The sequence below is a fragment of the Myotis daubentonii genome, chromosome 4, assembly GCF_963259705.1.
Source record: "Myotis daubentonii chromosome 4, mMyoDau2.1, whole genome shotgun sequence".
Taxonomy (NCBI): domain Eukaryota; kingdom Metazoa; phylum Chordata; class Mammalia; order Chiroptera; family Vespertilionidae; genus Myotis; species Myotis daubentonii.
In genome coordinates, this window is record NC_081843.1 from 63,751,590 (window position 1) to 63,823,678 (window position 72,089).

Consider the following 72,089-nt stretch of genomic DNA (forward strand, 5'->3'; position numbering starts at 1 on the left):
GGCTAGGGAAGGGACTGCGGGAGGTTGGCTCTGGCTCCAGGGCATGTCTGGCCCATCTCGCCCAGTCCTTTCCCGCCGGCCACCTTCTAATTAATTACCTTTCAATATGAACGAATCCATGCACTGGGGCATATATATTGTTTTAGTCTTTTACATGGGTATTAGCATCCTTCAGTTTTAGAATTAAGAAAAATGAATAATAAGGTCACACTGCTAGTTATACACATTTTACACTAACCCTATCAAACTTCATAGTATTCTAGACTTGAATGTATAATGAGAGAGACAGGGGATGTGGGTATGGGGAACTGGAAAAAGGAAACAGGGAAAGACATGGAGAAGATTAATACTCTTGGCTTTTGATATTTAATTTATAGAATTAACTTACTTTTCTCTTAAGTCTTGAGCTTATGGTTATAATTGGAATTAATTTAAGCATAGTTACCAATATAATGGAATAAATTATTTAAGACTGGGTATCTTGTTTGTTATTGAACATATTGATTAGCTCTAAGTAGGTCATCATGTAGTTTATAAATCTTAATGCCTTATCACTTGTAAATATGCCTGATATTTAAAAAATTAAATCCATGTTTTTTTTGCTTTGATTTTTCTTTGTTCTCTAGGATTAATGGGAAAAACATGAACGTCACAATGAATTTCTCCTAAAATGTTGATTTACAATTTACTTTCTCAAGATTCATTTTGAATTATAGAAATCATCTTCTACTGTAACCTTCTACAGAAGGATTTCAAAATGAGTAAGTCAACCTTTTGAATTTTGGGAGGTACTTGACTGAAATTAATAGATATTATTTTGTTGGTTGCTGCTAATGTATTAGGAATTATTCTTTAAAGAGTACACTTAATTACCAAGCTCAGTGTCATTTGGTGAGGGGTGGGGTGAGGCACATATACACAATTATTTATAAGCCTATGGGACTGTTTGCCAGTTTTCATTTATTTTGATAAGCACCAGGGTCAACTTAATTAAAAAAAAATCTAAGCCTGGCATTAGATTTTTGGAAAATATGTTACTGGATGTGGCATAGTTTTTTGTAATGGAATGTGAGATAGAAGTCAAACATGTTGTCTGTTGTATAACACTGCCTGTAGTTAACAATATATTATTATGCACAGAATATGTTAAGAGGGAAAATTTCATGTTAAGTGTTCTTACCACAGATCAAAAACAAAACCGTAGAAGAATATAAAGAAATTTTTGGAGACGATAGATATATTTATAGTAGCTTGATTATGGTGATAGTGTCATGGGTATATGCATCTGTTCAAACTCTCCAAATATATACATTAAATATGTGTAATTAAAAATATTAATTATACCTCAGAAAAGCTAAAAAAAAGTTGGTTATATTTTAAAGATATATTCTGGAGAAAGAAGAGAAGAAAATTAAGCAGATGAAATCCCAAAGCATTCAGAATTCTTTTTTTCTTTAAATTTTCAATTATAGTTGGCATGTAATATTTTATATTAGTTTTAGGGCTATAGCATAGTGGTTGAAAGGGTGAAGGGATTAAGAAGTACAAATTGGTAGTTATAAAATAATCATATAGTCAATAATATTGTAATAACTATACGGTGCCAGGTCAGTACTAGACTTAGCATTTAGAATTCTTGATGTAGCAGGTGAAAGGGAATGGCCTCATGATTCTTTGCTTCAGTTTGTTGCCTTCATGATGAGGACTTGATACTGATGATGACAATGTTGGTGTTATCCTTGGCATGTAAAGGAATGTCAAATATACACTTTTTGTTTTGTTTTGGTATTTTTAAACTTCACCCGAGGACATATTTTTAAATTGATTTTATTTATTATTATTATTTTAAATATATTTTTATTGATTTTGGTGAGGAAGGGAAAGGGAGAGAGATAGAAACATTAATGATGAGAATCATTGATCGGCTGCCTTCTGAACGCCCCCCATAGGCATTGAGCCCACAACCTGGGCATGTGCCCTTGACTGGCATTGAACCCGGACCCTTCAGTCCACAGGCCAACACTTTGTCCACTGAGCCAAACCAGCTAGGGCTACATTGATTTTAGAGAGAGAGAAGGGAGAGAGAGAGAGAAACATCGACCAGTTGCCTCCTATATGCTCCCCGTCTAAGACGAATTCATAACCTAGGTATGTGCCCTGACCAGGTATTGAACCCACAACCTTTTGGTGCTCCAGCTACCTGAGTCACCTGGCCAGGGCAGAATGTCAAATATACTCTTAACAGTTTCTCATTAGAGAGCTTTTCTTTTATTGAGACTACTGATTCACAGGAGGAAAAATCCTCTTTAAGGGCAACATACAAGTGAAAAACAATTTGTGGCAGAGGAAGCAAAAGAGAAGGAGGAAAAGAGGTGGCAAAAGGGGGTAGATACTGAGAGAGGAAACATGAAGGGAAAGAAGACGAGGAGAGACAGAGGGTGGGATACAAAATAAGATAATTTTCTCCATTCTACTGCTCAGGCCTTCTTACTCCTATTCCACTGTCAGTAGCATTTGCTGAAAGCTTTCCTGGAATATTCAAATCTTCCCACTTAGTTAATTCGAACAGATTCACTGTCAATGATAATTCATTGTCATTTTATAATTTTTTTTGAGAGAAAGAGAGAGAGAAAGAGAGAGAGAGAGAGAGAGAGAGAGAGAGAGAGAGAGAGAGAGAGAGATTGACATGAGAGACATTGATTGGTTGCCTCCTGTATGCATCCCTATCAGGGATCAAATCTGCAACCCCGGTATGTGCTCGAATTGGGAATTGAATCTGCAACCTTTTTGGTGTACGGAACAATGCTCCAACCAACTGAGCCACCCAGCTTGGGCTCTGTGTCACTGTATGCCAGGCAATTTTCCAGGCTCTGGAGATATAATATAGTCAGTGAGATGAAGTCTCAATCCTCATGGAACTTACATTGCAACAGATGAATAAATGTATATTTGATTTGTTATGGGGGGGGGAAAGCAGATGAAGGGGATAGAAAATAAGAGTATGTTACTTTAGAAAGGGTAGTCAAGGAAGTTTTCTTGACAGAGGTGATATTTAAGTAGGAATCTGAATGAAGTGTGGGGAACAAATATGTCAGTTTCAGGGCAGTATGTGCCTGGCAGGAAGATGAGTCAAGTGTAAAGGCATATGTATGGTGTGTTCAAGGATCAGCAAGAAGCATAGTGGATGGAGGGGAGAGTGGTAGGAAATGAGGATAAGACTTTGGCTGATAGACCACAATGAAGTAATAGGATTTTATTCTAAATAGCATCACAATTAGAGACTTGAGAGCAGAGAGGCAATATGAAATAATTTCACTCAAGAAATACTTTCTTATATAAAAGCAGAGCTGCAAAGGATCTGGAGAAGTTGTAGGCACTTACCCAGTTGCATTTATTAATATAAATAGTGTAGTAGGAATGGGAAGTGGTTGCTCAAGGACAGCTTGCACTATTGTACCTGTGGAAGAGTACACAGTACCGTGATGGAATAGGTGATTGTTTTCCTAGAAAGATTTCATTGATTAGCTCTTTCACAGGCCATTAGAAGTGAAGTCAGTGATGGCTAACCAGCAGATATTATTGTATAAGACACTGGGGTAGATACTTTCGAAAATGGTAGCCTGTGCAGGTATTTGTCCCCATTTTACAGAGAAGAAAACTGAACCTCAGAGGTCCTGTTGTGCCACAGCTGCAGGAAGCACTTGGCTAGTTTTCAGAATACTCACACTAAAGTAGGCACTTTTCCTGAATGATTGGGGTAATTGCAATAGTGTAGATCTAAGTATTAATCATGATTAACTAGGCAATTAAATTTCTAAGACTATACTAAAGCAATAATTGAAAAGATGGCTTCTATTTTAAAACACATACTTTCTAATTATTTTCTGAAAATTAAAGGACTACATGGTCATTTTTGAAAAATGAGAAATATAATTTTACACACACACACACACACACACACGTACATTGTGACAACTTCTGCTTCCTCCTTGTTAATGCCTCAAACCTGTACTTTTTCCGACGTAAGCCAATAAATTCTGGCCGTATTGTTATTATATTTATTTAAATAGTTGAAGAATGAATAAATTTTAATCACTTCGTCCTTTAAAATGAGTTTGGGAAACTTAATAAGTGTGTTTGAGTTTATCTAATAAAATTGTTACAGAGGTCATCTGAAGGGCTTAGTTCTGTAATCCGAGTAGTAGTGATTCAGAGTCTTATGCTCTCGTGGCCTATCTGTAGAGCATATTATCAAATTCAATATTTATTTGGTATAATTCATCTAAAGAAAGTAAATAAAACAAAATGATTCCCCATCCCTTGATAACCTCTTTGCCTGCAGCAGACTATGGAAATGTATCTCGGTCTACAATGTCACATGTTCAAAGTATGCTTTTTGTTATTTTTTTATAACTCAGTTTCTATTTTTGAACCCATATTCTGCACAGATGACGGAAATTTTAATGTTAATGAGGGGTCTCTTACCTTTTCCTAGTGCTCTGTTAATTCTTGGGTAGGGGTGGCGGGTCCTACTGAACATCTCCGTCTTTCCACAGTGGTGGCATCTGTTGCAATATTCATCCTTCATTTTGTTTCTGAAGTTAGTTGGTGGCCACCCATTGCTGCTGACTTAGCCCACATTCTCATCCACAAGGTTTTAGCTGGCAGAGCAACTCTTCCTGCAATTTTCATGCTGCTGATTAGAGTGCGATCTTTCTCTGGTCCCCGAACTCCATTAAGACCATGGAGAATTCTCAGAGAGAGCTACTTGTCTAAGTCTCTTTGCGGCTGGAGGGGGCCTGGGAAATGCAGTGAGGCTAATAACCTTGTTTGCCTCTCACAGTATCCATCCAATTCTGTGTGAGCTTCCTGCCTCCTGTGCCTAGGACATGGGATGCAGATTGCCTTTGTTCTTTTGTAAAAACAATCTATCCACTGTTCCTTTGATTCTTCTTTTCTTTCTTACAGGGAATTTTCTTCAAGTCTGGGAGGCGAGAAAGTCTTTCTTTTTTTTTTTTTAAGATGTTTTAAATCTGTGTTTGGTGCCAGATGTTGTAAATCCATAGGCTGAATTTGACCCACAGAAGTGCTTTTTGCTTGGGAAGTATTTCAAAAATTGGGAAAATTCATATAAAAAGCTTAATTTCCAGATTTCTCTTTTAAAGAAATAGGTATCACTCAAAGAACTCTTAATTTTATTATCTCATTTTTATATGTTTTTATTGATTTCAGAGAGAGGAAGGGAGAAAGAGAGAAGATAGAAACATCAATGATGACAGAGAATCTTTGATCGGCTACCTCCTGCACTCCCCCCACGTGGGATAGAGCCTGCAACTCAGGCATGTACCCTTGACTAGAATTGAATTGTGACCTCCTGGTTCATGAGTCTGTGCTCAACCCTGAACCCTATGGGCTGGGCAGATTTCTTTCTTTCTTTCTTTTTTTAAATTGAAAAAAAAATTATTTTTTCTTTTATATATGTATTTTTTCTTTATTGATTAAGGCATTACATATGTGTCCTTATCCCCCAGTTGCCCCCCCACCCCCCTCCCACTCATGCCCTCAACCCCCCCTCAGTGTCTGTGTCCATTGGTTAGGCTTATATGCATGCATACAAGTCCTTTTATTGATCTCTCCCCCTTGCCCCCACCCTCCTCTACCTTCCCTCTGAGGTTTGACGGTCTGATTGATGCTTCTCTGTCTCTGGATCTGTTTTTGTTCATCAGTTTATGTTGTTCATTATATTCCACAAATGAGTGAGATCGTGTAATATTTATCTTCTCTGACTGGCTTATTTCACTTAGCATAATGCTCTTTATTTCCATTCATGCAATTGCAAATGGTAAGAATTCCTTCTATTTTACAGCAGCGTAGTATTCCATTGTGTAGATGTACCACGGTTTTTTTTATCTACTCATCTGCTGATGGGCACTTAGGCTGTTTCCAAATGTTAGCTATGGTGAATTGTGCTGCTATGAACATAGGGGTGCATATATCCTTTCTGATTGGTGTTTCTAGTTTCTTGGGATATATTCCTGGAAGTGGGATCACTGGGTCAAATGGAAGTTCCATTTTTAACTTTTTGAGGAAACTCCATACTGTTCTCCACAGTGGCTGCACCAGTTTGCATTCCCACCAGCAGTGCACAAGTGTTCCTTTTTCTCTGCACCCTCACCAGCACTTGTCATTTGTTGATTTGTTGATGATAGCCATTCTGACAGATGTGAGATAGTACTCTATTGTCGTTTTGATTTGGGCAGATTTCTTTTTGGGGAAAAATGATCTGACAACACTGGAACCAAATTTCCACATGGTGAAAGTCAGCTGGAGCTTCATAGCGGCTCCTTACAGGGTTTGCTCCCTCTTGTCCCCACATTCTCTTTTGTTTACTCTGCTTGCATTTTCTGAAACAGTGTTTTAGAGTTCATATTTCTACCTTAAATGTTTGGTAGAAATTGTAAGTGAAGCCATCTAGACCTCGAGTTTTCTTTGTGATAAAGTTTTAAATATGTAGGACTACTCAGCTTTGGTAACTCATTTCTTTCAGGGAATTTGTCCATTTCATCTAAATTTTCAAATTTACTGGCATAAAATAATTCATGATTTTATTTTACTATTGTCTTTTATTTATAATATCTATGGTGATTTCTCCTTTTCCATTTTTGTTCTTGATAATTGCTTTTTTTTTGACCTGTCTAGCTAGTTTATCAATTTTATCAGTCTTTTCAAAGAGCTAGCTTTTAATTTCATTTCATGGGACAATACCCAACCAACTGAGCCACAACGACCAGGGCCCAAATTTTTTACAGAACATGTTAAGAGGTTTATTAAAAGAGTTCCATTGTTAAATAAGTTTGAGAAACATTGCTTCCTATATTTTTCTCTTGAATATTCATTATGCACATAAAGGTTCTAAGAAATCTTTAGTAAAGAAATCTGTTTGATTTTGTTTGTCTCAGCCCTTCCCATACTTTGTTGACTATACTCCTAACCACTTTCTACTCATGCACTCCTCCGGACATCTCTTGAGACATGAGTGTTTCAGAGAACACAGTTTTGGAAATGCGGCCTAGATAAGGTGAAAAATATCCTTCAATTACATTGTAGCTATATTTGTCTTTTTTTTTATTTATTAAATCTTTATTGTTCAGATTATTACAGTTGTTCCTCTTTTTCCCCCCCATAGTTCCCCTCTACCCGGTTCCCACCCCACCCTCTGCCCTTACCCCCCCCCCGACTGTCCTCAGCCATTGTAGCTATATTTGGCCTATAGAGTTATAAATGTTAAAAGTTGGTTGAGAGTATGGAAATATTTGGCCATGTGTAGACTCCATTCAAGTCAAATTAGTAATTTTGAGTCACACGTTTTTAGAGCAACTTTCTCTCTCTAAATGCATTATAAAATGTGTTTCAATGTATTATAAAACCTAATCTTATAAGGCATTTTAGAGCACTCTTATAAAAAAACACCTTCTGATGTGCAAAGTGTAAATGAACCAGAAACATTAAATAAATAGTTTTTGAAATATACCTGTGTACAAATTTTGAGAAATGGCTTAAAATGTGTTTTGATAAAATGTGTTTTTGGTTTTGCTAAATTAAGACATTAAAAAGGTTAGGATAGATACGATCCTCATGAGAAGTCATCCATTCCTAACTTAAAATTCCAGAAATGAATTATAAAATGAATATTTGTGTTTAGAAGGTGCTTAACAGATCTTGACATGCTGCAAACAAGTTTTTTGAGGTTATTAAAGTTTATGCACAACCATTCTTGATAGTCTATCAAAATTATCTACTGTTTGTAGAATCATATAATGAGGTGGGTCATCATTTTGTGGCTTGTAAACATTTACTTATTTACAATGTTGAAAAATGTGTTGATTCTGCTTTGCTGAAGCATCTTACTTAAAAGATTTCTGTTAGGTAACTTAAGAAAAAACAAACATTGAAGGGAAAAGTCAGCCACCCTATATGCCCTTATTGTAGCAGTTGGAAATAATATCCTTTTGAACGTTTTTAGTATGTTAGTAGTTTTAGAAACAGACTAGCTAAGTAGTTGAAAAACTTAAGACCTGCTAAGAAACTGATGGTAGTAACCACTTAATTGAGTTTGCTTTGGGCAAGCTCAGTAATTGACAGAACTTGCTGTGTATTTTAGCGAGGACACCTTTAACCCTGATCTATGAAACACAGTCATGTTGAATTGTATTGTTGATGCAGTGTGCTCAGGGAAAGTGTTTCTCTGATGAATGTGAGTGAAAGCACTTGATTATTTGTAAAGCCTATGGCTGTCTCTTCCATGTTGGCTGTTATCTATGATACTTGTTGAAGGTTTTCTGTTTGTTTGTTTTTTAAAGACTTACTTGGGAAAAGGAAATTATGAATGTTATATAGTTAAAAAGATTTTCTTTTAGAGAGTGTTCCATAGGAAAAGAAAATTAGTTCTACATTATTCTTATTTATTATTGCTTTTATATAGGAGAAAACAACTTTCAAATTAGATTAATTCATAGCAAAGTGATAGAGAAGTAGATGTATTATATGAAATAAGGAAGTGAATTGAATAAGGAATCAAAGAAATCAAAAGCAGCAGGGTGGGTAACATCAACTTTGTTTCCATTTACCAGAAGCACTATGTGTACACCAGCAAAAACACTTTAGAAAGTTGTCAATCCACTAGGGTGAAATAAGCCAGTAAAGGTTAAGATCATGCTTCCGACTTGCACCTAATTGTCATCTTAAATCTTGCTTTGAAATGAAGCTTTAGGAATGAAGAGGTTACTATCGAAGAAGTTTTCAAACAGTGCTTTAAATATAATGAAGGTGGTCAGGGAATGCCTCCTGAGAAGGGGCTGTTGAGCTATGACTTGGAGATTTGGGAGTGAGCCCTTCAGGTGCATGGGAAGGAGGTTCCCAGGAAAAGGGCACAGTGGATGCACATGAGCATACCTGGCAGTTTGGAGGGACATCATGTTGGCCAATGTGGCCACAGAATCAAAGGGGCTACCATCATTTATTCTTAATCTTCTCTATATTCTAGGTACTTTTACACAAACCTGACTCAAAATAAGGAAAATTGGAGAAAAAAATGTTTGTTTTTGTCAAAGTGGGTTTCAAACTTATATATATTCATTCACAAGAGCCACATGACTTGAAGTCTATTTATTCAATTCCTCTGATCTTTCCAATTTTTATGCCTTTTATTTGTTCTCATCTGATTGCTATGGCTAGAACGTCCAGTAATATATTGAATAAGGTATAAAAGCAGACATCCTGGTCTTGTTTCTGATCTTAAGGGAAATACTAGTAATTTTTGCCCATTGAGTATGAGGTTGGCTGTGGTTTTGTTATAGATGGCCTTTATGGTGTTGAGGTATCTTTTTTTTTTTTAATTCCCCATTTGCTGAGATTTTTTTTTTTAAATCAGAAATGGATGTTGGAATTTATCAAATACTTTTTTTGCATCAATTAATATGATCATGTGATCTTTATCCTTCATTTTGTTTATGTGGTGTATCACATGTTGATTTGTAGATATTGTACCAACTTTGCATCCCTGGACTAAATCCCATTTGATCATGGTGTATGATCTTTTTCATGTACTGATGAATCTGGTTTGCTATTTTGTTTAGTATTTTAGCACCTATGTTCATTAGGGTTATTGGCCTATAATTTTCTTTCTTTGTTGTATTTTTATCTGGTTTTGGAATTAGGATAATGTTAACCTCATAAAATGACTTTGGGAGTCTTCCCTCCTCTTGAATTTTTTTGGGAATAGTGTGAGGAACATAGGTGTTAGATCTTCTTTGAAAGTTTAGTAAAATTTGCCTATGAAGCCATCTGGCCTAGGACTTTCGTTTCCTGGGAATTTCTTGATTACTGCTTTGATTTCATGTGAGTTTCAAACTTTTGAAAGCATTGTTTGGAAACCAATCCCAAATATCAATCAATAAAAATGATGTTTCAGCTCAAAAAATGATAGGGACATGTCAAAAAGTCACAGGAATCAGAATAAAGGAGTTTCCACTGGCCAAATCAGAGACATTTTGAGCTTCAAAATAATGAGGTCAATAAGTTTTTATTCATTAAATTAAAAAAATCCTTGAGTCCACACTTATAACAAACAAATATAAAGGAATAGTATACCAACCATTAAGTGTGAGAAAAGTGGTAAATGCAACCATTTTAACTATCAGACAAGATCATCAGCAAAGGTAAACCAGTGGGTGAGAATCTATTGAGGACAAAGATATTTATAGTCTTAGAAGTATCTCTCCATGAGTTACTCTTTAATTACAAAGAAAAATAGGAACTTTACTACGGAATAACCTGGTAGACACCCCCTTAAATTATTTAAGTAGTTAAAGTTAATATTGTCAATATTGGGCAAGCCAGTCATGTGCTTCCTGATGCAACACACCAAAAAGAACACAACATCACTTATCTACACTAATAAAAGAGAAACATGCAAATTGGTGTCACTCTGCTATGCCCACCAGCCAATCAGGATGAGTATGCAAATTAACCCAACAAAGATGGCGGTTAATTTGCATATGCAGGCACAGAGTGAAGACTGAAGACTAAAGACGACTAAAGACCGAAGAGGCTTGGCATCTCTGCTTCGGCCAGAGCAAAGGCCTGGGTCCCGTGTGCTGGAGGAAAACTGGTGCCAGCAGCCAGGGGAAGGAAGGCCTATTGCAGGAATCTCTTCATGCAATGGGCCTCTAGTATAATATACTACCAAAAACGTATGAGGGAATATTAGAGAAACCCAAACTGGGGAATTTTTTTAAAAATATATTTTATTGATTTTTTACAGAGAGGAAGGGAGAGGGTTAGAGAGATAGAAACATTGATGAGAGAGAAACACCAATCAGCTGCCTCCTGCATACTTCCCACTGGGGATGTGCCCACAACCAAGGTACATGCCCTTGACCGGAATCGAACCTGGGACCCTTCAGTCTGCAGGCCGATGCTCTATCCACTGAGCCAAACTGGCTTCGGCAAAACTGGGGACTTTTAATACAGGAAATTACTGGTACTATTAATAAGTATTAATGTTGTGAAAGACAGAGGAAGGCTGATTCTGGACCAGAAAAACAAAAGTTGGTGTAAAGGGCATTTGGGGGACAATTAACTCAATTTAAATTCATTTCTAAACCAGATAATAGCATCATGCAGGTATTAAATTTATGTAAGCGTACATCCTTGTTCTTGGAAAAGCCTTACTGAAATATTTAGAGGAATGGAACATGGTGTTTGTAGCTTTCAAACAATTTAGAAAATAAAAGATTTTATATATATATATATATATATATATATATATATATATATATATAGAGAGAGAGAGAGAGAGAGAGAGAGAGAGAGAGAGAGAGGAAGAGGGTGGCAGGAAAGAAAGATAAAGCAGTTATGTCAAAATGTTAACAATCTGGGTCAAGCACATACAGGAGTTCTTTATAGTACTAAGCCTGCAACTTTTTTGCAAGTTTAAAATGATTTCAAAATAAAAAGTTATGAAAAAAGTGATGGTGTGCTGGAGTACATTCTATTTGGTATCCCCCTTCACTCATTTTCTTCTGAAAAGGGCCCCTGATGTGCTCCTGAATACAGTTTGAAAATCCCTGCACTAAAGTGATCTTTTCTTCCAGCAAAGAATGGGGAGAGAGTAAATAGTCATACATATAGTGATTGTTTTATATGGAGAAGGGCATATCTTATATTCACTAGCTGTAAGAAGAGACAAGTTACCTTTTAAAATATTACTAATGAGCAGGTATAGTTGGTAAATAGAGATATACACTTAAAAGATCATGTGGATAGAATTAGGCACCGGGGCAAAGTCTGTATTTGCCCCCAGGGCTTGTGGAAGTCTAAGAGAGACTGCCTGTAGGTAGTATGAAGGAACTTATTTAGGTAACTGCAATAAAGCTTACTTTTTATTTAGGTTTATTGGTGTAACCAGAATGAAGCATAGGCAGGAGTGAAGTTGGAAATCTTAGTTTAAGTTGATACAGCATGATAAGGGTGGCTGCTATCACGAGAAAGGCAAGACTATAGTGAACTTTAAGAGAGCAGATTATGAAAAAATGATTCAGGATTGACAAGAGAACAAAGGGACAATGTTAAAAGCATCATCCTGTGGCCCCTTCAACAGTTGTACTGAGTCAGTGCCATCTTTATACTTCTTGGAAATGGCACCCATAACGTCAGAGAGGAACCCGACCTGTGAGCCATCTCCCTGTGTTTCCTGAAGTTAACATCATAATCCCTATGGAGTATAGTACTTCAAAAGGAACAGAATTGGAAAGTCTAGAAAATATTGTACAATACCCAAACTGTGAGATTATTATCAGCATGTGAATAGCCTATAGGTGTTTTAGTTTGGCTGCAAGGGCATTCTAGTGTCCTTAAAGGAAAAACAACCCATAAAGGGAACAAAACAAGTCATCATCTTTTGATCTAATTTGTGAGTTAAATACTAAAATCTTGTAAGTGAGGAGATATAACAAAGTGGGGAAGTTGGTATATGAGACGTGAAAGAATATTGTTTTCAGAACTGCCACAATATATCAGAAATGACATGGAATAGTTTTGGTGTAGAGAGCAGGTAAAGAATGAAAGCATCTATCAAGATGAAGAAGAGAAGTAATGCTTGCAATGAACCAATGATCGTATGTACAGAACATGTGGTTTCTTGGCAGTTTGGAAAATAAATGAAAAGTGACTTCTCATGGACAAAGATGATATAGGAGTAAAAAGGACAATTACTGTAAAAATGACCCTTTCTTAGAGATTAGGAAAAATGTAAATTAAACAAAGAGATGCTAAATGGAAAAGGATCTGTAATTTTAACATTGGTAGGCCTGGTGTGAAAATAGGTGGAACTAAATCAAGGGGGAAGCATGTTGACAAAAGGAACTGTAATTGTAGGCACTATATGGACAGGGTGCTTTGTAAAGCTCTGCCACAGAACAGCAATAAAGCATCAGTGGTAGTTGGAACAAAAGAGTAGAAGAATGGATAATTTAATGACTACTTATAATAGTTATTACTCTGTAAAATATGATAAGAAGGGCCACCCAATCCAGTGCTCCAGGGCACAGGTGGCTGGCTAAAGGAGTTAGGAAGAAGTGTTACTTCAGTTGGCGTAGCGGGCGTAGCTGCTCAGGTACCCTCTTTTTGGGTATTAGCTACTGTTGTCTGCGGAACTCCGACACAGAGAGCTCAATGGTCTGCTGGTCTTTAGAACATAGTGTATTTTAATGATCATAATAAATGCTTAGAAAATATGTAGCAAATATAGAGATATTGGTGTTTCAGTAGAAATTAATGACCACATCTGTCTTTTGATTGGTGTTTTCATTTAAATCATCAGGCCTAGTGATAAGTTCCCAGTCACAGGTTTTATTAAAAAGACTGACTATATATAATACCTGACATTTTTTATTCTTATAATAGACTAGGTTTTAAACACTGGAACCACAGTTCTGCCCAATGAAATACAGAGTTGCTCTGGAAAGCAATAATAACAAATAAGATGTGGTGTTTTTATTTTATAAAATAGTGTGCGCACATACAGTGCACGCAAAGTTCCAGAATACAAAGCCGGTTTAACGGCAATCAAATTTTAGTAGAATTTACTTGATCTTCCTTTTAGGCTGGAACATGGTATATTACAGAATATCAGACAAATCACTCATTCTTGGAACAAAGACTTTTGAAAACTGTCAGCTTACTGACAGTTATGATGAGCATTTATTTCAGGCTTATAAAACATATTAATCAGCCGAGACCGGTTTGGCTCAGTGGATGTAGCGTCGGCCTGCGGACTGACGGGTCCCGGGTTTGATTCCAGTCGGGGGCATGTGCCTTGGTTGCGGGCACATCCCCAGTGGGAGATGTGCAGGAGGCAGCTGATCGATGTTTCTCTCTCATCAATGTTTCTAGCTCTCTATCTCTCTCCCTTCCTCTCTGCAAAAAATCAATAAAATATATTTAAAAACAAACAAACAAAAAAACCATATTAATCAAACTTGTTCAGAAGTGGTGGTCCAAAGAGGGTTATTTTATTTTTGAGAGATACTTTAAATAACTGAGGAGCGCTGGTAACATACTCTTCATGAATACAAAACTACGAGGTTGTCTTCCCCCCACCCTCCGTCCCCCAAAAAATGAGTAAATGCTTTTCTCGGGCTTAAAGAATGGGCATAACGCAGGAATCTGTTTATTACAAGACTATTTGCAAAAGACCTATGCACCATTCACTGAACCTTGAAAAACACTTGAAAATATGGGTTGCATTTGCAAACTTCAGTGTATGACATAGAAATCTGGCAAGCTGCCTGGCGTCTACTTAAAGGATTGTCATTCTGGGAAAAATAAATTTCTCTAACTAGACAAAAGTCAATGTTTTCATGTTTTACTGCAATCAAACTGATAGAGCTGACAATTTAATGTCTCCACACTTAAAATATCTGTGGATAATCAGTTACCTCAATCAATCATAAACACAAATCCTTCTATTTCTGAAGCTTGTGTGTCTGTGACTAAGATATAAAACAGTTTGCTGAGCCCCTTCCCCCACAACACCTCATCCTCTACCCCCCACCCCCCCAATATCCCCGATTTGTTTTTAGCTATGCAGATATTTATACACACTATGCATCTGGAAATATCTTTGAACAACTCAAGTGTGATCAAATTTAGAAACTTTCCTTTCACTGTCCTGTTTTATTTAATTTTTATGGAGAGTTTATAGACTGTATGCCTGTCAGGGAAATGTGGACGTGCTCTGGCATTCCAGCTGAAGACATCATTACGAGTGAAAAAATGCTCAAGGCTTTTTCAAAGTGGGTGCTGAAACATACATTTCCTTTCTCTGACTCGAGGGGATGCTGGTAGCTACCCCAAACAGACAGGTATTTTGGGGTCAAATGGTATAGCGCTAGCCCCTTAGGATTTCCTGGCAAGCACACCGAATGGCTTACTTCTGGAAGCTAATCATAATGATGAGGATGATAAAGCAAGGGAGGCAGTGACAACAACATAAAAAGCTGCCTGAGGAGTTGGATTCCAGGTAGCTCTAGATTTGGCAGAGCTGACAGGTTCAGCTCCCTAAGCTTTGGTATTGATAATGACGGGAAACTTCAGACAATTTTAGAAATCTGTTTCCATTAAGATATGTACCAGGGCATTTCTGCAGCTGTGAGAACAAGTTTACTAAGGCTCACCATCCTCCTTTTAACATGATAAGAATTGATGTGAGTGGTTTTACATTCCTTACAGATAATTACTGTGAACACTCAATAAGCTAGATTCCTTATTTGAAATATTCTTTATATATACATATATACTTGTGTATGGTGTATATGTATGCGTCTGTATGTAATAGACATACGCATTCACCACCACAGCCTCCTTTTTGGTTTCTCTGGTTATTCAGGGCTTTGCAATCAAACTAAGCCGGAGTTTTAGGACCCTTGGGACAGCATCTTTTAGTTCCCCGTCAGGCTACGCTGAAAAACAATCAATCTTGCTCTTGCACTCACTTGGCGGAAGTGCCACCGCACGAATCGTGCAGTGCTTTGCTCTTGCCATGAAGCCTGGGTGACAAAACTTTTTACAAGAAACTGACTGTATTTGGGGTTATGAATATGCAATGACTCTCATTAGTATTGAAGCGCCAGAGCAGGGGTTGACATCCCCCACCACTTTGAGTTGCTGCAGAATCAGCTAATGAATTGTCTTGCTCTTTCTCTCGCGCACAGCCTGCTGCTGTGGCTCCTACATTCCAAGGGGAGTTGCCCAGTTTGAGAAGACCACTGACTGTAGAAATTAATTGTCAAGATCTACTCTTCATTTTGTGAAATAATGTTTAGGCAGTGCTTAGATTGTTAAAACAAAAGAGCACTAAACTTTGCATAAAATAATATCCCGAATAGGGAAATTCAGAGAGATGAGAATGCATATATGTCCTTACAGTCACCACTGTGTCTAGACATACATCCATCCTGCATCGTTGTACAGTGTGTGTATCTATATATAGATGAAATCAAATCACAGAAGTCTGACATTCTGCTTGTTTGTCTATTATCCTTCCATATAGAGCAAACAGAAGTAATAGAAAATTTACAAAATGAATGGGGTAGAAACAAAGCTATTTCATCAATTCTTTACCATATTCTTTCTTTTTTTTTTTCATCCCTGGGTCCCTGCCAAACATTTTGCAGCTCATACACATACCATCTTTCATGAATATGTTACCAATAAGGATATGTTTCTAACCACTGATTAAGATATCTAAGCGGATTTGCAGTCTGTGAGAAGATGCAAAAGTGCTCAGAAAACACTTAGAATCGTCCCTTTTCAATAGGATGAATTAAATGTGTTTTTCCATACTTCTCCTCCCTTGAAATTTCCTTTCAACTAGAAGAGAAGTTCTGTGGCGTGCTACAGATTGTAAAATAGGGATTGAATTGGAATGGATCACGCTAAAAGGTAGGGGATGTGTAAGCTGTGCAAATAAGGCAACACAGACTAAGTTCTTATATTCAGGTATTTGCTCTTTAGTTATTTGTTTAATTTGCGATGGAAAGGCGCCTCTTACAAGGAAGCAGATATATGTTATGTTGGTAGAGCTTTAGAGGGTAGTGCTATTATAATTTTCATATCTGTTTGACCCATCGCTAGAAACAAGAAAAAAACTAAAGCCCAAGAACATACAAATAGTACCGAGTTTGAGTACAGCTGAAAATAAATGCGGTATGACAAAAGTGGCTCACGCATCATACATCAAACACTTGTTACCTCTGCTGGTCTTGGTGACTGCACATGAGTAAGAACAAATCAGTGATAAAAATTTCAAGAAAGATGGGACCAGTCTGAGCCTTTGCAAAGACCATCAGTCACCTCATAGAGCTGTAATATTATTTGTTCAAATAATCCTTGGTTTCCTATTTAATGGACACAATACACCCTCCACTCTTAGACCAAAGCCACTAAGGGAAATCTTTTTATTTCTTTAAAATATTGGACACATCTTAGGACCATCAGAAATGATCACATGACAAGGCACTAAATTACCTTATTTCATTCCTAAATTTGCATTCTTGTTGCACTTCACTGTCAGTATAAGGTTTAAGAAGCTTACTGTTTTAAAGTTCCTTTATAATTAGAAGAAAAGTTCTAATCACAGGATATTTCTGATTTTTTATGCTGTTTTCCTAAGTATCCAAACATTTTTTTAAAATTGTAAGACAAAGGTCTGCCTGGGTATGTAAAAATGAAGTGTTCAGCTCATGAGACACACACTCAGATTTTAAAATATAAAAGGGGGAGTAGACCAGCTGAAATTATTATATCTAACCATAAAGACTATTCAAATTTAATGAAATATTAACTAATATCTGTTACTATGGATATGAGAATCACATTATAAGTGAAAATATTTTAGTTTTATGGTAATTATAATTATGATGGTTTTGATTTGGCTCTGTAATTAGCATCTATACTCTAGACTTTGTGACTGCTGTGAAAACATTATTTATAGAAGGTTTATCCAAATATAATTTGGTACTTGTTGCCTTTATCAAATATTGGAGTTTAATGGAATAAAATGCAAAGCACTTGTGCTTTTGTGTGCTTTGCTGATAATCATTTATTGCACCTCCTTTTCTATATACAACTATGATACAATTGTGACCTCAGACAAAGCAAAATGTTGCATTTTTTCTATTCATATTATGTTAAGCTGTTCTGCTATACAATAGAGTTTGGACACTTGCAGGGCAACATTAAATGTACATATGGATTGCCATGGCCAGGTGGCTCAGTTGGTAGGAGCATTGTCCCATACACCAAAAAGGCTGAGGGTCCGATTCCCAATCAGAGCACATACCTAGGTTGCAGGCTTGATTCCTGGCAGGGGCGCGTACGGGAAGCAACAAATTGATGTTTCTCTCTGACATCAGTGTTTCTCTTTCTCTTACTTCCTCTCTCTTTAAAAGTCAATGGAGACATATCCTTGGATGAGGAAAAATATATATATCTGCAGTTATTTGATTCCTCTTTTGACAATAGCATACATACCCATAATTAATATCCTGACATAGTTTTATGATTTTAATCCAGAATTGGGGTACCCTAAAGCAAACCAAGCAAAGGGAAATCAGAGACACATGCTGTGTACTTGCTTACTCAAGCGATGAAACTCCTTCCCTTCACTTCCTTCCTTCCTCCCTCCCTCCCTCTCTCATCATAGGGAGGGGAAAGAATGAGAGAGGAGTCCAGCCTTTGATGAATTTACCTAAAATGTTGCTAGCAGAGGCTATTGTAATTTGAACATATAAGTTTTGTGCCCTATTGTTTAGTGTTAGTCTATTTTGATGGCAATGTGCATGGAGAGGAGCAACATAATTTTTTAGTGTTTAGGGTTTCTAGAGGTCTTGATCTGAACCTGAATGGACCAAGGGACTTACCATCAGCAAATGTTACTTACGTATTTTTCCTCGTCAGCCATAAATGAACATTTACTGAATGTAATCTGGGTGCTGGGAGTGAAGAGAGGTGTGGATTAAGAAAATACAGAAAGCAGAATCCTGGGTACCAGGAAGTTTACAGTGTACCTGGGATGAAAGCTCGCAGGGGACCTGCTGTAGATTCATTTACAGGGCTAGGTATCAACAAATACACATCGGTTTAGTGTGCACTAACACGGGAATGTTTCAGAGCTGCCATTGAGATGTGAGAAGCCTCAGGAGAGACAACTATAGAGATTCCTTCTTTGAGGTTTCTACCTGGATTTCGGAAGTTTAAAGATTTTATCTAAAATGTATTAGATTTGGCTTAACTTTGAAACAGGATTTGTGTTTTTAAAACTCACATTATATTGATTTGAATGTAACATTTCTTATAGAAGTGACTTAATTTGAAGTGTAGAACTGTGTGTTTGTAATATGCTTTTCATTTTTCTCACTTAAAAATTGTTATCTTTAGTTAGGGAAAAACACACACCTTGTTTACCCCACTACCAATTTTAAATGTAAAAGTGAATAGATACAGGAATATGCATTAACAAGATTAGAGTACCATCATTTTAAACAACACTTTTTCTTTCTTAAGGCTTTCCCTAGTAGTCTTGCCTAAGTACATGTGTAAATGTTGACTCCGAAATTGATACCCAGCAAAATTATGCAGAGATTTCTGAGTACTCTAAAACCGAAATAACCCTAACTAGTTTGGCTCAGTGGATAGAGCGTCAGCCCAGGGACTGAAGAAGGGTCCCGGGTTCAATTCCCAATAGGGGGCATGGAGGAGGCAGCTGATCAATGTTTCTCTCTCATCGATTTTTTTTTACTCTCTATCCCTCTTCCTTCCTCTCTGTAAAAATCAATAAAATATATAAAACAAGAGATAGTCATTGTATACCTTGTGGCAGGGGATCCCTGAAAACTGATATAATTGTTTAATTATAGCCACAAGCCTAGCTCTCAGTAAAATTGTAAAGTTGTCTAATTTCTACCCTTTAACTTTCATGCTCTTCTTACCCTTCTCCTACTCTCCTCAGATATTAATGATAAAGGCTTGAGGTTACCCCCTCCCAGGTCATTTGCTTTTCTAGTAGGAGTCTCTGGGTTTTGATGTGTGTTTGGTATGTGGCAGGCCCTGTGATAAGTCCTTCCTTGAAACATCTGTATTGAGTGGTGCAGAGAAACATATTAAGTGAATTGTCAGGATCACAAAAAGAGCTAGGGCAGGGGTGGGCAACCCCTGGCACGCGGGCCAAACATGGCACGCCAGTAACTTTTGCTGGCACACGAAACCCTCTCTTATAATCTTCCATTTACAATTTTTGTGAACATTTGAATGACTTAAATGTTAAATTACAAGGAACTGGCAAGACACTTGATTTTATGTTTGGTTACATAAAGGCTTTTGAAAAGAAACTGGACGTCTTTAAGAGGGATGTGGATGGTGAGAGATTTAGATATTTCCCAAAACTTAAGAGGCACATCAGAGACCTCCCAAAAGATGACAGAACAGACTGTCAAAGCCTTCAAAAGCTGTTTTTAAACATCATCGAGTCAACTATTGAGTAGTTCTTCTCAAGATTTGCGAAATTCAGAGAACTGTTTCCAGACAGCATGAAACTGGAGGAACTAAACTTACAAATGTTTTCATGGATAGACAAGGCTGACTTTGAAATGCAGTTGATTGAATTTCAGAGTTGCTCAATTTGGAAGCAGAAATTTATTGACCTTAGAGTTGACTTGGAAAACATTGAAAAAAAGTGATTAGAGATGGAGTACCAGAGAGAAGTGTTGAAAACGAACTATTGAGGACTTGGAATGCCATTCCAGAAAATTTTTTCTGTTTAAAAAACTTTTCAACAGCGTTACTCTCCATGTTTTCATCCACATATGCTTGTGAATCTTTGTTCTCAGTGATGAATTTTGTTAAGTCTTGTAATAGGAGTAGCCTGACGGATGAAAGTAGTAGCTCGTGCATATCTCTGATGTAAAATCTCTGTCATCAGTGATGCAGCAGCAAAAGTCCCACTGATAATATCAAACGGAGTCATAAAATTTTCTGTCGGACTGTCAGTGTACATGTATACATTAAAAAAATAAATGTATTTTTCATTATCATATACAGTGTTTTTGTCGCTTGAATGAATTTTATTATTTCTTCAAGGTTCTTCACATACGTACACCTTAAGAGATATCAAGTAGGCGTAACATGTTCTCAAAAAATTAGGGTTGGCACGCAGAAGAATTTTGAGTCAGAGATTTTGATGGTTTTGGCACGCACTCACAAAAAGGTTGCCCACCCCTGAGCTAGGCTTTGAGTCCCAGTGTTTCAGACTCTAAAACCTGTGCACTGTGCACTACAGCAAAACATTTTTAGTCTTACAACAATATGGTGGCCTTTAAATGAGATGAGGTGGATCTAACTCAGCCGTGGGCAAACTACGGCCTGCGGGCCAGATCCAGCCCATTTGAAATGAATAAAACTTAAAAAAAAAAAAGACTGTACCCTTTTATGTAATGATGTTTACTTTGAATTTATATTAGTTCACACAAACACTCCATCCATGCTTTTGTTCCAGCCCTCCAGTCCAGTTTAAGAACCCATTGTGGCCCTCGAGTCAAAAAGTTTGCCCACCCCTGATCTAACTGGTCCTACTTACTCATAAAGCCAGTTTTGTATTGTTGCACCTTCAATCTTTTATATGTGAGCTTATTTGAGGAGGACTTTAAGCTTTGTTTTGAATTTATTCAATTCAATTCAATTTAGGGAACATTTATTTAATGTCTGTTCTTTGCCAGGCACTGTGTTAGATGCTGGTGGTATAAAGACAGTCTATTTAGGGAAACATAAATAACTATACTACAATTCACTGAATGCTATAATAGAGGCATATGCAAGGGATCATTCGAACATACGAGGGCATAATTAATTTGAAAGAAGGTGTTAGGGAATGCTATGTTTGAACAGAACTTTGACGGACAAGAAGTAAGAATTTCCCAGAAGGACAGAAGGAGTTTGATAATTTATTTCAGGCAATGGGAACAACATGAGCATGTGTGTGAATACACCTTGTATTTTTTGGGACATGGTAAGAGTGGTACATTGCAAGAGTGGTCACAAATTCTACCCTTTCCTACACCCAACTCATGACAATGTGATATTGATGATCTTTCCACTAAGAAATGGAGTCTGTTTCCCATCTCTGAATTTGGGTTGGCCACGTGATTTGCTTTGGCCAGTGCACACTAGCAAATTTGAAAGTGCTTATGCATTGGGGATTCTGTGCTTGGAACCCTGAGGCTATATTGTCAATGAGCCTAGGTTATCCTGCTAGAGAATAAGGGCCACCTGCAGGAGGGCAGAGGCTCTGCTGACAGTCTACTAACCACTAGACAGGTGAGTGAGATCGTCTTGGACCATGTAGTTACCAGCTGATCCCCCAGACACATGGGAGAGTCCAGGAGAAATCTGTTGTCAGCCTAGTCAGAAAGACCCAGATGATTTGCTCAATTATGGACTAAATAAAATATTATTTTAGCCAGCAGGTTTGGGGTGTTTTGATATATAGCAAAGCTGATACCTAGAAGGTCTAAGTAGAGTGTAGGGGATGTGGGAGGAGGCATTTCCTGGAGATGAAGAGGATGTATAACATTTGCAATATCATGTTAAGAAGTTTATTTTTATTTTTTAAAAATATATATTTTATTGACTTTTTACAGAGAGGAAGGGAGAGAGATAGAGAGTAAGAAATATCGATGAGAGAGAAACATCGGTCAGCTGGCTCCTGCACACCCCCTACTGGGGATGTGCCTGCAACCAAGGTACATGCCCTTGACCGGAATTGAACCTGGGACCCTTCAGTCCGCAGGCCAACGCTCTATCCACTGAGCCAAACCGGTTAGGGCCATGTTAAGAAGTTTAGACCTATTTTGTAGGACCAAGCTTCCCAAACTTTATTGATTGATGTACCACTTTTATGTTTTTAAAAATATCTGCATACTATCTGAATTAATTTTTAATTGTTCAGATCTTATACTACAATTTATTTTGAAAGCAAACTCAATATTAACTTAAAACCCCAGGTTGATCTGTTAATTCTACTTTTCTAGACCTATTAAAAATATATTCTAAAAGTAGGTTTGTATGCTATCAGATGTCATTTTGTATTTCTCTTATGCTTTTCTGTGTTCTTGGAGTTCCTGCTTTAACCAGTAGGAATCAGGAGCATGCGGAAACTAATTTGAAGTAGGAAGGGTAGGAAGGAGTGAGGAGGCTATTGCAGAGGTCCAGGTGGGATATGGCACATGGTAGACTTACAATGTGTCTGAGGAAGAAGAGAAAGGATCTGGTGACAGATTTGATGTATGTGTAGTGGGAGTGGGGAGTGTGAAGTACCCACTGAGTGGATACTATAAAGAAAGGGAAGAGTAAAAAACTAAGGGTAATAGATCTGTGGTTGTGCTTACTGAGTTTGTTAGGTTATTTGAAAACAGAGGCCCACTAGGCATTTGCATATATGGATCGGGCTTATTAAAATGTTGTTTTTAAAATATCAGCATCTAAGTGATAGTTGAAGTCTCAGGAGTAGATAATGTCAAGAGGAAGTAGTTAGTACAGAGATTTTTAGTCTTTTATTTTTCTCACCCCCAAACTCTTAGTGATGTGATTTAGTGCAGCTAAAAATACTGAGTGGTTCATATAGGTAATGATTCTCAAATGGAGGTGGAAAGTGTCTTTGTAGTTTGAAAAAATAATGTCCTCCAAATGGTTTTCATGTACTACCCTTCACCCCTACCCCCCAATCGAGTTAGTGTAATGAGGACAGGGTTGAGGAAGAAGAGGAGAAGTTGGTAAAATGGACAGAGTGAGCCAAGATGTAGATCCCTCTAAGGGGGAGAGAACTTTTATAGATGTGAAGGAACTTTAAGATGAAGGGACATGCCATGGTACTAAATTCTACAGAGGATTATTCTTTAACCCAAACTGGCTCATCAAAGTATATTACATGGCATGTAATGGGGGTAGTAAATATTTGGACGGATGATTTATGTAGAACTGTTTTGTGTTTGAAACACTCCATAAGCCTCAAGTATTCAAGTCAAACAGGATTTGTAATTGTACTGCTTTGTGCTCCAACCAAAATCAATGTGAGTTTTAAAAAATTGTGTCTCTCTGTCCATAGTCATTGTCTTAGAAGAGTGGCTCCTTGGGCATCACAGCCCTTATCTCAGTGCAAAGTAGTGTTTGAGGCCGTTTTCAGGGAATAATGTCAATCAACAACTCTATGGCCATTCCACACATGGGCCTCTTCCTAACCTTTGCACCTGTGGTTCCCAGAAGTAAGTTAGTTGTTTTATGATGATTTGGGTTGATGGAATGAATATATTGGACTGGCAGAACTGGAATGCCATCAACCTATCTGGTTCTCAAATAACTTTTATACTCATGTTGGCAGCTCCTTTTATTATTGTTGCTATTTTTTAAGTGACATCAATTTCCACCCTGCTCTGCCTGTGGTTAAGGAGCGGCTCTGGATCGGGATGGCGGAGTGTTCTCAGACTGTGATCTGGTGGCTGCGCCTCCTGCTTGCAGAGCACTCAGCAGCTCGCACTGGGCTGACATCTGGCATTCACGACTCCTGTGAGGCTGTCTTCCCCCTAAATGTGCCCTGAAAGCCTCCCTGCTGTGCCCCTTCTGTGCAAGTGTAAACACATCACAGGAAATGAGCACGTAAAGACCCACTTTTCCTGAAGGAATCAAGGAACCCCCTCACCCAGCTGGAGCGCGGGGCTTTGGGGTCCAGCTTCAGGAAATTGGACCAGCCATTTGGGCAGAGGCTGCTGTCTTGTGGCACCTTAGTCCCTTGCTCCCTCTCAACTCCCCGGGTGCGGGTGCGCTGTCCTCAGTTATCTGGCTGAGGAAAATTGCTCCAGGACCTACAGAATGTGAAGTAAGGGTTGTCTTTCATTGTAGATTCATTAGTGCAGCTGGATTTAGTTATTTACCTTACTGAGGTAGAGGACTCATTTTAAAATGATTGAAGCAGTTTAAAGTTCATCCTAAAAATAAATATATCTATTTCTATTTGTTTTACTATGAAGATAAACCATTAACATGATTAGAGAAAATAGGCACATGACAAGGAAGTTAAGACAGCAAAATAAAAGAAGAAAGCCTTGTCCCTTTCCCTTGCTGTCTTACCAATCCCGTTTTTTTTTTTGTTTGTTTGTTTTTTTGTTTTTGCTCCAGCCCTAATGGATGCATTTTAAATAAAATCCACACACTCTCTCTGCTCTCTGTCTTTCTGCTACTACAAATAGCTCAGCCCCTCTCTCAGATCCACTTCAAGGAAACACGGGCTTGAATCGCCCAGCCCGGTTTTGTCTGAACTGCTGCACCCTGCAGCACACCCAGGACCCAGTGCTGGAGTGGGGCACCTGGGAGGCGAGGGAGCGAGGAGAGCCAAGGCAGCCCAGTGAGTCAGGCGGGCCTGTGTGGGAGCATGTAGGTGAGCCAGAAGCTAATGAGAAAAATAGGGGGCCGTCGCTAATTTTGATGTGGGGAAATCTGAAAGGCTCTTCTGCATGCCAGGGTATTTGAATATTTGGCAAACAGCTGGCTGGGCTCTGGGAGAGCGCCTCTTGATTCGCCTGCTCAGATGTTCAAAGATAAAATGAGGCAGCCGGCGCGCCAGCACATAGCTCATAGCCTTGCAGTCAGTTTTGAATTTAGATTTGAATTGTGATATCAATGTCATGGTGGCACATGCTTTGAGAAAGTACTTACAGAGAATAATTGAAAGATTCAGTGTGAAGCTTCTGAAAGCCATAATTTAAAGTTCCAGAAGCCTCCATATTACTCTCACCATTAAAATTTAAAGTGACAGAAGCCCAATTATGATAGTTATTTTCTTAAATAAAATCATATTTCTACCCCAAGTGAAAGATTCATTGCTGCTCACTAATCTCTGCCAGGAGATCCCATCTCGGCAGCATCCAGTGTCAGCAGTGAAGATGGTTCGCTTTATCCTGGGGACAATGAGGCGACTGGGGGCGCAGAGCTGGAGGGCCTCCTCGGAGGAGCTGGACTTGCAGGAGGCCGATTTGCATGATAATCACCATCATGGATCCTCTGTGGTGCCAGCCTCCACACTTACCCAAATGCAGTATAACTTTTAATAGCAGCTGAGAAGGCCCAGGAGGGGCCCTAGCACACATTTTGCCAAACGTAAATGATGTCAAAAACTGCTAGTTAAGAGGGTTGTAAAGCTAAACCCCACTGAGGAATGGAGACTTGGAACATAACTTTAAAATCTGATTAAAGAAAGAAATACTTGAGAAAGGCTATAACTTTGGGAACCCTTATAAGATATGAAGCTCTTCCTCTTCCTCCTCTTCTCACAGAAATCTGTTCACCAGAAAAATTTGTTTACCAGAAGGATTTCTGTGGCCATTGAAACCATAACATGGAAATTGATAGATCAGTGGGAATACGGAAACATTTCAGTGCAGAAATTTCTTTATCAGTTAAAAGTATGGAGTCAGATTTTTAGACTGTGAATCTTTCCAATTTCTCTGGTCCATTTGGTTCTCCACCATCCTGCATGGTGATTTGGGGACTATCGTGTAACGGTAGCCAGAATTGCAATGAAAAAGTGCACAGGGCCAGTCAAGCTTAAACTTTATTCCTCAGAGCTCCCAGAGACAAAGGAGCATGTGAATCAGCTAATGTTAGGATGCGCGATGGTGAATGAGACAGAGTACATACACATCAATACTAATCTAAGCAATGTCTTATAAATAATAAATCATGTAATTTCTCAAAAGTATCACGCTGTGATCAAACATTTACAAGTAGGTTTTGGGTTTGCTGTTTTGTCATGACTTTAGCACAGCCAGCCCCGTGGCAGTTTGCAAGTTTAAATTTTGTTGTCTGGCATTAGCCCCAGAATCTCTCTCCACTTTTCTTGCAAAACTGATCCTATGATATGAACTCAACTTCTTTTCCTTCATCCTTGCCTCGAATCACGTGGCTTTCCCTCTTCCTTCCATTTTATTCACATCTCAGTGACAGGCCATCCACCTTCTCTCGTGGCCTGGATTCCATCACTGTGCCCAGACTCTCGCTGGAAATCAAGGTGTCTCTTCCACTTGCCATATTCAACATTTTTTTTGGCCTCTTCCTGAAAAAATCCTTCCCCAAATTCCCTACTCTGTTTCCCTTCTTTTAATTCTTCTTGAGTTGTCTACTTTCTTGCCTCTTCCTTTTCACCATTTACTCTTTAACCTGTTGCAATCTAGACTCAGCCACCACTGACACTACCGTCACAGGCAAAGTCTACACTCCTACTTCACAGACCAGTTTCTGCCCTACAGGGAGAGGGACTTACATAACTGACACATGTGGAGTGAATAAGTGGGCCAGCTCAGCTTACCGCCACCTTCTTTCTACCCAGAAGAGGGCCTGGCTATGGAGAGCCCACACTCTCCCTGAGTCTGGGAGGCAACTCCCCCCCCGCCGCCCCCCCACCAGGCTGCATGATCCTGCCTGTGGAAATGGCTTGAGTTGATGGTTTTCCAGTGGTCACCAACCTTTCAGATCTCAGGGACTACCAATGGTCCGGGGACCACTGGTTGGCAACTGCTGGAGTGAGCTTGGTCTGGCTTTCACAGTAAACTGCTTCCTCTACTCTGGTCTCAGTTAGTAATCAAGGTTATACTTTAGCCTCTTATCTCTTTTATTTTTGTATTCTTAACTTTTTCAGAACCCAGGAGAGGAAGGGGGGTTCTCAATTTTGGGGAATTGCTTGGAAACCTAAATAAATACAATATTGTATACAAAGCAAAAAGTTAAAGTCCTCTCTTCCTAATCTTACTTCCCAGAGGCTTGATTCCTCTCCCTCTCCCTCCCCCTCCTCCTCCCTTGAGAGGACATAGCAAAAAGGTGGCTGTCAGCCAGGAAGCGGACCCTCACCAAGAAACGAATCTGCTCCCATCTTGATCAGCCTGCAAAATTGTGAGAAATAAATGCTTGTTGACTTAAATCTGGTTCCACCACCTACCCACAGGGCACCAGGCCTAAAACATTAGTTGGGCTCCCTCCACCTCGATTGTCTTGCTTGTATCCCAAGGCTACTTCCCTTGTAGAGAGGCCGGTAGCTCATTTACAAGTTGACCTAAAGACAAGAAGAAACCTCCATGCAATCTGACTGAGCTGCGGGATCCTGACTGCTTTAAGTAGGCCCCCCCCAAGGCTGGTAGAATTTGTGTGGAATCTGCTACACTGTGATGACCTGTGTGGGAAAACTCACACTGTATATCGGGGACTTGGCTCTGGCAGCAGATATGTGCCTGACCTACACACTTGTACATTTTCCTCACTCAGGGTACACATGGATGCATATCTTCATTAGAAACAAGTACAGACTGAGTGGCAAGGAGGGCCGTGTTAAACAGCCAGGAATTTCAACACAATGTGCACATTTAGACAGCACTGCAGAAAGGACCAGGCAGTCTGGCTCTGTTAGATCATTTTGCTGCTGACCAAAAGATTTGAAATGGACTTTTAATTATTATTGCCGATTTGCTATGGCTATATTCCTTAATATGAACATCTGATTAGGATTAATTTTCTTTAATTGATGAATAGATCACTAAACTTGTAGGATTGAATTTGTTGTCATATATTGGCATCTGTACTATATTGTTGTATTGGCATATGTTATGTGTTATTTTTATTTTGCTGGAGTACAAATTACAGGCAGTTCTTATCTGTTTTAGTTTTGAGGTTACTCCTCTTCCTCCCTTTACCATTGAATGGCTTTTTAGATTTGTTAATAGAGATAGAGCAGGTCTAAGTGACTATTAAACTCTTTGTTATATACAGTGAAACCCATTAACACGGACCTCACTAAATTTGGGAATTTATGATAATGAGGGCAGGGCCTGGGTTAAAGTTTACTTTTGCATTGTCTCTGAACGAAAGTTTTTCTGGGCTAACACATAGTATAAATACAATTACAGGGGGGTGGGGGTGGCACTATTACTTTCAAAGCAGTCTTTTCAAGCACTACAGGGAAAGGCCTTGCAGGAGAGGGAGAGAGTGGTGTGCAGAATGCACGGTGCAGACTGTGCCGCTCACCAGTGATGTGACCTTGGACAAATGACTCAGCTTCTCTGAGAACCTTTCCTCGTCTGCAAAATGAAGACAGTAATCTAATTTATGGGGTTGCTGTGAGGGTTACATTTAATGTGTCGAAAGTGCCTGGTATGAGTATGTACTTCATAAATGGCAGATAATTATTACCTACCTAAAGTAGCTAATTTCAACTTCTCATTTTTTCACTAAAGCAGGGTTCTTTAATGTTTTAGAGTTTTGTTAACCTGATCTGAAATATTGCTTTACTATTATTTCTGATTGAAGGAAGACCTAGCAGTTTGGTGTGGTAGAGAAAATCATACATGTACTTCAGAGTCAGACTCAGGTTTGAAAGTAATTCTATCACTCATTAGATACATGGCCTTAAGCAAGTTATACAGTGTTGCTCAGGTTTTATTTTTTAATTTGTGAAAATGAGATGATAACACCTCCCGGACTTTCATGAGGACTCAGTGAGATAATGCGTGTAAAGTGGTCAGCCCGGTGATTTTCATGCAGTATCTCTCAAACATCAGATGTTGCTGCTATCGTGATCTTTTTGGCAGTAGCCCACACTCAAGACTTTTTATTAATTCAGACTTGTCTTCTTCAGTTCGCCTAATTAATGAATTTTACTCTAGATGTAATCTTCATCCTGATGAGAATTTTAAATATGTAAGTAAAAAATTATAGAGAAGCAAAATGGCTATATAGATAGGTAGAGTAAAAGAGGGAAAAGTAATATTTTAAAAGTGGAAGCACAAGGCATTAAGTTAGACTTAAATTACTGAATAGTAAAATTTGTGCATAATCTTTGTCCTTTATGAATGATCTTTATATTAGCCAGGAAGAAATAGAGCTGTCTGTATACAAAGTAGAAAGTATAGAGTGGGACCAGCTCATATCATTCATTGAAGAGGGAAGCAGTAAGTTTATGTTCAACTTTATTTTCATCTTGTTGCTTTCCCCTGTGTTTCATAGGCTATATGGATGAGAAATTTAAGCACTATCATGTCCTGCATAGAGACTATAATCTCTCCTCCCCTAATGACAGGCTTACACAGTTTGTCAGAATCCATCACCTCAGTAGATCAGACTGTATTACTTTGATGACTGGCAAATGGGTGCCACTTGTGAAATGAAAGCAACCAGGTGTGTATGTGTGTTTATTAAGTACTCTTCAATAGGAGGAATGTGTTTTACTGAAAACTCACTCCTATTATTTTTGTAGAAGCAAGAAGTGCTCATCTTCCTTTGGGAAGATGTAAGAATTATTTTTCATGAGATTCTGAACTAGGATAATACCAATTCACAACCATAAATATGTTATAAAACCAGTTTTTTCATAACATGCATGCATAAATGGAACCTTGTGTTAAAAACCAGAGGGGACAGAACCAATAATATTGGGGTTGTGTGCCTTTGACTTTCCAGGGCTGCCCAATTTAAGCAGATTGTTTTTAAAAGTAAAGTCAGTTCTTTAAATTGACAACCAATGGTTTAACATATAAGAATTTTCATATAAGTAAATTCACAAGTCAGACAAAACCTTTTGTTAGATCATGTTTTCTAAGATTTGGGTCAGGAAAATGTCACATCTCTAATGCACAACATATTGATTAGTTGTATTTCAATGTGTAGTTTTTTGTAAGTACTTAATGGTTAGTTGTTAAAGTATGACATTATTTTTCTAGATCAGTATATCAACAGAAATAGCAAGAATAACTAATTTTTATTATATGCAGATCTGTGCTAGAAGCTGGGGATATAATGGGAAGCAAAAGAAAAAAAGACAGTCTTATTTGCTAACAACAACCTTTTAAGTAGGTATAAAAAAAAGAAACAAGTTCATAGAGTTTAAATAATTTGTCCAATGTTGGAATAGTTAGTAAGAGCTAGAATTATAGTGCAATATTTGTTACAGCAGCCTAACCTATATCTAGGTTAAGAGACTGTAAAATACAGTGGTTGAAACAAGTTAGAGGGAGCTCCCTGACAAAGTGGAGTATATCAGCTCCAACTGCTTATGCTTAGACTGTTGGGTAAGGGAGAAAGAAACTTCCATCTTATTACCTTCTGCTTGCCTCATTCATATGTCTAAAGATATATAAGAATTCTCTTTAATATATTTTTAAAAAAATTGATTTTAGAGAGAGAGAGAAATCGATGTGAGAAAGAGAAATTGATGTGAGAAAGAAACATTGATCAGCTGCCTCCTGCCTGCCTTCTGCTGGGGATCAAGCCCATAACTCAGGCATGTGCCTCGACTGGGAATCAAACCAGTGACCTTTTGGTGTACAGGACTACGCTCAACCAACTGAGCCATACCAGTCAGGACATAAGTATTCTCTTTAAAGGCATTCCCTAGATGTTGGACTTTTAACTTCTACTCACATTCTGCCAGCCATACTAGCTTCCAGGAAGGCCTGGAAATATACTCTTTGTGGCCATGTACTTCTCAAAATTCAGGGGTTCTATTAATAAAGGAGAAGGGGAGATGGGGAAAATTGTCAGTGTCTGCATGACATGCTAATTAAGGGCATTGTTTCAAAGTGAAGTTTTGGCCACAGACTTGGACAAGTGACAGATAATCTTATGACTTTAGGATATCCTGCATTCAGTATTTACTTCTTTTCCAGTAGTACATCAAGGTTATGTACATATGTATATAGTGTGTATCTACACTAATAAAAGAGAAATATGCAAATTAACTGTCCCTTCTCGATGCCCACAGCCATGGCCACCAGCCAATCAGGAGTGAATATGCAAATTAGTGGGACAAAGATGGTGGCAGCCACTGAGCCAGCCAGAGCAGGCAGGAGGCTTGGGTCACCCAGGCGACAAAGAAAGCCAAGCTTCCCACCCACCTGGGCTGGTGCTGAAGGAGGGGAGTGGAGTAAGGGTAGAGAGAAGATGGAAGTGGGACTTTGCTCTCTCAGTGTGACATAGAAGTACAGAGAAGCAATCCAAAAGGAGAACCCCAAGAGACAAACTCCAAACAGACCACATCCTTCAGAAGCCAAAACTTGAACCTTTCCTCTCATTATAACAAAAGCCGTATTCCTTTTAACAAAGTTTAGTTTGAATCCAGTAACTTGATTCAGCCACTTCCATGGGGGTGGGTTGGGGAGTGGAGTAAGGGTAGAGAGAAGATGGAAGTGGAACTTTGCTCTCTCAGTGTAGGTCAATAGCATGCACAGGATATGACTTTTCTCCAAGTCCTCAGAGAACTAGCAGTCTGTCTGCAGAGCTAATGTCTATGAAAACATTTAGTGAAAACCAAGTGCTTAAACCATGTGATATTGATTACTCCAGAGGAATCCAGATAAGGGATAAGTCAATGAGGATTTGTTTCTTGGAGAATGCTTCTTAGATCATGTCACAACTGAGGTGATTAAGAAGGCAGAGCTAATTAAGAAGGTAGAAGAAAGGGGACGAACAAAGATTCGGAATGAGCTGAGAGGGCAGTGGAGACTTCATGTTGGAGACTAGGAAATGTAGCGAATGCTTCAAAAACATTATAGTGTTAGAGTTTGTCTGGGTTGGGAAGAATATCTCAGCAACATAGGTTGTCAGTGGGCAGGGGGAAGTCAGGACTAAGTGTATCAGGGTTTGGGAGCCTGGCTGCACTAGGGTTGGCCAGCAATCCAGTCCTCAGTGACCAAGAGGATGTGATGACCTTGAGAGTGGTTCAGGGAAAGTGTTGGAGGATATCCAATTCAGGAGGTTTGGGCAACTAGAACAGGTGAGATTCAGAGTCAGGAATGGTGGTGTCAGGAATGGCAGTGGGGATTCTGATCCCAGCCAGCAGCAGGAGTCCTGGAATAGAATCTGGGGTCCTAACACTATAATATTCTGAATATTGGGCCAATATGTTGGAGTTAGTAGGGAAATAGAGGGAGAAGGAATAATGAAGCAGTGTGGAGCAAATTCAGTGTATTTGTAGTACAAAAGGAATTCCAGTCGTGCTATCAGGGGCTGAGGTGGTTGCTCCTTTGCCTGCCTGATAAAGGTGGGCTGAAGGTCACAGCTACTCTGAGCCTCTTAAGTGGAGACTTCTATAGGGCAGGACAGGAGCTCAGAGGGGTCCTGGAGTGAATGTTGGAAGTGGAGGCCCAGTGGAAACAGCATCACTTGGAAGGAGTTGATACCACAGCTGAGGAGATCTAGGAACAGCGAGGGGGCTGCCACATTCCAGGGTGAGAAGAACCAGGTCTGACAAAGGAAGTGGGGCGGGCGGGGGGCGGGGAACTTAATAGAAGTTAGAAGAAGGGACTGCTAAAAACATTTCAAATTAAGAGGTAACATGCTTTAGTGACAAGTTTGAGATAATGGATAAAACCTAAAATGATTCCAGGTAGATTTTAAATGTCCATGTAGTATGGCATTTTTGCTCATGGGCTAAAGGGCATTATAAACATGTATGCAATTGCTTTTGGCCTATTTTTTTAAAACCCAAATAAATAAAGTAAATTAGTAAATAAATTGTGTTAAGGCTAAGCTTACCTATGTGTTTGCTGGCTTTACCTCTCACTGCTGTGGGTCTGCTTGGAACATTTCAGAGATGTGAATAAACAGAAATGTTTCTTGCAAAGGTGTCTGTCATTCCTGGTCTACAATAGTGTCACATGGATATGCACACGGATATGCCTACGGTGGAGCCTACCTGGGCCCTAGCATGCTGCTCTCATGGTGGCGGGGGCTTTGCCCCCACTGGGGTTGGTGTTGGCAGTGTTTGCACCTGCCTTTTACCCACCTGGTTAACTCAGAGCCTTTGCCGAGGAAAGCGTGCTCCTGCCCAGCCAGATTGCGTCATCTCAGGCTTCTCCATCGGCAGCTGTTGCTTCCCAGCCATCCACTTTGGTGCTAAACGATGGGACCCAGGCAGGGACTTTAGTCACGAAGGCGTAGGTCTTGGGACCTCAGGAGGGATTTTATTCCTGTTTATCAAGGCAAGGAAGAATGACAGAATCTGCTCGGGTAGGGAAACCTTATTTTCGAAATGCACAGACATGTGGTGTTTCTGGTTTTGTGACACGTGGATCTACACCTGGAGGTGGCATGGATTTGAAAGTCATTATTTAAGGTAAGGAAAGAACACTTTAAACAGCATTAAAGTTTAATCCTGTTCAAACTTTTATTTACCATAAAAGAGCCTGTAGTTTTCTTGTGTTTTTGAACTGTTGAGCTAAATAATTTTAGTGATCAGCAAAAGACCAGTCATTGTAGTTGTGAGAAGTTGTTTTATAAAGGCTTGGATTAATAATGTGTTTGCGTTTTGTTCACAGATGTACTATCTGTGGGACAGGGACAGGCTGAGCACCCGCTTCACTAAGTACCTGCTTCACATCACCTTTCACATTTTCTAGAAAAACAGCCGTTGTAGAATCAACATGCTCCCTTCAACAAAAATGGAAACAAGCGAAGACCCTAAGAATGCCACCGCTGCCAGCAGTTAATGATGCTGGGGCTATGCACGCAAGCTTCAGCAAAGAAAGTTTTCAAGACAGTGTGTGCCTCACTAGCCAGAAATCAGGAAATTTCGTCTCAGTTGCTCCTTAAATCAGCGCAACCCTTCCGAATGAACATGAATTGAAACATGCATTGGCTTTTCAACTTAATTGAGTAATTACTACATGTGAATCACTATACGGAGCAGGAGAAGGAACATGAGAGAGGGAAGGAGACAAATAAGATGTGGTCCCTGCTGTCCATAGGTTTATTCGTTTCAATGAACATTTTTTTGTGTGTCTTCTGTTCTTACTAAGTGTGTCTCTAAGACAGGAAACAAATGGAAGAGTATATTTCTCTGAGTATTTTAAGTTCCTTTAATAAAAAACAAAACAAAACTTCTAATGTGAACAATTCAGGACATCTTAATTCCATTTAATTTTGAACCTTAATTCCATTTCTTTTTGGACCTTAATTCCATTTCTTTTTGGACTTCTGATAGGTAGGATCCTTTTTGTTGATTTCAAAAATGTTCTGTAGACTTTAGAGATATCAACACATTATAGTTGGAGTTAACTTGAATTAAATTCCTTTTTCCCTGTAGGTGTAGAGTGTCTGTTGGAAAACTATATTATGTTTGTACATCGGTGGGGAGTGGGGTGACGGAATCACATCTGTTTCAATAGGCCTCTACCTTGAACGCCTAGGGGCCTGCCGTCCTGAGTGAATTATTAGCATGGAGGAGGGGAAGGTTTGGGTCAAGCTTGGGGTCCTTACTCATGGACCCAAGACAGGGCAGGACAGGAGCCAAACAGACCTGGAAAATGGCCGTGTGTGAAAATTTGGCTATTTCAGTATTCCTGGTGTTGTCCTCTATGTTCTATAAGTTGAGTGACTATATACTTTTTCCAAAAAATTAGTTCTGATCTGGGAGTAAGTCATGATTTTTCCAGTGTTGAGACACTAATATGATTGTTGACACTAGACATTTTATGTTGAGTCTGTGACACATTTTGTTATGTATGCGCCAACCATCGACATGTCTTTGTCTTGAGAGTGTCCATCTGAATTGAAAATGTGCCAGCGTTTTAACATTATCAACAGACTTCTTAATTAAGCTGCCAATGCACACTGCCAATAGTACTGTGTGTCCTCTGAGAAATGAATCGTGTAAGTGCTGTTTCTCTCTTGTTGAATAAATAATGTTACTCCATATAAAATTGATTTAAAGTGTTCTTTGAGTGGGGTATTATATTGTTCCCTAAAGAATTTGATGAGAATTCTCATATAATCCCTTTTTATTTAATTTCTGAAAACTTTCATTTTGCTTCTCAGTAAAGGAGTATTCTAATTTGACCAACAACTTTAGTTATATGATTCACCTTTAGTAGGATGAATCACCCAGCTCCCAAACCCTGGTGATATTGTATATTTGTTATGTCACTTTAAATTTGCCTGAAGTAGCTTTCAATAATCTGAGTTATGAACTTGTTTTGTACTAAATTGTAGATATTTATTTTTTTGTTCTGGGAGTTTTGTTAGAAGTAACGTCTCTGTATTCCTGGTGCCTAGCACAGTGCCTGGTGCATAGCAGGTATGTGTTCAGTTAACACTTGGTAACCAAGGTGTGTAAAGTAGCCTTTTTATCTACAGTTCATAAGGCTCTATAAAAGATAGAACAATCTTGCTAACAGAGTAAGCTTGCTGTTGGTTTGGAGTTTATCATCTGATACTTTATATATAGTCTAGTCCTCTACATTGGACCTCTTAACTGCAGTTTTGGACTCAGCAGCTCAGCCCTTTGATTTGTACCAACAGCCACTGCTTCCCTGGTCCTTGTCACACAGGGGCAGGTCCTGAGGGCTGTCCCACCTCTCCGACGGCTTGTTCATCAATGGAAGGGCAATCACTCTATTCACGGGGCACTCAGGATGCTCCAGGCACTGAGCTAAGTGCCTTACACATATCCTATCATTAATTATCTCACTTAAACCTCACAACAACCACTTGAAGTATTACCCACTGCAGTGATATGTATCTTGTTTAAATCATGGGGATGTAAATCCAGATCTCTTAGATCCCAAAGCCTGAATTATTAACCCCTACTCTCTGGAGAAATTTCCAGTGCCAGGTGGTGGTGTGGGGGCAGCTCACATCTGGATGTAGTCCAGATTCACTGCATTTAGTTTCTCGAACAGCAAACTGTCTAACAGATAAAACCCAGCAAATCACGATTGCTTTAAGGATGGGGAGAGCAGAGCAATTGAGGGAAAGCAAAGTTGGAACAAACCAGTTGAATCAAACCTTTAGCCTTTACCTCAGAGTGTTTGTTTGATTTTTTTTTTACTTTCTTTTTTTAACATGGCCTGACACCATGTGATAAATCAAAGCCTGACGTAATTGACCCAGAATTGATCCCTGAATGTCTTTTGGGGGAACATGCTTTAAATCTGGTTGTTGATTCTGAGGAATAATTGCCACCCTGGAAAGGTAATTACATATGCCATTGTTTATACACATAATAGGCTCAGAACGCATGTTCTGCAAAGAGGAGAAGAGAACCCTGCTCACACATTAGGGGTGTGTGGTCTGTATTGTGTTAGAATGCCACAAATAGCATTTGAACTGCTCCCGATTACTGCTGATGTCCTGATGTGCGTGCGTGTGTGCGTGTGTGTGTGTGCACGCACATACACGTGTGTAAGAGAGTGGCTGGCAGTGAGGAAGGGGATGGGCCGCGGGAGGCTGCACGCTGCGCTGAAAGGGTAGTGATGTGCTTTTCCTAAGGCTTTAGTTTGCCAAACATCTTCTGCATGTGATTCACTTAGCCTGGTCTGGTAGAAAGACTGCTTTTGTCCTGCTTGGCATATGCTTATTAATGAGTTCTCATATTTCTTTCCATCAAGGGCTGTTTACTTTGTGGAAATATAAAGTGAGAATCATCCTCCGCAACATCCTCCTAAATGCCCTGGTTTTGACCACCCCTTTAAGTAAACCAAGCCGTCAGCGAAAATGGTAGCGAGTGCCTCTCTTCTCCCTCGCTGTGCGTTCTGGTAAAACATAAATGGGATTTAGACCACAAATGACCAATGAAAGCACTTCATGCTTTTTCCTTTAGCCATAAGACAGCAGTTATCCTAAGTAAATACAACAAACAGGCTATTTTGTGGTAGTCTAACCCTAGCAACATGTACATATCTATTTAAATCACAGCCTCATAAACACAAAATCATGACTCTTTGGAGTGCTGCGCCATGAAAGAAACAGATATGTATTCCAATGTGGAACCGAGCATTGTTTGAGGCTGAAGAAATTCATCCCGGGCTGCTCCTGCCGCAGTGTCCGGCAAATTGCATGACCTGCTTGTTGGGCTTGACAACAGGGCTTTACCTAACAAAGGCCTCGCAGCGCCGGGCAGCCGTGGAATGTCAGAACGAGCACATTTCACACACAGATGTGCAGCCATAATAGCCCGTAAGAAGATGCATGTGGCAGGGCGCAGAGGATGGGGGCTGGGAGCTGGGATCACATGGCCTGTGAGTGTGCAGGTTGAGGGCCAGCGGGAGGGGGAGGCCAACAGTTAGCAGTAGGGACATGGCCCCACTGACCACATTTAATCAGCCCTCTGTAAACAATTCAACATTTTCATTGTTCTCTAAAAACTAATAAAGAGAAACAAGCACTTTTCATTCATCTTGAAGTAATTTTCTGTCAGGTTGGAGCCCCTCGTGGCCTCCAGCTCATGCAATGCTAGCTGTGTGATACAACAACGATTGCAATTTATTTTACAAACTCTGGTCATTCACATGTCAGTTAGTGTTCACCAAGCCGGCATCTGAAATTGTGCAGTTAACGAGTTTTACAACATTTCTATCAAGAGAAACTGTTTAGCATAACTGACTCTTAAGGAGTTATTATACCTCTAAAAATCCATTTTAAGGGGCATTATTTAAATAAAATAGAAAAACGGTTCACTGCCTTTTAAAGGGGCTGCAAAAAAAGTCCATCAGCTCCTGCGCCGTAATCCTCAGCTTAAAGCACTCTTGAGAGTACTTCTGGGAATTGTCAGCATAATGAAATGTTTTGTGAAATGTCCAGATAGATTCCTCTGCTCAACAATTTTACTGCGCCATATTTATTTTCCTTCCCGTTTTTAAAGAAGCGAATTACTTTTTGAGAGGATGACTCTATGCTGTGCAGGTGAACTGAGCACGTTATCACCCAGGTTGCAGCAGAAGGGATGGTCCTGTCTGCAGTACCATCTCCACGCATCTGCAGGAGGGTAAGGCCGCTGTCCCCGCTTCGTGCTTCAGCTCCAAAAGTTAAGTCATGAGGAGGCTTATGGAGTTTCACATGTCCCCCAGACTTTTAGACAACTTTGGTACACAATAGCGCTAATAATACTTTCTTTAAACTTTACATAAAGGACCCTGTTTTCTTCCCCTAAATAAATAAATACAGGAAAACCAATACACATGTGCATCGGCACATGCGTGATGATGCATAGTGTTTGGCCCCTTTCAATAGGAGATGCTAGTAAACATGTTACTTAAAGAAGAATAGATTCCTCACATTAATGGAGATGGCCAATGACCCCAAACCAATTAATGGCTAGAATCCATAATGGAGCACTCTATGGCATAGCAGCAAGTTCATTTAGTAAATTATATTACCTGGCAGAAGTAGAAGCCACCACTTGTAATGTGAATGGTTTAATGGTTCTTTCTACTATGAGCAAGATCAAGAGAAAAATTATGTCCTGCTGTAACAGGAGTTATTCCATATCCTTAGGAGGTATATCTGTAACATGGCACATTTTCATTTTGCCACAAACGGTCCCCTAATTTCTTAGACTGATATTTGTGCACACGACTGTAATTTTCTGAGGGAGACAGGAAGGTGTTCTTGTGCCTATTAGCTGTATCTGCCCATAAGAGGCACAGTAACATCCGTGAACCAAATACAATTTGACATAATTCATGCCTTTATTACCTCCTACGGAACGGTATTATTTCATGCTGGCACATTAATGTTTCCAGCACAATACTGTCATTCCTAGAGATTTTACCTTCTGAAGTTCAAATATTGAGGAATGAGTTTTAAAAACCTCTAACAGCATTAGATTTGGGGGAAATGCAACTTATTCCAAGGCCACCTTTTTCCCTCTTTTAATATTTGGTGGCACTGCAGATAAGGTTCAGACAGCAGCAAGATCATATCTGAAAACTCTCACCTCTTCCTGACCAAAGAGCTTGGTCCAATATTTTGCAAATATTATTTTAATTTTTGCAAATAATATTTTGTCAACTTCTCATGTCATACCTTGCTGCTATTGGTTCCCCTAGTGATATAAATGAAAAATGTTGACCAAAAATGTTAAAGTGAGTGCAACCTGAATCTATTGGATGTAGTACTCAGCTCTGTCCTAATACTCTAGTATACAAAATTAGTTAGGGAGATGGAGTGTATAACTTTCCTATTGTTACCATAACAAATTAACACAAATTTAGTGGCTTGAAATAACACAGATTTATTATATTACGTTCTATAGGTCAGAGGTCTCAATGGGTTAAAATCACTTGTTGACTGAGCTGTATTCCTTCTGGAGGCTCAGGGGAGGATCTTTCTCTTGCCTTTCCTAGCTTCTGGCTGCCTGCTTTCCTCGGCTCACGGCCCCTGCCTTCTCACATGACATCTGTCTGACCCCCTCCCATCGTCACATCTCTCTCTGCAGCCAGGAAAAGTTCTCCACCTTTGAGAACTCATGTGTTTACATTGGGTCCACCCATATAATCCCGGGTAATCTCCCTGTCTCAAGGTCCATACCCTTTTCACACCTACAAAGTCTCTTTGCTGTGCAAGACATCACATTCAGAGGTTTCGGGGAATGGAACTTAGACATCGTAGGGGCGGGCATTAGTCTGCCTACCACATGGAGTCTCTGCAAGTTCTTTCTCAAACTGATATTTGAAGGATTAATAGCAGTCTCCAGCCTCATAGTCTCTTAAAATCATGCACGAAAATGGTTTTAAAATTTTGAGTATGCACCTTAATATATGTACATCTCCTAAACCACGCTATTATATAATATTACTTATGCTGTTAGTAAAGCTTTATTTCTTCTTCGAATATAAAGGAATAAAAACAGAACTTTGGGTGGTTCCTTGGTGCCCCAGTGCATCATCAGCTCATGTGCCCCTGGGACCACAAGCACCTTATTTGGGAGAAGAAGGATGATGTTTGGACTAACTTGTGTAAATGTGGCTCTTTATCTTTTCAGACATAGAAGGCTTTGAGGAAAGGAAGGGGCTGCAGAGTTAGGTCTCTGATAGTTATTTATTTGCTTAGCTTACACTATTATTGGCATTTGTAGTTACAGAGTGTAAGAATGTAATGTGCCCAGAACTTTCCTGAAATCTGAGAGCTGTAAATTATAGAATTACAAGACCAATGTCATTTTATAAAAGATTAGGGATTGTTTACCAAAAGCTCTAGAATAAGGCCATGTCTCCCCAGAACAACTACTTGTGTCAGCGCGCTTAAAACCCCGAGAAGCCGATTGCTCAACAACCATTGTACACACCTGTAGCAAGGTCCCTGTGGAACTGAGCCAAAAGGGAAGGCAGCTCTGTTCAGCTCACTTTAAGTCGTATTTTTCAACTTTAGAAAACATGTGTGTCAGCCACACCTGATTTCTGTGGCATGTAGGCTCATTGCAGCCCAAGAAACCCAGAAATCGTAACACATTTTAAGGGAACTCCCTTAAAATGTGAGATGTTTTCAGAGCAGCCACCCTCAAAAGGGTGTGACACAGCTTTGAAATCGAAAGAAGCGTCTGCTGGCGAATGAAAGTAGTTGCCAGAAAAATGTACATCAATTAGGGAAGAAGTCAGTGAGGGTTTGCCAGCTGCCATGTGCCCAGGAGGCAGTCTGGGCAGTACGTTTCTATTTGATCTGCCCCAGGCCACTTCCATTCTCTTCTTGAAAGGAGAACGGGTAGTCTCCTTAAACCCTTCACTGCGGTTTCCATTAAAGATCCCAAAATGTAACTGATAACATGTCACTGATTACTGTATAAAACAGTTAAACATTGCAGCTAAATTTCCCCACTGAAACCCAATCCAGGGATTAGCAACAATAGGGAATCTGTTTTATTTGCATTTAATTTGTACCTTCACACTATTATCGCCCATGTTTTAGTTTCAGGAAATGTGGTCTCAGGCTATTATAACCACATTTCATGCTGCTGTTGCACTGTTATTTGATCTCTATGGTTGGAAATGACTTACTGAAAAAATAAAGCTGGCATACTTTATTTTAATTATACCAGTGCAGTGTCTAAATAAAAAATGTACTTTATATTTAATGTGGAGCACAGATTAACAGTTTTATGGGACATAAAATCTATCTATATCATTTTCTATTTACACATCGGTTATATATCTTTCTCTCAGCAAAACAAATGCGCATGGTGTGAAAACGAGGAAGGAGAGCATCGAAGTTACAATCGCATGGGCAGTAAATAACATCTTAATTGGTCTGGAATGCCGGAGTTTGATTTTTTCCCCTCCGCCTGGCTTTTATTTATTGATCTCTATAGCTTATTTATCTTCCCAGTGATTTGTACAAGTCTATCTCCTTTCCTCAATAAGCCAATCTATGGTGGTTTTATATTGCAAATCCCATCTGGGGAAATGGTCTAGTGAGAGAAGTGCAGTTGCCCCTGGAAAAGCCATAATTTAAGAGGCTTTGCAGAGGTAAGGGGGACTTCTCAGTTTTTACACTTTGTCTTCTGGCAAAAGGAAGGAAAGAAGAAGTGCAGCTATTATGAAGTTGCCACCCAATGTATGTTCCAACAATTCTTTACTCTCTGCTTGTTTGGCAGCGGTAAGCAAACAAAGAAGGATTTAGTGTGTGCTGGGAAATGTCTTCTAAATGTTCCTGTACGTGATTTAGCTCCTCGTGAGGGGAGCAGACAAGAATGGATTGTGCATGTCTAATACATCATATGTAAACCCTGGAGTTTCTTCTGTATGCATTTCCACAGCCCCATTCCTAATATCTTTTTAAAATAGCACTTTAGGATAAAGTACACTTCAAATGACACATTAGGCTCCACAGTGCAGTAGAGAACTGGCAAATGGAACCGCGCTCAGGAGAGCTGGTTGACAAAAAAGCCCCCCCCCACCCCCTTTTCTAGTGCATAGATACCCACAGCTGAAGTCACCCTGGAAAATTAGTGACTTTTCCCTCCTTTAAATCAGTGATCCCCTTGTTTGTCAAATCAGCACTTGCAGTGTTTGCGGTGATTCTGTTGGGTTGTCTTGATCTCACAGGATACTCGAGGAGTGTGCTGAAAGATGTGCTCTGTGGATAGCTAAGGGTAAAACAAGTTTACAGATGGCAACGCTGTACTTATGCTAAGCAAGTGTTGCCTTGCAAAGTGATTCTGTACACATATTCCAAAGAAGAGACGCTGGCATCCCATCATCACCCTAATATAACCTTAACTGCCTTAAAATGAGCTGACGAAAATTTGGGGCAGGTCTTTTAGAGAATGCATTTGCATTTGACATAATTAGCGGCAGGCAGATCTCAGTACATCCAGGGGACATCTCGAGGCAACTGCTTGGTCGACTATTAGTGCTTAATTTCTGAATGTCAAACCCCGCACATCTTAATTTCTAGAGAATAAGCTCAATTGAACTCGCTCCCCAGTTATGCAAAAACTGCTCAGATAAAACCAAGTGGACACCAATGTAATGAATGTGGTTATTAAATTGTTTCAACTGAAAGAACCCTATTCTTACACCATCATAATGGGAACAATTTATCCCCACTGATCGGCCTGTCTCTCTCTTTCTCTCTCTCACTCTCTCTTTTTCTGAGCTCTCTTTGATCTTGAAGCATATTGCGGTGGTGTGTCCTATTGAAAAGCGAAACTGGGGCAATTTTAATGCTTTTGTACCTTACCAGTGCTCTATTTTTTCACTGTTTAAAAATAGCTGTTAATTATAAGTGCAGTTTAAATGTCTCAAGTGACCCAGAAATGCAGGTTGGAATGAGACAGATTGTGTGTCTCATATAAAACAGATGTACTTTCACAGAGCATTCTGAATTCAGCCTTCCCTCTGTATCCTCCTCTTGGGTTATTTCAATCAGGTACGGAGCTGGTCTAGCACTGAGCTATAAAATCCCATGCATTTGAACAGGGGAAAAGAGAAGTGGATCTTTTTTATTTTTATTTTTGGCACCACAAAGAAAAGCCTCTTTTGTTTATCCGTCCCTACTATGTGGATGAAGATGGTGCTGCTGTGTTAGATAATGAGACCAGGCCACTTCCCCAGTCGGGAAGACCCAATGGTTTCTAGAGCTCCCCTCTGCCTGTGTCTTGGGCCAGGGGGCTCTGCATTAAAAGAAACTGCAGCAGTGAAGCACATATCCCTTGAGATCTTTCTTAAGTTAGATTCAATGATGCCTGAGGACACATTAACCTCCTGCTAGATTTCAAAGAACTTTGATTCTTCACCTGTTTCAGAAATTGTGTCTTCAGCCCCTTGCTAACATTTAGACCAGGGGTCCTCAAACTTTTTAAACAGGGGGCCAGTTCACTGTCCCTCAGAACGTTGGAAGGCCAGACTATAGTTTAAAAAAAAAACTATGAACAAATTCCTATGCACACTGCACATATCTTATTTTGAAGTAAAAAAACAAAACGGGAACAAATACAATGTATGTATTTGCATGTGGCCCGCGGGCCGTAGTTTGAGGACCCCTGATTTAGACCCTGGGGATGGTTGCACTGCTGCTGGTGGTTCCAGGGACCGCAGCTTAACAAGCCATGTGCTTACTCAGTAAAATCCCATTATTCTATTAGTCTCCCACTGACTGAGCCAATCTGGTGCTTACCTGATTACACGTGCTTGTATGCGGCCAGTTTGAAGGTGCTCCTAGCTGGTGCAGTTCCAAGAAGTGGTTTCAAAGTTGAGTTTAAAACACAGTGCATTCCAATGACATGATGGGTTTTTCCCTCCCAAATTCTTTAAGATCTTTGGGACACATCCCAAAGCCACCTGAGTCGGAACATTTGGGCAATGAAGGAGTTTAAAATGTATCCCCTACCTCCACTTGGATTCAGATTCTGTGGTTCAACCTCTCTTGCTACCAGGACAGAAATATGTCCGGAGTGGGGAGGGCAGTTTATGTGCATTGACTTCTAGCTAGAAATGTCCGCCAGGGGAGTTGTTCATTCCATAGCAACTACATGGAACATAGACATGGTGTGAGTGTAGGGGCCCATTCTTTAAGTTCTTTCTAGAAAACTTATAAACATGCTAGTCAAGTTCTCAATGCAGTCACTGATCTGAACATTTTTATAGCTAATTTTCCAAATCCGTAATTTTAACTTAATTATTAATTTGATTCTAAAATAATCATTCTAATTCTGATCATTCTAATCTGTCCAATAAGATTTATTCCATTTAGTGTTTATAATCTTATAACAGTCTAAAGCCCTTGGGTTATGGTCTCATGCCAAGTCAGTGGTTTGTGTTCAGGAAGAGGGGGAGTGATGGCCTCAGGTAAGTGTAAGAGAGTCTCAGAGTTGGAGCTGAAAACAAATTCAGAACAAAAATTCTTTAGATCCACATCTTCTAAAAATAATCCATTCACTGAGATACACTTATGCTGCTTTTGGAAATGGAATGATAACACATTGATAGACTCAATAAAAACAATACCATTTCTAAGTAGAGTGACTTCGAAAGTAGAACTGTGGGGAGAGGCAGTCTCCTTTGTGCATAAGAGTGGACTTTGTGCCTGGAACCTTCCTCACCAGGAGATTGAGAGTCCTCACAGCGTGTGCTAGACTAATTACCTTGTGTGGGCACATCTTTCCCTGTTTCAGACTCAGTATGTGCTCCTTTGTTTTGCTCAAGACATATGGCACCTGGCCAACCTCACTGCTCTAACCTATCGGCAATGGGGAGGGGATAGGGGTCTTTATTCTGTGGCACAAGAGGTGTGCATGGAGGCCAGTGGTCCCGAGGCTGCCAGGAGTGGCCACTGGCCGTGGGCAATGATGCCCACCACGGAAGCTGATCTCGCTCTGTTCTTCTCTATGTAAATAAAATGTTATTCCGTCCAGAGCCTGACTGCAATGTGCTTTCCTTGGCAATGCAGATACCAAGGTACAGTGGGCAGCAGTGTTCTGACTGCTACTCCTGGCGATGGGCACAGATGCCACTTCTCAGTAAGAAAAATTAGAGTGGAAGACATATGGTTTGGAAATGTCTTTGATCCTTGTGTTCTAACCAGGCTCTTGATGGAAGTGGAAAAGACTGGTTTGAACCTGGGCACATTGAGAGTTACTGATTGACTGTGGACACTGAGGGGGCATTGGGACTGTGAGATACAGGTCTGGGTACAGGTCTGGATAGATGGTAGGTGTGGGAATGGGCGAGGCTCTGGGCAAAACCTGGTTTGAGAGGTCAGCAGGCTGGAATGGGAATGCCCTAGTTCTGAAAGCCAGGTGTTAGGATTATCCATGGAAGAAACAAAAGAACGAGGATCAGAGCAAGCAGTGAGCTAGAAGCCAGATAGACATTTAAGAAAAAAGGAGCCCCAATTCTAGATGTCCAAACAAGGAAGTAGTCCCAAACCACTGGAAGCAACTAGGTGCCTGGGGAGCGGAAGGGGAAAGACCAAGCAACCCAAGCTCAGGTATGAGACCTCAGGAACAGAAAGGACTATGATGGACGAGGCAGAGTCCCAACTTCTGGTGGCAGAGAAAGGGAGGGACCTTGCTCAGCTGTCCAGGGGGAGTGGACAGGGGAGGGGGTCCACTGCTGACTTTGCCAAGGTGAGGGCTGACTTCTGGCAGGCAGATGTTAGGAGTGGTGCGTCTCAGGAGTCTGCAGATCTACTTCATGGCTTTACTCTCCAGGCCCTGGGCCCCATCTCCCTGTCCTCCAACTCCCTCCAGAAATTTCCCAGTAATAACCTGGTTCAAGGTTTTCCTCGGACAGGCCATCTCACATAAGGGCAGAAGGCTACCCCGAGAATATGCAAAGGCTATGGGTGATGATGGATGTTCTTAATTTTCTTCTCTTCTCATATTTGTATTCTCTCCAACGATCCTTTTAAACCTTTGTAAGAATTAAACAATTTATGTGACATAGTGACAGATCCTGGATTCTCTTTTGCCTCCCAGCTCTGTGACTTGGGCAAGTTACAGTCTGGAACAGCAATTGGCTTGTCTATAAAGTGTGGATAATAAGACCAAATGCTTTTTATTCCCCACTCTTCCATACAAAGGAGGGAATTTGCCTTCCCTGGGAAAAGCAGTGAAGGAAACACTGTTTCATCCTCTTCCTTTCTCACTTTTCCCACTGGGACTGGGAGTCATTTATTGACCAGGTAGGTGCTTGACTTCACTGCCTTCCTCTTTCCTCTGTGGATTTTTTTTTCTGCTGTGAACTAAGCTTACAGGAATAGGTCTTACACTCATGGAGGAAGCCTTCCCCTTTAGGGATATACATTAAAAACCTCATTTGACAACAAATCCGAGTCACAATTTCTCATTTTGTTTTTTAGGATTAAAATTGACATTTTAATTTCCATTGTTGTAATCCTTGAGTATTTTTTAATTTTTCCTTAAATATATATATTTTATTGATTTCAGAGAGGGAGAGAGGGTGGGAGAGAGAGAAAGCGAGCGAGAGAAAAACATCAATGATGAGAGAGAATGATTGATCCGCTGCCTCCTGCACGCCCCCCCCCACAGGGGATGGAGCCCACAACCAGGGTATGTGCCCGCCCCCCCCTTGTTCCTGAGCAGAGAGTGACTGCCTGTGGGTGAGGGTAAGAAGGGAAGAATTCACGCCAAGAAAATTAGGTTCCTCAGGACCAATGAGAGACCAAACCATGTGCATGGAGGAGCTAAAATGAAAAAAACAAAAAAATCAGAGCTCCTAATGTCTTGATAATATTAGATAGCTGTTCTAAATTAACTTTAGTTGGTACATTGGAAAAATACAAAGATTTGATACACAAGTGGCAGGTACTGTATAGTTAATTTATATAATGTGACAAGAAAACTAGCATTTGGAAACAAATGGGCAATTATCAAAGTAATTTTTGCATCTCCTTTCACTCAGTCTTGGGGAATTAGCTTTTGGGTATTGCCTAGGTAACAATGTTTCAATTTCATTCAAAATGATCACTATTATGATAGTAAAGATCAAATTTCATTAAATCTAGACACATAGTACTTTTCATTTTAAAAGCTCAAAACCCATTATCTTTCTTAAAGAATATCATGTGTACTAAAAATCATGCTAATAACAAAATCTTTTCCATAACTTGATACTCAAAAATTATACTAAGTACCTCCTATGTGCCAGGTACTGTGCAAAGAGGCTTTAAATATATTCTGTTAGCTCTCACACTGTCCTGTGAGAGAGGAATTATTAAGGTCATTTTACAGATGTGGAAATGGAGAGTCAGAGAGGTTAAGGAACATTGCTCAAGGTCATCCAGATAGCAGCAGATTCAGGGTTTGAATGTGGGTGTATCTGACCGTCAAAGCCTTTGGAACCTGTCTTAATACTGTGGGGGAGAAACAAATTTTTTTCTACCCTTTTAGGTTCTTTCAGACAATCCAATAATTAAATCAACACGAGACAGATTGACACAAGAAAATAACCAAATTGAATTACATATGTATGTTTGAAACCCCACATCCATACATATGAGAGGATCAGAGACAGAAAGGTAAAATGAGGTGCATATAGCATTCTGAATGAAGGATGAGGCAAGGCACCTGGGGCTTCAGAGGGGAGAAAGGTCATTCCCAGGATGGTAAGGACAGATATTCAGTAAGTGGTAGTTTACCTTGCCCTAGAGACAGGTCATAAAAAGGTCCTTCAGGCACTAACTCTTACTATGAGCAGGGCCCCCAATTTAGATTCATTAAAGGGAGACGTAAAAAGTCTCTCTTGAGCTTGCAGGGTCTCAGTTGCCCTCAGCTCAAAATAATCCACATGCCAAAGTGGCACATCTTGGGGGGCCTTTTCTGAACTCCTTCAGTACCAGGATGCCTCCTCACTCCATATAAAGAAATGATGTGCCTCATAAGAGCCAATAATACTCTAAGTATGTTCCAGGAAGCAAATTCTGAATCCTAGATGATGACAGAGAATGACTACCTACAAAATGTTCTAACAATGTGTAGAATATGGGCAATGTTAGAAATGCTTCACAAGAGTTAGGATGACTAACAGATACCTTGCAAAATGTGCAGATGCAGTTGCTCAGAATTAATTATTTTTAAACTAAATGAGCTCACATATTTCTTTTAGTACCTTCATTATGGTTCTTGTGAAACCACAGGTATTCAATAAGAGCATACCAGATTGGAACTTTGTGATTTGGCCAGTGAGAATATTTCTTTTATCTGGAAGCCAGCAGTATTTCAGAATAAGTACAAGAGTAATTATTTTTCAAGCAGAAGTGAGCTGGGGTGCACTACACCCCTATACGGCCACCTCCACTACCCCAATGGCAGCAGGGACCGTGCGGGGCGAAGACAAAGCATCACTTTGTTTCATTTCTTTGATTCAATGTAAATAACAATATTCACTTTGCTTTGAATTTTGTAGAACATTACGAGAAGGCATGAGGTTTTGATACCTATCAAAGGAGGACATGAGTTTCAAAAAGGAAAACCACTGTGCTAGCGAGAACGTCATTTGTTTTCGATAGTTTGCCTTCTACTCATTCACTGGAGCACAGAGACAGATGTTAGACTTGCCTCCAGGGTGAGTCACAGAGAAAAACAGGACATCTCACTTATTACAGGAACACTCTTATAAGATAAAATGTAATTTAAGAAGTTAATACATAAGTTAGTAATTTCAAAATGGATTTGAAACCTTAGTACAAGTGATACACCTTCTAAGGTAAACTGTTATCCGAACTCACATCCATCAGCCCATTTGAAGCTTCCTGTAAACATCTGAGTCACCTTCATAGTGTTTGGTCAGTTCAGTACTTTCCTTTTATAATAAACTACTGGTAACAGCCCAGTAGAGTCCAGGCAGTCAGCGTCTTCAAATGACTCATGGTTTCTTCCAGCCAAGCGCAGTTTATTATAGTTCTCAGCTCTCTCCTGCTATCTTGTGTTGTCTTGATTTGTACTCATATTCCTTTTCTCTTGTGGAATTGAGCTGCCTTTTATCAAGTGGAGGCACCCTGTAAATATCTCCATTGCTGCCCTGTCACTTCTAACTCCATCCTGTCGCCTTCACAATGGAATATACTTGGCTTTTTTTTTTTTTTGAAGGGACCATGCCTTTCCACTCTCCAATTCAGAAGTAAAATAAAATATGCAAGAGCGATCTGATTAAGGATGGGGCAAAGGAAAGAACCAACATTTGCTGAGTACATCTGATGTACCGAATGATGGCTGGGTCTTCCATATGTTACCTTATCTGACCTAGGTAGATACTAGAAACATTAAATCCATTGCATTTATATTATTGTAATGATAGCATCAGTTCAGTTTCAGGCTCTTCGGTTGGTACCTTCTGATGAAAACTTTTGTGATTTTGGTTGGTGTGTAATTGAGAGAGAGAGAGAGAGAGAGAGAGAGAGAGAGAGAGAGAGAGAGAGAGACGATGTGTGTGTGTTGCTCTAGGATACTGCATGTTGACAGATCAAGGTTGGTTAGTGCAGTAGAGAATGAGGGTCAGAATGTCTCCAGAACAGCGTTGTTTCTAGGTGTTGATATGGTGAGGGCCATGTGGATGGCATATGGACACCCTGAGTCAGCCTAACTTAGATTGCAGCTTGGTGGGCTGTTCCTGGTGACTGATGACACATTGAGCAGACCAGGAGCAAATGAATGTTTAGACCACCTGGTTAGCTGGATGTTAATGCCTTTCCCAACATTGACTAGAGCAGCCGTGGGCAAACTACGGCCCGCGGGCCGGACCCGCCCCTTTGAAATGAATAAAACTAAAAAAAAAAAAAAAAGACCGTACCCTTTTATGTAATGATGTTTACTTTGAATTTATATTAGTTCACACAAACACTCCATCCATGCTTTTGTTCCGGCCCTCCGGTCCAGTTTAAGAACCCATTGTGGCCCTCGAGTCAAAAAGTTTGCCCACCCCTGGTCTAGAGTCTCCCTTTAAATCTATTTGCAGCAAAACACATTAACCCAACTTTGGGGCCCCAGTCTGTGTGTCAGTGGTTCAGTGTGCTGACTCTGGAGGGAAGCTGTCTGGGGATGAATCCTGGTTCTGCCACAGACTACCTTTGTGACTCTGGATAAGTCATTGAACGTCTCAGAGAATCAGTTAGTTTCATCTGTTAAATGAGTATAATAATAGCACATACAAAGTATGTAAAGTATGAAGCACAGTGCTTGGTACACTGTTAGTGTTCAATTGTCATTGGTGTCATCATCATCATCCTTGTAGTAACAACAACAATTATTATTAAAGCAAGAACCCCAATAAGAATAAATCAACTCTGTGACTTCAAGGAGGCAAGCTCTATTAACATGTATCCTCTTAACTTCCCATTTAATGCTAATATATGCATTTAATAATCTTAATTGTCAGGAATCTTCTCCTCATTTATAACCTAAATCTTGAATGCTATAGATAGGTTCTCATTCCTCTTGAACTACCCATGGAGATTGTTTTCCTTAGAGTCTTCATTTTCTATAAAATTTTCTCCATCCTTCCCAGAAGGCCTACATTTCATTAGGTTTTTGGAGGACATGGAGTCTGAGTTTAACCCTTGCAATAGCCTCATTTTAGTCTATTTTGTCACCTCAAGTAAGTTCTTTAGGAAAAAAATGGGTTCTTTTTCTTTATTATTCATGGCCATTTTATAGTGGAATGATCCATATGGATTTAAGCATATCACATAATCATTCTTTGGCAAGGGAAATGTGCCTGAAAAACAAAATTAAATCTACTTAATAGGATATTTTGGAAAAGAGAAAAAGGAAAGTCATGTTGGTCCATGATTTTGTTTTGGGCACCTTTTGGGGGATGAGGTTATTTTATAGGAACTAGTTTTATTTTCCTTATTCTGTCCTTAATGGTTTTGCATAATTCATGTTCATGTTAAGTGTTATTAAAATAAGTGTAACTATTTTAAATTTGATAAGCACATAAATTCTTTTCTTTCAGTGGAAGCATATATGACATGAAAAATTTCACTGTCGGACAATTCATATCAGTAGAGACAGGTCTTATAAGATGTCTTCTTATTCCAGTCACAAATCAGAAGGGCTTCCTGCTGTACTGCAGGGAAGACGTGTACATGCATTATAAATTCTCTCTCTCACAGTCTAGGAATTATAACCAGGAACTTCAGGTAGTGTTGAAAGCTTTTTCAAATTATCAAATGCTATAGGCTAGACCTTTTCAAACTTTAGGGTGTGGAGGAGTCACACAGTGGATCTTGTTCGAAGGCAGGTTTTGAGTTAGCAGGTCTGGGTGGAGCCTGAGATTCTGTGTTTCTAACAGGTCTCAGGTGATGCTAATGCTGCTGGTCCAGGAACACACTTTGAGTAGCAAGACTCTGGGCTTCCCATCCTCTCTGTGACTTCTACCCAACTCAGAAACTCTACAGAGTCTTCTGTATCCAAAAAGTGAAGAGTAACTGATGTCATCAAAAGGGATAATAAAGTAAATGTGAGTTCCAGACAAAGCGCTTGGGTCCCTATAATTTACGGTCTCTTAGGGTAGCCAGTGGGTTTGATTTCAGCTCTTTTGCATTGTGGCCCCTTCCTCCCCTGGCTCATTATTCACGATTATGATTACTATTATTTTGCCTTTGCCATTTGTATGACTTGTTTCTTTTACAAAGGATGGGAGACAATGCAGTCTGCAAAAGCTGCTGATCCAAGGAAGTTCTGAGCTCAGAGAAAGAGAAGGACGTGGTCTTCACAGGAAAGTAGATATCAGCCTTGAAATGTGATGGGATTGCTGCAATGTGTACAAGCAGACATTACCTTCTATTTTTACATGCACCAGAGTGCCTAAAGTAATGTCAGGAAGTATGCAATACAGAATTGTCTTAGCTGAATTCCAAATTGGGATAAGAGACATCGTTTGCACTCAGGAACAATTCTGAAAGAGGGCCCGAGGTTGGTGAATTGAGAGGGATAGCATTATGTCTGTCAGGAAAGAAGTAGGTTGGGATGGTGCCTTATTTCTTCTCACCCACCAATCTCTGGGGTTTGTTGTATTTCAAAAAGATAGTTAAATACTTGACCACATTGTTTTTGATGTTGAAGAGAGAGAACAAGCCAAGCGTTATTCAATAACAGAATTAGTTACCAAAGGCAGTACACTTGGAAAATGTAAGAAAACCACTGCCTAACTCTCTTTAAAGATAAAACAAAACAAAGTAAATAAACAACTTTTGCTTGGTTCAGTTTTATTTAAAGTTTAGAAAAAAAGGTATAATTCCATCAAAGGGCTTAAAAGACGGTTTCTAGTGAAGTTAATTAGTAATCTTTACTATTATGGAATTAATAGGAAGTTTTGCAGCCCCACAGGGTTCTGGAATGAATGATTAAGAACTTATTGTCCAGAGCTCTCTTGCTCTTTGAAAAAGAGGCTGCTCTGGGTTTTCACTGGGCACTGGGCTGCTCACAGGGGGTTGGTGGAAGATTGTCGCACAGTGGTTTTTGGCCAATTGAAAGGGAGTCGCTGGTAGTCACGCTAGGTGAAAGAAATGAAGAAGGCTATCCATGCAAAAGACAGGCACAGAGGGACTTCAGCCCAGAAGTTAAGACAAAATTCAGGGGCACATCAAGGCCTTTTCCCTTCATATGAGTGAATATGAGTCAAAAACTGCCATGGCAGTTACTCAATGCAGTATAAATGGTTGACCAAGTTGCCGTGTATCATGAATCTCTAGCCCAGTAGTTTTTTGTTGTTGCTATTATTATTTTTTTTTTAAATATTTTTTATTGATTTTTTACAGAGAGGAAGGGAGAGAGATAGAGAGTTAGAAACATCGATGAGAGAGAAACATCGATCAGCTGCCTCCTGCACATCTCCTACTGGGGATATGCCCGCAACCCAGGTACATGCCCTTGACCGGAATCGAACCTGGGACCTTTCAGTCCGCAGGCCGACGCTCTATCCACTGAGCCAAACCGGCTTCGGCATATTTTTGTTTGTTAATGTGGGAAAAAACCCCTAAGTGCTTTTTGTAAGGGAGCATAATATTAGATTAAGAACTGTCTGATAATATCCATTTGAGTGGGTATAAGAAAAATATCATAGACTGGGTAGTTGAGGCATGGAGCTCAAGAAACAGACAGACTTTTGTTTAAGCTCATAACCACCATACAGCAATGTGTTTCTTATTCTCTAGCTGTGGGGTAAAATTTAGGAAACACATTAGCTTGTGTGAATCCTTCCATTTCTTTTTTCCTCGTGACCCTTTTCCAATTCAATTTGGAATCTTGTGGCTCTGCTGCTTGAGAAGGGGTCACTGTAGGAGAACCCCTCATAGTAGTCATGGGAAATGAATGAAATTCTTGGCTTTTAGTTCTGGAAAGATCCAGCTATACAATGAGATGATTTGGAAGAACAGTAAGGATCCTTCCTCATCTTGTAATGTGTGCTGGTGAGGGAGGGCCCTGAATACAAGAGGATCAGGCTGAAGCCGGAGGGATGTTGGTAGGCCCTCAGGAGGGGCTTCTTGAATTGAACCCTAGCGCGGGGGAAAGCCATTGGTAGAACACCAGGTTGTTTTGGAGAGCCAAGAACAAGACGGTGCCCTTTTCCAGGAAGAGTTTAGAAAAGGAGCAAGAGTCTACCCCCCACCCACCCCATGACAGGGGGAAAGGAGAGGACCTTTTCCTCCTAACATGGACTCCTATAGAGACCCTAAGCATCCCAGCCTGGCTTGGAGATCCACCGAATGTTTTTCTAATCACAGAAAGCTGCTAGACCTGCCCGCAGGACCAGGGCACCTGAAAAGAGCTGTGCAGCCAAGATAAGGAAGGGAAGGCGTGGTGACCCCTATGAGAGCCAAGTTCAGGCAGGCAGACGGTTGCTCACCGTGTGCTGGTGTGGAGAGAAGCTGGTGCCTGGAGATCAGAAATCTCCCTTACCTCACTCACTACATCCTGGCATAATAGAAGACTCTTGGATTCGGACACAGGACCCAGACAAGCGTAAATAAGGGAACTCTGCATTGACAGATGTTAAGCTTTGCCACTTGGTGAAATAAGGATTTGAAATAGAAATTAAGCTCTATCCTTTGCTTAGAAGTTTTATTTATTTATTTATTTATTTGTATTTTTTTTGCTTAGAAGTTTTATAAAATTCATTAATGCGGAAAGAAAACACAAAATGACTAAATTTAGGCCAAATCAAATCAGTGGGAAAACCAAGCCTCTAAACACAGGCATCCTATCTTTGCATGGTTCAGATGTGCATGAATTTCAATTACCACAGTTTAGTTAGATAACACCAGTTCCCCAACAACATGGTTCAAATCTCAGCTACTGCGGTCTGTTAACCATGAGTAATTTCTAAAATACAGACTTTGCTGCTAGCTTTTAGTATACAAAGCGTGACGTAAAAAACAGATGCACGTATGATCAGTAACCAATCACATCATTTTATTCAATGCCTGTCGGTGATTGCTCACTGTGCATCTGTTATTCAGTTCATGCACAGAAAGCAGAGTGCATGGTGGTGGTGTCTCTTTACCTCCCAGTGTTAAACCCACATGACATTTTACAAAAATTGGTAATTGAAGCAGGGAATTGGCCACAAAGATGCAGTGCAGCACAGAAAAAAAAATCTGATAACTTTGGTAATCAAATTGTGAAATTGATTGTGGAGAAATGGTGAATATTTCCCAGAGGAGGTAACACTGGAAAAAATAAAACAAAACAAAAGAACTCCACATTAAAGAACTCTTGAATTAAAAGAGTTTATGGTATGTAAAAGCATAACATTAAAGAATAAAATGTTAGAAGCTGAGCCACAAAAGAATGAAATGTTAGAAGCTGACCCAAACTTAGAAAAGATTTCTATATTAGCAACAAACAATTTGGACAATGCAGAAGAGTCAGTAAACTTCAAGGAGTAAATAGAAATTAGTTAAACTGAAGAACACAGAGAAGAAAAGATAGGCGGTGAGAACAGAGCTTGGGTGATCTACAGAAAAATACCAAGTAGTATAAGACACATTGAACTACAATTTTTAAAAGAAAGGAGAAAAAGAACGAGTCAGAAAAGTTATTTGAAAGACTTAAGTTCTATTCAACATTATATTGGAGGTTCCAGTTAATACAATAAAGCTAAAAAGAGAGAAAATAAGGGAAATGAGAAAAAGTTAAATTAAAAGGAATGAAAAACATAAAGATTGAAAAGAAAAAAGTCAAATTGTTTTATTTTCAGATGCTATAATAGTGTGTACAGAAATTCTTTAGAAAATCACAAAAATTACTAGAACTAAGTGATTTTTGTAAAGTCACAGGATATAAGGTCAACACATTAAATTATTTGTATTTCTATATTATAGTAACAAATAATTTGAAAATAAAATTTAAGGAAACAATAACATCAAATTCATAAAATAAGTAGAAATAAATTTAGCAAAAGATGTTTAAGACTTCTGTACTAAAAATTTCAAAACAACGCTGACAAATTAAATAAAACCTAAATAAAGCGAAATATAATTTGTTCACAAATAGAAGACTCAATATTGTTGACATGTTACTTCAGTCCAAATTGATATATAGATAGAGTCAACACAATTCCAATAAAATTGCAATAGCCTTCCCACCTTTGGGAGAAAAAAGCTTATTCTATAGTTTATATGGAACTTCAAAGTGCCTAGAAGAGAGAGAGAGAAAAAAAGCAAAGTTAGAGGAATTAAATTTCCTGATTTTAAGACTTATATAAACCTACAGCAATGAAGCATAAGGATAGAGAGATATATTAATAGAATAGAGCCTACAAATAGATACAGTTGTTCGTGTGGAAAAAGAATAAATAATTAATAAATAATAATACAAGAATAAATTCTTTGTTTCATGTGCTTGCAACTGTAAACCTACTTTTGCCCCACCCTGCATATGGTGAATTGATTTTTGACCATGATACCACTGCAGTTCAATGGGGGAATGGAAAATAGTTTTGGCAAATGGTACTGGAACAGATGGGTAAATGTAAGGAGAAAAAAAAATCTTGACCCCCTCCCTCACACTACATACAAATTAATTTGAGATGGAGTATAAGCTTAAAGATGACAGTATAAAGCTTCTAGACTAAGAAAACCTAGAGTATCATTGTGAACTTGGGCCAGGCAAAGATTTCTAAGAGAGAGTGGAAAAAGGATGCCCACAAAATTTAAAAAATGATCACACAAGACATCACTAAAATTAAAAACTTCTGATAATCAAAAGCATCATTAAGAAAAGAAAAGGCATGCAGTAGGCTGGAATAAGTTATTTTTAAAAAATATCTAAGCCAGGTGATTTTTATCAAGAAGAAGTAAGGAACTCCTACATATCAATAACGCCGGCAAAAGACTAGATCAGGTGCTTCAAAAAGAAGACAGGTAGAAGGCCAGTATACACTTGAAAATGGGCTCATTAAAACTAATCTATGGTGAGATTTAAAATCAGAACAGTAGCTATTTTGGGGTTGCGGAGACTGACTAAAGGATGTATAAGGAACTTTTCTATACCTTTATTTAAAAGTTGTTGCTTATATGGTTTACATTTACTTATTGAACTAACACTTTAGGTCTGTAGATTTCATTGTGTGTAATTTTTACCTATATAAACACAATTAAAAGTGTCATTGATTCGGAGATTTCAGATTTCTTATAAATAAAAATTATTAAAATAATAGAATTTAAAGATTATTAATTATCTGGTTACTAACATCTGCCTTTATCTTATTATAAAGTTTCCCTGTCAAATTTAATCTTTGTGGTTTAGTTTGAGAGATAAGTGGAGAATACTTTCACTCAAAATGGGACTCTGGTTTCAAATTGTGAATTAAAAACTGAGATAAAATAAAATAAACTAAGCTCTGGAGTAAAAAATTGCCATTTATTTGAAACATTTATAAAATGTGTGAAAAAACCCCCAAAATATGTTAACTAGATGAGCCTTCCTGCCCACGAGCACTGGGTAGGGGTGAGGTGAAGTCATAGAAGTCGTCACCCAAAATGCTTACAAGCTTAGAGAAGCCGTTTTAAAGTAAGCATCCTCCTTCCTCCCCATCCCGAATCTTCCGGTCTATTAGACTCAGCAACTTATTCAAAGGCCCAGGGAGTTGTGTACGTCAGTAACGGTTCTGTTTTGCCCATGGTTGTATTTGATTGCATGCAGAAAGGGATCCAAAGAAGGTGGGATAGTTTTGTGAGCACCATAAGTGGCCTCAGACTCTTTGGGCGCAAAGAACAGGACGGGTGGAGGGCAGTTATAAAATCTGTCCTGTGGCTTAACTCAGGCTAGGGAAGAAGGCTGGGGAGGTAGTGGGAGGCCAAGAAAATCAACTACTGTATAATATTTTAACTACTGAGTGAAACCCAGTGCTTCTAAGACTCTACACGATCTGGCCATCTCTTATCTCTCTGACCTCTTCTTCTACTCTCCTTGTCTCTCTCTGCCTCAGCCACATTGGCCTACTGTGATTCCTCAACAGGCCAGATTTGTTCTTATCTCTGGACCTCCGCAGGGCTCACTCTTTCACCTATTTCAAGTCTTTGCTCAAATGCTATCTACTCAGCAAGGCCTTCCCTGACCTCTGTCATTAAAATGGATCATCTCCCCTTCACCGAATTCTCCTTATTCTTTCCTCTCTCCTTAATTCTTTCACATAGCACTATCACTGTCTCATATTTTATATTGTTTACTTATTTATTTTGTTTTTTTTTTGTTTGTCTTCCTGTACTAGAATACAAGGGTAAGCACTACTCCAGTGCCTAGAACAGTGCCTGACACAAAGTAGGTAATGTATTTGTTAAATGATGGTGTGGATAAATATAGAGGTGAGAGAGCCTATAAGACTATAGGGTCTTAATTCAGACTATCTGGGTTTGAAAGCTGACTCTGCTAGTTTCTGGTTGTGTGAACTTGAGCAAATCACGTAACCTCTCTGTGCCTAAGTAAAATAAGTACCTATCTCATATGATTATTGTGAGCATTTAATGAGTTAGTACCATAAGACATTATGAATAGTGCCCACCACATTTAAGTGCTCAAACAAATATCAGTTATTGCAGATATTCATTTATCTATGGATACCTTTTATTGTTCAGGCATTCTCCAAGGTCCTGAGAATTTAAAACTAGAACTCTAGCCTTCAAAGAATTTTTAATTGAATTTTTATGCAGTTCTTTTCCCCCAGAAAGCCTTTTTACACTATACCTATTGAACTTCAACTTATTCTTGAAGACCCAGCTCACATGTGACCTCCACCTCTACAGATGGAGTAAGCTCTATTTGTTACAGATACAAAGCACTCATTTATTCATTTGCTTGTTCTGCAAGCATTTATTGTACAAGTTATCAGGGGCCAGATTAGGTGCTAGGGATATAGAAGAAACTAAGACAGGGGTTTTGACTTAGAGGGGTATGTAGATTGTTCATGGAGACATATACAGAAATAAGGGCATATTGTGCCATGTGTTCACTAGTAGGTTGAGTGCCTATGTGTTTATGTTTTTGTCTCATCCCTGGACTATGAGTCCCTGTAGCCACAACCTCCACATTTCAGTTACTTTTTGTATCACAAATCCTTCTGCAGTGCTTGTTTGGCACATGGCATGTATTTAAACATGTTTTTTGAAATGGTTGACATAACTGGGAAAAATGAGAAATGCATAACAATGAGTCAAATAAAAGATAATGATGATATTAACAGCTAATACTGAGTACTTACTATGGGCCAATTATCATTCTAAGAACTCCACATATTTTATTTTAATTTAATCTATATAACAACAGAAATAGCAAGGTATTATCATTCATAGTCAATGAATGAGGAGGTGGGCTCAGAGAACTAAGCACCTTGTCTAGGGATAGAGCCTGATTACAACACAGCACTGTTTGCTTCCAAAGACTATTTTTGACTAGCACTCTGTACATTTGTTCAGCCTCACACAGGAGTGAGATGTTGCCTGGTATCACTCTGGAAATCTTTTGTGATCAGCTAATCCTATCTGAGACTCTGGTATTTCTCCTGCTATTTTTCTTTCTCCAAACTCTTCACACACAGTTATGGACATAAACGTTGTGGACCAATGGCTCCAGGGAGTTGTGTTTCAATTAGCAAAGTTGAAGCCAGTGTGGTCAGTTCTCTGGATTCTGACATACCTCCTCTCTCCTCTTTCTTTTTTTTAGTGTAGTTTAAAATGTGCTGATAGAGAATTGGACTGCTGACGGTAGCACCAACCTACCCATCAAAAGGAAGGAGGCAGTGGGGAACAGTTAGGAAGAACATAAAGATATTCCTTTCCATTTTTTAAAAGCTTTTACTGGTGGAGAGAGAGCTAGAAAGATAGGAGAGGGTCCAAGGAGGCCTTGCAATTCATGACTTTAAAAGGTACTTAGTGTGGAATAAGAAGTTATTTTTCTTTTTTGGCTTCTCTAAATAAGAATAGACAAAAAAACAAAAGAATAGACAGATCATCTTAGAAAACAAAGGAGGATTCTATTTCAGCATCTGATGCAGTGTAACACTTGGAAATTGTTATATGCTCTGATCTGTTTCAATGAGTATCTATTTACTTAGAACTTTTGAGGGGACATAAAATCATGTAGTTTCAACATTCATAATTAGGTAAAATCCCTATTTTTTTCCTGTCATATCAGGTAGGCATGATGACAACCTGCATACATTTATGTGAGCAGACTTACTCAAGAACACTATGATTGTAAGATGCTAGCACACTTTATTAGGATGGCTGTCTGCCTGAGGAGTCAGTATACACAGAGCAAAACAAGCATCTTCAAGGATATTTAGGAAAAACATCAGCTAGTTCTGTTAAATTGGTCCAGAACAGAAGCAGTAGCACATGACACTTCAAGCAACCTCAGGAACGGGTTTACTTTGGGGCAAATGCTCCATCATCTTAGTTTAGATGACTGACTTATTCAGCCCTGACATGGATGAGAAAGGTCAATCAATTTAACCATATTCCAAAAGTCAGTTTAAAAATTGTGTTTTTCCTCAATAAAATATGTGTCAATATTAGCAGAATTACTGTAAAAGGACAAATGTGATAACATTAAATGAAATAGCAAAGATGTCTGATAGTAAAATTAGAGTTATGCGTGGGAGAAGTTAAAGCAATTCGGACATAATAACTATTAGAACATCAGGACTGCTATTAACTTAGGATTGATATTATTGTATTGATACTTTACTTTTCTTATAACAAATCTCGGTAAATTAAGTTCCTTGAATTTTCTATATTCCACATTAAGCAATTTATGTGGTGTCTGTGTTCAGAGGTCATTATGCTTTAACTATTTTTATATTTTTGGGTATATTAGTAATTATGTTCTTAAATATTGGGTGTAAAAGTCAAATTAAAAAAAGCTTTTATTAAATCCAGTTGGTGACATAGTTTTAGTTAAACTCTGACTTTGACTATGATTATGAAATTCCCATGATCCTTTCTCCCAATACTCCATTGATAATATTACTATATTGCTTACCATTTTTATCATTCTTGGAACAGAACTATTTTATTAACTAGAGGCCCGGTGCATGAAATTCATGCACTGAGGGGGGGGTGGTTCTCTCAGCCCGGCCTGCGCCCTCTCGTAGTCCGGAACCCCTTGGGGTATGTCCGCCTGTTGGCAGTCAGACATCCCTCTCGCAGTCTGGACCCCTCACTCCTTACCATCCGCCTGCTCGCTGCTCCTTAGCACTGCTGTGGAGGTGGGAGAGGCTCCCGCTGCCCTCACCAGCCGTGAGCCCAGCTCTGGCTGAGCGGCGCTTCCCCCTGTGGGAGCGCACTGACCACCAGGGGGCAGCTCCTGCTTTGAGCGTCTGCCCCCTGGTGGTCAGTGCGCATCATAGTGACCAGTCGTTCCAGTCATTTCACCATAAGGGTCACTTAGGCTTTTTATTATATAGATTATTATACTAGAAGATAAGCAGCATGATAATAGGAAAGGATATATGATATGTTTTTTTAAATGTCAGAACAGGCATTCAGTAATAATCACTGGTAATCAAAGTCATTATACTAACATTTATTGACTACTATATCTTAGGCACAACATTTTTTTTTGCTTTTTTTTTTTTTTATACATTATTTAATTCTCACAAAAACTGAAGGTTACAAAGTTTAGGTACCCTGTCCAAGTTCAGGCAGCCAGCACGTGATAAACTGAAGGCCTGCTGGCTCTTTCTCTGGGTTTTGTGGAAGCTGTTCTCTTTCCCTTGTTCTGCAGTATTTTCCCACCCTTTTTGTTCAGCCTCACACAGGAGTGAGCTCTGCAGATTGGACCTTGTTAGTGGACTGGCCTGGGTCCTTGGTCCTTTCCGGGGGGGAGGGGGGGGGCGGTCTGATCTCCTTTTTGACTCTCGGGCTGTGGAGGTGGACGAATGGGCGCTGAGCCTTCCTCCTCCAAACAAGTGCTCAGCAGTGCGCCTCCGATCTCCTCATGTTCTCTCTTCCTCCTGCCCCTCCTGCGGCTTGTTTGTGTGCTGAGCACATGCCTTCAGAGCAATGCGATCTTTTCTGGGCTCTCATCAGCATTGTCATCGGATTGAAAGAAGATGCTATATTGCAGCTGGTTGGCAAATACCATTAGAATTGGGAGTCTCTTTGACTTTGCATTTTTAATGCTATTAACAACAATGTACTGGAGTGACTTAGGAAATGTTTATAACTTGGCCCAGACAACAGCCTACTTACTAAGCAATATTTTAAAATTAGATTAAAATTCACAGCCTTTTCTCTTTTGTCCCTGCTCTTTGCCCTGTGAACCAAACCAAATCAAACTAAACCGATCAAACTTCGCAAAATAGACCAGGTTCGGATTTTGAATGTAGAATGTTTTGAATCAAAGGAAAAACTTTCTTGTTCAGTTTGAGTGCATTTGTTTATGGGCACCAGATTCCAATGCCACTAGTTGGAATGTGAGCTTTCATGCATGCTTATTTACTTGGTTGCCAGAGCACTACATGTAGAATGTGGAGAGACCACTTAGGGTAACATGACTCAGGACACTGTTGTAGCTTCTTGTCTTTTGTCTCAGTACATGAGAAACACCTTCATCTCAAGACACTGTCCTCTAGCTGTTAAATATATTGTATTAGTGATACATAAATATTAGGAACAAATATCAAAATGTGTTGTGAAACTAAACTACTCATTCACTTCAACACACTATCCAGTAAGGAATGGTAAAGGTTTTAATCTGTTTGATAGAATCATTATAGGTAAAAGCACTCCATCCCCCATTAAAGGACAAATGGATATGATTCTGCCCCCTCAATTTTCATTTTTTAATTTTAAAATAGAAAACATTTAATATTAGGTAGATTTTTTGTTTAATATATTTTTCTCCAGCTTGGGTGAAACTGTCAAACATACTTCTTTCTGGATTGCCCCTGAAGAATAAAAAGTGATTGGATAATACACTTATTCTACAAATTGAGAAACACGTCTCAGCTGGGCAAATACTGCTGGCTCAGCACCCCCTCCCTTCATCTAATCACCTTTTCATTCACAAGAGAAAAAAGAAGTCTGGATTCTTCATACCTCATACAGACTTTCTGAAAGGGATATGAACACAAGCGCCTGCTGCCAGAGGGAGCAAGGCTCACCAGTCCTATTGCCACAGCCGTGGCTTTCCTGGAATGCAGGCTGGGGATGAACATGATTGACAGAGCCAGACCTAAGCTGGTGTGAAGGCCAAGGGCTCGGGGACGATGAAACACCTTTGGCGATGCGCCCAATGGAAACACAGAACGGCATGAGTATGGTTTCATGCCAAAGATTTTTGGGAATGGGTCCAAAAACATCTTCTGTAAGAGGAAATGAAAGAGGAAATAACTTGTTATTCCAAAGGGGTGAGAGGGCCGGGGTAAGAGTTGAAAGAAGGGTTGAAAAGAGAGAAAGAGAAGTGAGCTGTGAAGGTGAGGATATTCAGAAGAGGGGAAGTGAGCAGTTGGAGCTGGAGATTTTAATAAGCTCACAAAGATAAGGAGGAAGTAGGGACTGTTTAGAAGGTAAACACACCATAATGGAAAGGGCAGCCTTGCCAAGAATAACAACATCAAGATAATTAAAGGAAAGGGCTAACATAAATGTGAGGAAAAAGAGAGAACACTGAACAGGTCTTAAATATAAGAACATTCCAAGTCAGCATTTCATAACTGACAACATTAACAGGAAAAGGAAAGAATGGTATTCTGCAGCCACACACGTGGCTATCCCACCCTGTGATACGATATCACTCGGTTTTCTGTTGACTCAGCTACAGGCGATGCATTGGGTGGGGTGAAATTATAACCTCGATTGTTTATCTCTTTGGGTTCAGAATGTTTTGTATATTTGTCAGAAGGCCATGACACCAGGGTGCTTTAAGTTTCCTGAGTTGTATTGTTTTTCAGTGTTATCATGGGTAATTTAGTAGACTATAAACCCAAGTCAGATACCTCCTTTACACATAAGATTTTCTTGAGCTCCACAACCTTCTTTCTAGGATAAAATTGTTCAGAAGATTGGATATATAAACAGGGAGTTATAAAAGCCAAAGACAGCCCTAACAGGTTTGGCTCAGTGGATAGAGCGTCAGCCTGCCGAGTCAAGGGTCCCAGGTTCGGTTCCGGTCAGGGGCATGTACCTTGGTTGCGGGCACATCTCTAGTGGGGAGTGTGCAGGAGGCAGCTGATTGATATTTCTAGCTCTCTATCCCTCTCCCTTCCTCTCTGTAAAAAATCAATAAAATGTATTAAAAAAATAAAAGCCAAAGACAAATAGAAATAACATGCACTTCAAGTACAGAGATCCAAATTAGATTTTTTAAATTTGGTCAGATGAAAGCAACTTTGGGGATGTTTACTCTCTAATATTTTTTTTTTAAAGAAGAACATTGGCCTTAGAGTTATTCTTAGTGCATTTGAGGGGGGGCATTTATATACTTGATAGTTACTCTTGATATATGTAACTTTTGAACTATGACCTCAGAGAATTAAAAACCCCTTTTTCCAACACATTCAAAAATATAGGCTAGCCCTCAATGATTTATGATACTGGAATAGTTTGTTTAAGAAATGGGAATAGCTGGGAATTTTGGATCTGGAGAGAGCCTGCGAAACGAAATCTCTTAAATTGTTACCACAATCTGGGAGCAGAGGCTAAGGCAGAGTGAAATAACAGATGTGCAGTATAACCCAGAATGCCCCCAGGAGAGGTCAAGTTTGAACTGAATATTCTTGCCTACATGCTTCCTTCTGTCTTTATCTTAGAAAAGATTGCTTTTTCTCAATCAAGACAGGTGACTCATTTGTTATTGAGCATTATCCCCAATTTCAGCAGCTATATGATTTCCTTGCACGTGGGTGGTAGTGGTGGCTCAATATTTGTTTGATATATCAAATTGAAAATAGGATTTCGATGTTTTGTATGAATCAAATCTCCTTGTTCATAGTACATTTTCAAGTATGGAGAATTGTATAAGTAGTGTTTAAAATGAATTTTCACCAAAAGTCTCTGGGATGCTCAGTGAGGATATAGTATATCCAAGTGGATCAGGGACAACAGAGACAGGCTTTTATCCAGGCACATAAACCACTCTTTATGACAACTCAGACAATGCCTTTTACTTACTCCTTCGGAGGAAGGTGGACTGTAAAAGCAAGACATCTGCAGGCTTCTGTATGCTGGCCGCCTCTTTAAGGCATCCAGAGACCCTCCTGAAAGAAGTACATTTTTCATTAGTTCCCCTAGGACCACCTGACAAAATTTAAGTAATTTTTTTTCTTTCTGAGAGCAGGTTTTTCCTGATGACATGATTTTATTGTTCATGAAAATGTCAGAAGAAAAAAAAACTATACATAAAACCATTTCTTCCTTTTCCTTCAGAGTGTGATCAGCTGCCAGGATGCATGAGGGGAAGTTTGTGGGAATGGCAATTATCTAATAACAGCATTTTAAATACATCCTTATTTTATGGGTTGTGTTTGGAAACCACTTCCTTACACTGCAGGTTTTATTAGTACTTACAAATAAGCTGGAAGTTCCCTGCTTCTTGGGCAAATAAAAAGTGGAATCTTAACTTAGTCTGATTACTTTTTTATTGTATGTAATATTTGAAATGATTATCTTAATTTCATTTGATTAAAAAACACATAAAACCATTCTCCGCAGCACATGCGAATCTCCTCTTGGACTCCCATTCGGAGAATGAACAATCCTCTCTCGCAGGCCGAGAGGCTGCTCTGGGGTGGGGTAAACAACTAGCCAGTGCTCTAGAAGGTCCTGTTCTGTGGTCCAGAAGTGAAAAGAGGATTGGGAACTTGATTTCTGCCTTCTTCTCTCGGAGAGGGCTTGATAACTTACTTGCCTTCTACGTCTCAGAAAGGAGAACACCGTTGCAATAGTTTCCTGTGGCTGCTGTAGCAAATTACCACAGACTTAGTGACTTAAAACAATATAAAGAGATTCCCTTGGCATTCTGGTGTCAGAAATCTGAAATCAGTTTTGCTGGGCTAACGTCAAGGTGTCTGCAGGTCCATGCTCTAGGGGAGAATCCGTTTCCTTGCCCTTTCTGGCTTCTGGAGTTGCATTCCTTGGCTCCTGGCCCCTTTCTCCGTCTTCAAAGATAGCATCCCCCCCCCCCCCGCCCCCTTCCTTTTTCTCTGCTTCTCTCTGCTTCCGTTATTGGGCTTCCTTCTTCTCTGTGAGTGGTTCTCCCCTGCCTCCTTATTATGACACCTGTGATTGCAGTTTGGGCCCATCTGGATAATCCACGATAGCTCCCATCTCTGGATCCTTAATTTGAGGACATTCGCAAAGTCCCCTTTTTTCTATATAAAGTAACAAGTTTCAGGGATTAGAATTTGGATATTTTGGGTGCCCCCGTTCAGCCTACCACAACAATCCTTCAGCCTTTCCTGAGAATGGTAGAGTCTGAGTTGCGTTTTATCTAGAGGGGGCTCCTCACTATTTTTTTTTTTTTGCTTCTGAAAAATTTACAATATAAAAACAATCATTTCAGTGGGAGGAACAGGGAATATCTGAGTCACGAAAACATAGTTGTTTCACTTGTAAGACTTTAGGAAGTAAAGGTGTTTTTATAGTTAGAAGTGAATTGTCATGATAACTAAAAAGATCAGCTTTGAGGCATGAAAGCATCTCTATTTTACAAATGAGGAAACGGAGGCACAGTGAGATTACATACCTGGCCTATACTAGTAATCACACAAGGAGTAAGTGATGAAACTTGGAGTCAAATTCAATGCCTGTGTTTTGCGTAACAAACCAGAATAAAGGGTGGAGGGTGAGGCTAGGTGCTAAGGTCATAAGAGACGAGCATAGATAGGTATGGGCAATAGGGTTGGCTTCTAAAGCCAGAGTCATAATCTCATCGAGTTAGAAGGTGACTGGACTTTCTAGATTTCCTGGGTTGGTACCTTTCAATCTGGTATGTTGGACACCTAGGATCCAACCTAGGTTAGTTTTTTGTTATCACTGTTACGAATAGCAGTCAGCCGAAAGCAGAACTTTGGAACTCAAGGCTGTGCCTGCTAAAAGAGAGAGAGAAGTCAGGCGAGGGCCTGACAGCCCATCCATTCTCACCTGCTCCAGATCTTGTTCCATCAGTTATTTTCTTCTTGAATCATCAACACTTCATTCTCTCTTGGTCCCTTGTGATGAGTCTGCAAACTTGTTTTAAATCTTCTTCCATCTTGAATTTTCTTTTCTTTTGGCATGACCTCCTCCTCATGCTAGTACTCAATTTCCCTCCTTCAATTTACCACCAAATTTCTTGAAAGTAATTTAGTCTCGCCAAGTTCACGTCCTGTGTGCTCCCTCCTCTCTCCTCTCCTTACACTACAGGCTCTACTCCATGAGGGCTGCTCTCAGAGCTCAACAGTGTCTTCCTAGTTGCCAAGTCTATTGGCCTATTTTCAGTTTTATTCTCTGACCTTTCTGCAGTATTTGAGAATGTTGATTTCCCTCTATTTTTTTTTTTAAATCCCCAGTTCTATGTCTCTCCCTTCTGAGTCTTTTCTTCATTCCTTTTCCATTCCTTAGATGTTAGAATATGGAGGGTTTTGTCTCTGATCCTCACCTCTTATTTCTGTACACCTTCTCCCTGCATCCTCTCATCTCCTCCCATTGTTGCAGCTACCATGAATGTGAGGAAGACTTCTGAACCCAAACCTGCAGCCTGACTTCTCTCCTGAGTTCAAGGGCTTTACTTCCAGCAGCTTCCCTGATATCTCCCTCTGGATATGACCTACAGAACTGCAAACTCATGATCTGAAAGGAGGACTTGGTGTCTTCTAGGTTTATGTTGTCTATTTCATTATTCGTCATGTTTTATTTGGATGCCACCTACATAATGTAGCAAATCAAGAACTGTGGAGTCATCTCCTTTCTTTCTTTTCACATCTAATTAGTCATTAAATTCTGTGTAGTTGGCATCCCCATTAACACTCCCTTAACCTAGGTCTTTATTCTCTCTGTCTTGATTATAATCGTCTTCTAACTTGTCTCTCTGTCCCCAGTCCTCTTCGGTGTCCTCTAGTAATCCACAGTCAATTCACTGTCAGGAATATCTACTGCCCATTGCAAAGTCTTCCCACACTTCCCAGACCCAGCTGGAATGTCGAGCCCTTTTCTGGCCTCATCTCCCAGTGGATTGAACGTATTCAAGGGCTTTGTCTTGGTATTTTCAGAGCCTGGCGCAGGTCCTGGGTCCCAGGAGGTGCTCGTGAATGTCTACTGGATGCATTGCAGGTGTTACGACCAGAAGAGTGAGGGACAAATCAATGAAGTTATGGCAAGATGACTTTTAAAATGAAAGAGACTTTTCTACATTATATTTTCTTATTTTCCAGTTTCAGTTTAGACTGCAGGGCTCATTGACTCAGATTCCTTTCAATACTTCAGCGAGGAAAGAGACTTTCGTTGAAAAACTTTTGTTGAAAAATTAAATTAGGAGTCCCTAATGAACATCTTTGTTTCTTGGCCTGGGGTTAAACTTTCACCCATTTGTTCCCAAATAAAATTTTCAGAAAGCCTTACTCATATTTGTTAATTGCAAACGATATTTGTAGTTGGCCTGTCAGTAATTCACAGGTGATTTGGCTTTGTTTATATCTATGACATGCATTCATAGGTAGGGAACTTCCAAAGCATTTCTTAATACGGCCAAGGTCCTCTATCAGAAATCTCATGTTCATTATAAAAAAAGGAGGCAGTTATCAAGAAGAAAGGAAAGTAACATTTACTGAGTCCAAAATACTTGGCAAGCATTCTCCTAAGTACTTTCACAAACATCTCACATCTCAAAACTCTGCCTGGAAGGTAGGATAAAACTGAGATGTGCACCCAGGGCCTCTGCCTTCAAGTTGATCTTCTCTAAATATTTAGTCATATTTATATATAGACTAGTCTGGGCACTGTCTGTGGGAAGAGCTGAGAAGGAGGCTATTTTTCAGGCTCAGTCTCCTCTTTATTGTTCATGGTAATTCAGCTCTGGCTGCAAAAAGCAAAGCAAAACCCTGCATTTCTTAGACCTTTCCTCCTTTGAAGGCAATTTATGCTCAGTTATAACTCAAGAGCACCTCTTTCAGATCTCAGTCCATCTTCCCATTACCTAATTAGAACACAGATGAAACTAGTGCCACAGAGACCCACCCAAAATAGCAAAATGAACGTTTGTCCCTTAACAGTCCAGTATATAAGTAGTCCCTGGCTGGTATGGTATCTCCATGGAATGAGGGATTCAGCTCCTTATAGCCTGTTGCTATGCTATCCCTAGAGCAGGATTTTCATATTTATGGTCCAAGATGGCTCCCTACACGTCAAATTCCATGCAGTGGGAAGGAGAAAAGGGACGGGTGGAAGGAGACTCATGTCTCTCTACTGGCATGATTTGGATGCTGTAGTATCATTTCTGCTCATACCTCATTGACACAAACCTAGGCAGCTAACCACTTGGAGAAACTGCAGCCTTCCCAGACAAGGCTCCAGAAAGGAGGGGGTATGGTTTTAGATATCAACTATTCCCTGGCTAGGATTATCAAATAATGTATTTCAACTGAATGTGATACTCTTCATGGAAGAAGTTCTGTACCTATGTTTCTCCTCTGGTTATATTTTTAGAGAGTTCCAAATGTCAGGGATATTGTTCTTTTAGGATTGGAACCTCTGGCACTGCCCTGGTGGCCTGTCCTTCTGGCCGGCTTGTAAGTAGTATGTCTCCATCTCACAGACGAGGTCAGAGAGCATTAATAAAATGAGGGTAATTTGTTTTTCTCTGAGTTTTTTCCTGGTTCTCCTTTATCTTCAAAACTTAGTAGAGGATTTTAGCCATCTAAAATGCTCAGACTCTGAGTTTAAATAGCTTCCAGAGTCTCACACTTAATATGGCATTTACATGCAATGACTAGTTTCTTGTGTGTTCTTATGGGAGAACTTTCTAGAAGCTAATAAAAATTAGAACATTCTTTCTGTTACCACTGATTCATCTTAAATGCTTAAAAATTATTTTTGTTCGCATTTAGTCTCAGCCAGTTCCCTGTCTTCCTTTTTTCCATATCAATGTCTATAGAAAAGTACTTTGTTTGGTGGATCTCAAGTGGTTGTGGGGTGAAGTAATTGAAAAAACAACTTGTAACTATAGCAGCTCTCAATTCCTGGGGACCTGTCACCCTGCCTGGCAGCTCTGCTCAGAAGGAGAGGCCCTAAGACCAGACTCCAAAGAAGCCAGTGCGGTCAAGTTCTTCAAAGGCAGGGGAGAGAGTCTTTGTTCATTGTTCCCCTCTTTGTCCCAGCTCTTTGCTTCTTTCTTTCCCCTCTTCATCTTTTCTGGGAGGACTTTCTTTCTTTCTTTTTTTTTTTTAAAGGCTATTTACTGTCACTTTATTGATTCACTGATTTTTCATAAGTGGTTTACTGGCTCCTTATCACTTTTTTAATTTTAATTTTTATTTATTGATTGATTAAGTTATTACATATGTGTCCTTATCCCCACGTTACCCCCTTCACCCCACTCATGCCCTCACCCCCCTGTTGTCTGTGTCCATTGGTTAGGCCTATATGCTTGCACATAAGTCCTTTGGTTGATCTCTGGGAGGACTCTTAAGTTTGGATTTTCTGAACCATATGAGATGGCATTTATTTATTTATTTATTTATTTAGATAATCCTAACATGTGGACATTGTTCCCATTGATTTCTTTTCTTTTCTTTTTTTTTTTTTTTAGAAAGAGTGGAAGGAGGGAGGATGGGGGGGCGCAAAGACAGAGAGAGGGATAGAGAGAGAAACATCAATGTGAGAGAGACATATTGCTTGGTTGCACCCCGACCAGGGCTGGAGATCAAACCTGCAACCCAGGTACATGCCTTTGACCGGGAATCAAACCCAAGACTCTTCAGTGTGAGGACTGAGGCTCTAACCACCGAGCGTACTGGCTAGAGATGAAACAGCTTTTTATGTGCTAGCACTATTCTAAGAGCTTTCCCTCTCTTAACCATTCAGTCTTCACCTATACAATGAGAACTATTAGTGCTCCCATTTTATAGGACAGGATATTGAGGCACAGAGAGGTTAAGAAACTTGTTTGTTTTACAATTGTCAAGTGGCAGAACCAGGATTCAAAACTGTAATTATCCCCATTCTATTTATTAAGGAAGTAACTTGTCTATGGCTGGACAGGGAGTGAAATTGGGGTTCAAGTCCACGTCTCTGTCTCTAGAACTCCATCTCTTCTTATCCACCACGCTTAGTAGGAAATAAGGCCTTTACAAGACTGTGAGCACCTAATGGGGGTATTGGGCTCCTTCTGTGTGGCCTGTAATTCTCCTAGAAGCCTCCCCATGCCCCACCCCAGGTCGGAAACACTGTTTTAATCTCAGCATAGCATAAAGGCAGCTGTTACACATATGCTGCAACATAAGGCACTTCAGAAGTACTACCTATATTTCATGTCCTTGTTCAATCTCCACTCTCCCATTCACCTGCCAGCATAAGGAGTGTGGTTTTCTTTTGCAAGAGGATAATCTTTTGCATCAGAAAACTAAGAGGTTCATATATCCTGCCTGGATGGGAACGTTTTTCAGCTTCAGAGCCTATAAAAATATTGTGGCATGAATGGTTCAGCTGAAACAACAGAATGCTGGTAAAATGAGTCTGCAAAATGCACTTGAAATATTAGTCATCAACATGGTATAAAACGGCACTTCTCCCTCAGAGGGAGGTCTGTGCCTGTGAGCTAAGTACACTTTCGCCTCCAGGACCAGGCGGGGATTGCAGGTTTATGCTTTGCAAACTCTTAGCTGCTCAAACCCATGTACTAATATGAAAATTGAGGACTAGGGAATGCATCTCATTCCTCCAGGGCCCTTGATATTTTGTCAAAGGTGATAGAAAACACAGACGTGTCCTCTTCCTGTAAAGACATTGGACTCTGCATATGTAAAATAAATTTACATACAAATTATTATATAAACATGTATATACATACTTATCTATTATATATAAATACATAATAAACTTTTATATTATATATTACACAATTATATATCATATATGACACATAAAATTATATATCATAATATTTAATGTAATATAGAATTCATATATAATGTATTTTATCTACATTTCATATAAATATATATCATGTATTCTATATATACATATATAAGCCAGTGATACAAAGGTTTGTTTTTCAATTATCCTGGAAAGAAATG

At 39.5% G+C, this 72,089-nt stretch overlaps 1 long non-coding RNA gene across 1 annotated transcript; it reads left to right on the forward strand.

The window, feature by feature from the left end:
- Window positions 1-617: 617 nt before the first annotated feature.
- On the forward strand, window positions 618-35,342 carry LOC132233430 (uncharacterized). Its single transcript, XR_009452626.1, has 2 exons — window positions 618-761; window positions 33,960-35,342. It is a non-coding gene; the product is annotated as an uncharacterized LOC132233430 (long non-coding RNA).
- The last annotated feature ends 36,747 nt before the right edge of the window (window positions 35,343-72,089 follow it).